The sequence below is a fragment of the Lolium perenne genome, chromosome 1 (genome assembly GCF_019359855.2).
Source record: "Lolium perenne isolate Kyuss_39 chromosome 1, Kyuss_2.0, whole genome shotgun sequence".
NCBI lineage: Eukaryota > Viridiplantae > Streptophyta > Magnoliopsida > Poales > Poaceae > Lolium > Lolium perenne.
In genome coordinates, this window is record NC_067244.2 from 28,033,671 (window position 1) to 28,105,759 (window position 72,089).

General features: G+C 44.8%; 1 protein-coding gene and 1 long non-coding RNA gene across 2 annotated transcripts; one reads left to right on the top strand and one right to left on the bottom strand.

Annotated features, from left to right (window-relative positions):
- Positions 1-13,924: 13,924 nt before the first annotated feature.
- LOC127344815 (protein FAR1-RELATED SEQUENCE 5) lies at positions 13,925-16,919 on the bottom strand. The gene is given in 4 exon segments (XM_051371151.2): positions 13,925-14,310; positions 14,384-16,050; positions 16,053-16,511; positions 16,683-16,919. Coding segments are annotated over 3 exon segments (2,280 nt in total). The 5' UTR covers positions 16,495-16,511; positions 16,683-16,919; the 3' UTR covers positions 13,925-14,139.
- A 6,037-nt stretch (positions 16,920-22,956) lies between these two features.
- On the top strand, positions 22,957-24,579 carry LOC127331871 (uncharacterized). Its single transcript, XR_007870079.2, has 4 exons — positions 22,957-23,449; positions 24,022-24,076; positions 24,204-24,251; positions 24,329-24,579. It is a non-coding gene; the product is annotated as an uncharacterized lncRNA (long non-coding RNA).
- Positions 24,580-72,089: the final 47,510 nt, after the last annotated feature.

A 72,089-nucleotide genomic window follows, 5' to 3' on the forward strand; every position in this document is an offset into this window, starting at 1 on the left:
CGCCGACGCCTGCTCTAGCCACTCCCGACCTCCTGCATCGAAGGGGTTGTTGGAGACCGCCAAGGGAATCTGGATGGCGGCGAGACGCGACGCTATGTGGTTCGTCCAAGGTGGGAGATGGAAAATAAAGCAACCGGTACCACGGTAGGTGTAGTAATATGGGTTCTGGTGGGAGGGTAAAACGGTCCAAATAAAAGCGTTGACGAAACTTTTTGGCAGAAACCCAAACGGACGAAACCACGGAAACGCTTCTCCCTTTATTATTAGGTATAGATAGACTAGGACAATACCCGTGCTTCGCTACGGAACAAACACGAGATACCTGAGTTGGGTCGCTGCCAACCCAATGCTATCACTTGTTCCTCGCTGCCGATTCCCCAATCCGTATCATTTTCATGGGTTGGGGTAAGAAACAACTTGTGACTTGTGTGTTGTGGCACGCTAATGCCTCAATCTTCCTCTCTCTTGGCAGCACTGATGTTGTCGTTCCTAATACGCGCCTCTACAGAACACAAAATTAAGTTTAACATGATTGTCAGGAAAATGGTGGCTGGTAAAAAAATCGGTAGAAGAATCTATTGGAGATACCTTTGGCAATTGTCCAAAACTTAATTTAGCATCTTCAGTTCTGACATGACAGATTTTTATCTAGTTGCATGCATTTTCACTGATATATAGTATTAACAAGTTATAAATCTTCAGTTTAACTTGCCAACCTTGATACATAAAGCAAAAGAACATTTTTGCAGGATTTTGGTGGACACTTATTATTAAGTTATGAGTGCGCCTTTTTAGCTACTACAAATGCTACTTTAGTTCATCTATTTTTTACATCAGATTCTATTTGAGAACTTCCTCTGTGATTTGCTAGCAACATGTTCAAAAAATAAGCAGTGGGCAAAGGCATGAAACAGCGATCACCGTTGCAAAATTTTGCCATGAAACAGTAAAAGAACTTGTGAACTCCCTACAGACGCCGAGCACCGGAGTTTCATGGATTGCTAGGCGACACGAGGTGGACTCCGAGACGGCGCATCTCAATAAAGATTATACTTCACATGTTCTAATAAGCTGAGCTTTATTTTACCATTGATACATAAAAATAAAAATAAAAGCATTATAAAATCTTCTAGGCATATCAACAAATAGTGTTGTGTGCACAATACATAACATTTTTTTTCTATATTTTGTAAAATCATGGACATTAGACATCACATCATTTTTTTGCCACAAAACAAAACCAATATTCGGATCCAAAATCTTTATATGCTGAGAGAAAGACCAACATCAGCATCAGCCGGTCGTGAGATTGGAGCACCATTGCAGCGTGAGAGAAATAGAGAGGAGGAGGAGCAACAGCAAACGCGAGCGAGAGGTCAGAATTCAGGCTGCGCGCGTGGCTCCGGATGAGCGTGCGACACTGGCCGGACGCCACATGATAGAGCTGTGTCTCTAACAAACGTTGGGCAGGGCCGCACGCCGTGCTGCTCCGCGTCCTCTCTCCGTCCCCATCGTCGAGCTCGTCTGCCTCCCCGCCTCCTGCATGTCCTGCGCGCACGCCGTCCTCGCCACGAGCTCCTCCCCGCCTTCTGCTCTGCCCGCCTCATCCCTGTCGTTTACTACGCGCGCGCCTGGGCGGAGCATCCCCGCTGGTGCTCGTCTCCCTGGCCTAGCCACTGCCTGTAGCCCTGTGCCAGGAGGGTGCCTTCCGCCCTTCCTATAGGAGGCGGGATGAAAAAATCCAGGTCGCGGGATCCTGCCACCGACACGCCGTAGAGCAGCGGCGCTCTCCGGCGCGTGGTGGTGCGTGGTGCCGTGGCCCCGGACGGCGCTTGGGTCAGGCAGGAGAGGATTTGGGGTTGCATCTTTGTCCGTCAAAGAACACAGCTCGGTCTCTCGGTGAGGAAGAAAAACAAGCCGACGAACCGGTACGGTGGCATAGGTGTGTTGTATGTATTTTGGTGGAAGGGTAAATCGGTCTAAAAAAAAGTTGTTGATGAAAATTTTGGCAGAAATCGCACGGACCAAACCAAGGAAACGTTAGCTCCTTTATTATTAGGTATAGATATGGGCTACATCAAGTATACGTATACAAGACAGGTATATGCTGCGTATATACAGTCTAACAAGCCAACCCTGCTACAAACGTCTGTCCGTGCTGCTACAGAAGGTCGCTGGCTCTGCTACAAACAACCGTCCGCTACGAGCGCCGGCCGCCGCTGCTGCCGCAAGTCGGTCGTTGATGACGGCTTGCTGCAAGCTGCGTCTGCCACTGCTACAAACTTGGGCTGCAGCTGCTACAAGCGCCGCTGCAAAGGTCGAGCGAAGGTCGCCGCTGCTGTAAACTGCGGCCGTCGGTGCTACAAACTGTGGCCGCTGGTGCTACAACGGAGGTCATATGACCACGGCTGCCAGCGGCCATGGCGGAAGCTGCGAGCGATGATGGTGGTGCTGCGGCAGGTGACGGCGATCTAGGAGCGCGGGGCGATGGTGCTGCTGTGCGGAGCGTCACCGGCAACGTCTAGCCGTGTCGTTGCTGCGAGGCACTCCATCTGCAACCTGCTGCAAAGGAATGGAGCGGTGCTGTGCAAGGTGGAGCGGCAACGGCGGTAGTTTCCTCCCGCGCGAGTCGTCTGCTGCGAGCGGCCATCGATACCGCCCTCGCCGGAGTTGGACGACGGTCAGGGAAGCGGGAGCCAAGACGTGAAGCAACAGCGCCATGGGCCCATCACCACAGGGGCGTGTGTGTGAACACGGTCGTGGGGAATTTTTCGTCCAGATGGAGAGGCGCCGCGCTGAGTCAACGAGCGATCCGAGCCATACATATGTAAAATCCAACGGCCGCAGACCCGGGGGATCGGGGATTTGATCCCCCGGGGGACGCTCAGCGTTGCCCTTTAATTTTTCCACGCAGCATATCTCGATATTAATATTTAATTTTGCCATGCAGCACATCTCAATTTTGGCTAGATTTAATCTTGCGGGATGGCTTGTCGACCGCCCGCTTGCACCCCTACCTAGCAGTCATCATGGGAGTTGGATTTTTTCGATAAAGAGAATATATTAATATTGAAGGATACCAATTACACCCAGCCTCTGCAACAACGCAATCACTAGTGGAGAAGAGGCCTTTCGTCCCAAGCTCCTGGGAGCAAATGTCCCTATTTTGAACCAAACCGGGACCAATGGGGGGCATTGGCCCCGGTTCATTGTGCGTTTTTGGATTTTTTTTGGCTCCCCACGCACCTCCACACACCCCCCTGGATCGTCTTTTTTAACACTGTAAATTATAAAAGAAAATGATAGAAAATTTTAAAAATAAAATATTTTCAGATTCTTGTATGTTATGCAACCTACTATTAGGGAAAATTAAAAAATTTGAATTTTCACTTTATTTTGCAAAAAAGGTTTGAAAAATGGTAAAACCGCATTAACTTTTTCATACAACGTCGAAAAAAAAGTTTAATATATCAAAATGATCGTGGGAAAAAGTTACATCTGAATTCACCGGGGTTTACCCGGTTAGCCAATTTTTAGATTCTCAAAATTTAAAATGAAACTATGAAAGCAGGAAGATTTTAGTTTTTGCCAAAAATTCAGGATTTTTTTTTATTTTTAAATTAATAATTTCATCATGCATAAAGATTACTATTACTTAACCATAAAGTTAGACAATTTTTTAGATTTTCGAATATTCAAAGTTTGGCAAAAAAATTATTAAAAATTTTAATATTAAAGAACAATTATAATACAAATTAAAAAAATTAATATTTATAAAAAAATAAAATTGTACTCCCTCCGTTTCTTTCTATAGTGCCTATAGATTTTTGGCACGAAAATTAGTGCAAGAGTATTTTTTACACAAGACTCCCTCGCTGAAAGATTTGAGATCACACTAAGATTAGGGAAATCGATAACTTCCTAACTTACCATAACAAATCCCACAAATCTGTCTGATTGACTCTCCATATATGTGCAGCCAGGTTTAATTAAGGAAAGAAAAATATTACTTCCTAAATCTAAGCAATTCTTGGGGCCATGCAGTAGGAATCTCAATTAATTGTTTCCTATTTTGTATGATTTTTTGCATGCATGTCGTGTGGGAGTTGACCGGTGGAGGGGAGTAACTGAAAAAAGGCCAAGCTACAACCTTATATTGTGAAACAAATGCCAAAAATCTATAGTCACTACAGAAAGGAACGGAGGGAGTAATACAATTATCACAACATGTTATTACCCTATTAGTTTTGTTTATTAAAATAATTATTTGGAATTCAAGCAATAAATAAGTGTGACATCGACCAACATGTTAATATGATTGATATGATACTAGTATCACAACATGTGCGCGAAACACTTGGAAGTGGGACGGGAAAGGAACTTGGAAGTTAAGCGTGCTAATGCTGGAGTAGTGGGAGGAGGATGACCGAGCGGAAAGTTAGACCACGGGTAAGTAATTTGACTAGATATTAAGCATAGTTAGAGATTAAGTGTAGTTAGAGACTAAACTAGTTAAATAATTGAAATACTAGAAATTTTGAAAAAAATTAGGAAAAAAAGAGCGAAAAATAATTGGGCATAACCAAATGGATTTAAAAAATAATGAAATAACCTTTAGTCCCGGTTCGTGTTACAAACCGGGACTAAAGGTCATTTCCTCGACGCGCGCCAGCAACCCACGTGGCGGGACCTTTAGTCCCGGTTTTTTTTACAACCGGGACTAAAGGGGAGGGCCTTTAGTCCCGGATGGTTGGTACCGGTTTCAAAACCGGGATAAAAGGCCCTTACCAACCGGGATTACAGGCCCTTTTTCTACTAGTGAATGCCCTAAAATATTACGAATGCACAGAGCCAAAAAAGAGAAAGAGAAAACTAAGAAATAAAAGTCCCGCTACAGCATCACAACCCTTGCAACAGTAATACAACCACCACCAAGACAACATCTGAAACTCAGACTCTTCAAAAGCGACACGTCCAAGAAGGGAACAGTGCACCAGCGTCGCCGTCGCCCGATCAAAGATCTTAGGTTTTCATCCTGAAGATAGTCTCCGCTCTCAAAACAAAGCCTTCAACAAGGACATTGCCAGGCACAACCAGTTAAGGCCAGACCTTTTTCACCCTGAAAGGTAAGACTCCGAACTTCACATGTGATGCCGCCCCCACTTCCATACCACTGTTGCTAAGTCTGGAACACCAAGTAAGCCCCTCAACAGCGCAAAGACTTGAACCTCCATTAGGTTGTCCTCCAATCCAGCCTTCATGATATTTTCTTCTCCTGACTTCACCATGGATCAGCTGTCACTTGGTGTCAACACAGAAAAGAGCTTCGCGCCGCTTCCTCCAGACCAATCGGTCGGAATAAAAGCATGGGTGCGCACGACCGAATACCACCGATCCAGCAAACTCCAGGCAATAAAAGCACTATTACACTTGCCGGCGGTGCCTTCCGAAACTCAACACACCAGCCAAATCGCGAATCCAGGCTTCCGGTAGGTCTTCCTCTTCACGCAAGAGAGGCCCTAGGACCGCCGCCTTTATTCAGGTCGGACCCCCACGTCGGCGACCATCCCGGGCTGGCCACTCCAACCCTCCATCGGTGACATCAGCCGTCGCCGGCTTCCAAGCTTCTCCATCTCGCCGCCGGAACGCGGTGATAGATTGATAGATCCACCACCACCAACCGCAGGCTGACCCTCTCCGACGAAAAAGAGGGCCACCTCCACCGTCGAACCCAAGGCTGCTGCCCCGGGCGACCTCGTGTCGCAGGAGAAGAATCCCGAGATCGCCTCCACTCACCGACGAGAGGCGGGGGGGGGGGGGGGGGGGGGCTTGCGCGGACCATGGCCTGGCCGCCGCCCACCACCAGCCCCTGCCGGCGTGCTGCGGGGGAGAGCCGACGGGAGGTGGGGGTCCGCAGCGCAGAATGCCGCCACCGCCCATCACCATCCGCGTTGGCCGGTCCGCTGTATGCTTCGAGAAAGAGAGATCCCGTCCGCCGTCCACCACGCATGAACGAGGAAGGGCCCCCGCCGCCGCCACGCCCGCGGGTCTTTGCCCCGGCGGCGCTACGGGCAGCGGTTAGGGTTCGGAGGGGTGGGGTGCGGGAGAGGGCACACTGTACCACTCGTCGTTGATGACGTCGAACCGCCGGCGAGTTGAAACAGCCGTAGTTCCTGCTGAGAGCTGGCGCTGAACTTTATACTCAGAACTGCTTATACCGCAGGTGTTACATCGAATAGAAGTAGCAGGAGATGGACGTCGTCGACTGACTCAGAGCATGGTGGCGTCGTCCAGAAAGCACGACTTTGTGAGCTTGTCGGGCTACTAGTTCTTTCATATTTTAGTTCAGTAACCGACCCTTGCTATCCAGTTAGTGGGGTGTATATTAGGCTGGTCATAGTGGGTAGTATTATATATTAGTATCATGCATATGATATTTTTATATGATACTATATCTATAGTGGATACTAGCTCCATACCGGATTAATGGGCAATTACGTACTTCGAGAAACAAGTTCGACTACTAATTTGGTCAATAAAATATAAGATATATATCACAAAAATTATATTATTGAAAATATTTTTCGAATACGAATCCAACAGTATAATTTTTGTGGCATATACCTCATATTTTGTTGATCAAATTTATAGTTAAACTTGTTTCTCGAAATGTGTAATTGCCCATTAATCCGGTATGGAGGTAGGAGTAGTATCATGGAGTGGTATCATAATCTTGTTATATTTAATGATTTGTAGCATCTCAATGCAAAATTGTGGACAAGATTTATTTAGTGTTAACTTTTTCTCATGATGTGCGCTATGATAAAGTATCCACATATGTTACTCTAGTCTCCTCTCACCTCTTTAATTAGCCGCCACATCAACATTTTGGTGGGACCAATAGCAATATGGCTAGCCTTAACATCTGTGACCAATTTGTTCTGATCCGCACAAACTCCAGTCATTAAAGAGAGTTAAGTGCCTGTTAGCAACGACATGTGTTTCTGAACTAGTGCACATGATATATACCTGAGTGTTTGTTCTAAATAAACAGCTACTCTGCAGTATGCAGTTGGTATAACTGTCTTGGCGCAATTTTTCTTGATCTGATTAGCTAGCTATAGCTGGTGTGTACGCGTATATACGTGCTGATTTTTCCTTGGTCTCGTTCCAAGTCGGAACAAAGAATTGAAATACATCATCAAGTCTCAAGTCATTTACGGATAGAATTTAGACGATATACGTCGCTGCTGATCTTATTGGGCGCTTAGCTAATTAAAAGGTACGAGGAAATCTAAGTATTTGGTTGTAGAAGAAGCAGACTAACGTGTTGAACTGCTGGGTACCTGATTGACTTGTAAGAAATACTTCTATTTAGTTATCTCTGCATTAGCCCCAGAGATGAGACTTACGAGAGGTCAACGCAAAAGGGACGACAGACACAGATAGCTCAAAGTTCTGCCCCTTCTCTGCCTTTTCTTATTCGCGCCATAGTACCAACAATTAGATAACTACTAGAAGGACCTAGCGCGCTTTGCCGCACCCGCCTTCCGCTCCATGCATCTTTTTAAAGAATATGATATATGTACAGTATGTTTATTTTTACGAAAATTATAAATGAATTTATAGCCTTGAAATAACAGAATTAATAGATAATTCTAGTGAGCAAAATTATAAATGAATTTATAGCCTTGAAATAAAACAGAATTTCATTTTTACGAAACAATTTGTGATCCTCACTGACTTCTCATTCCCAGCCATCAAAAATTCGGAAATTGGGCTCAGAAATTTCAGAGATGACATGAAAGGGCACACTCACGTGCAATATATCTTAAGATAAACAATATGGATGTTTCACCAGGTAATCCGTTGAACTGAAGCAAATTATCTGCAAGGAGTAGAAAAATATAGTTAGTAAACAATCCACGGACCAATAGGGCAAACAACCATATATATAACCTCTATAAGAAAATACCAACTTCAGTAGATTTTTTCACGTCATAGCTACTGATCATCTGTCACCTCTTTCCTTATATACCCAGCAAGAATTCAGAATATACCATACTCCAAAATTTCAGAGACCATTTGCATTGTATTCTTCAGTCCGGTCGTTGCTTCTACTTAGCCTAACCGCACCATTCAAGTAACCATCAAACAAAAACAATCAAATGCAAGCTTTCTGTTCGCGTCACGTATTCTGCAAGACTGCTCAACTGATGAACTTGTTATGTATTTCTGGAATCTGACACGACAATAAGAACTTATTGTTCCTTAAGCTAGAATACACGCGTGAAAATTAAGACAAATTTCAGAATATGAATAACGATAGGTAGGGAGAATGACCCAAGGAGCTTGGTTGCAGCAACACCAATGAGAGAGCCTGGTTGTGGCAACACCAATGAGAGGCGTCGGTGCTATGCTGGGGCTCTGATTGCAGAAATCAGGTATCTGTAGCTATCGCACCCGTGGTAAAGGTAAGGCGCCTAGGTCATATCGAGCAGGCCGAAACAAAGCTGAGTTGGTGGCAGGGACTATTGGAACCGGCTGATATTAGGCAATGGTCAAGTAAAACAGAATGATGTGTGGATAGAACTGCCCCAGTTTAGCAATGTAAAACATATATCTTTGACATTTGGCAATGCTTAGGTACAATCAAAGGATATGTATTGTCATAAAACCAAGAACCAATTTAACAATGAACAGAAACACAGTAACCGATCCTTCACTTCAAGGCATTCTATTTCCTTCTAACGATGCAGGCCATACACTTCATCATATGTTGCACAAAGAACACAAACATTATTTTCTTAATGGATCTTTCCACAGTGCACCCTTTCCACCATATAACTAAGAAAATTGTTTCATGCCTCATTAACGGATAACCCCTAATCTAAATCAATTTCAGATATAACTCAAGATGTAAATAAAATCTTCGTAGTACATGTTTTGTTCACAGGTTTTGGTGCATAAATAAAGTGGTCAATAAAAAAACTATTTTCAATGCAATATCCAATGCAAAGGAATATGAACAATTGATTTTCATGCAGAGTTATTCCTCTCGGTTCTCAAGTGATGGCAGTGCAAACCCATTCTCTGTGTGTCACTGCACTGCTATCATGCTTCAAGCGAGGGGGTTAGGATGAGAGTTGTGTATAGAAGATCTTGCAGAGTCTGCGAGCACATCTGATTCCCTGTAGGAACCACTCCACAATGAAACAAGATCGTAGGTATGCATGGAAGGAAAAAAAAGATCCTAATCTCGAGAACCTGAAAATACAATGTCCACTTCACATTCTGCAAGCATTTAATTGTCGATCCAAATCCAAGCATGGCCATTTGATGATTCATTTTTAGTTATTATCTTTCAGCTCAACAACATGTTTTACATTTTACGTAAGAATGATGCCTTTGGTATTTCTTACAGGTATCAAGATTAAAAAGAAATGATGCATCACATTCATGTCCAATAACTGAAAGTTTAAAACCTACAATGACCAAAAATCTTTGAGCAATCTTACACCCTAGATACAAAGAAAATCAAGCAAACATCAAATGAAGGACAGATTGTTTACAGGAATGGTGAATCCAAAATGAACAGGACCCCAAAATTGGGGAAAGAAACACACCGGTCTTGACCAGGGACGAAGCTACGAAAAAATGTTAACGGGGTCATGTCTATATTCTCACTATTTTCACTGAGGTCATGTTCTATAAATAATCATTAGCTATTGCTAATTAGTGAAGACTTTTGTGTTTTCCATGGGTGTCAGTTGACACCAGCCCTATGAAGCAGCTCCGTCCCTGGTCTTGACCTACTTAGAATCGATGTCCACGGTCCCACAGGTATATATAGAACACACGAACTGCGCTAGCACCGCCTCCACCTCATCAGAACTCATGGATGGCACAAGGCACTGTGTAGCTTGCTGTGCCGCTTTTTCTAACAGTGTTGTGGGTGTATCGATAATTTTCTTGAGAAAATAAGTACTCCCTCTAGTTCAAACTAATTTTCCAAAAATAGATGTAGCGTACACACTAAAACATGTCTAGATACATCCATTTTTGGGCAAGTATTTTGAACCAGAGGGAGTAACAATAGTTGCAACTTGCAAGCCTATGATCGATCAGAACAGAGAACGAAGAAAATCACCTCCAATCCATAAGTTTCCTTCTTGTCATGTAGAATGGCACCAGCTTCTCTAGCTGAAATAAGTCACCTCCAATCCTTAAGTTTCCTTCTTGTCATGTAGAACGGTACCAGCTTCTCTAGCTGAAAGAAAATCAATGTCAATCAGCCTATAATATCTCTGACTATTTACAAATTAAAATTCTTTTCCAAGTGACATCCTAATAAATAAGCAAAGCAATGTAGCAGCATGATAATTCATGCATTTTATCGGTGCATGCACTACAGTACGTGCCACACGCTCTTGCCATCTCTCCCACTTTATAATCACATCTTATTACTTTTAATTGCACATAGTCATGTCCCTCAAATCAGATACACCACACAATGTGATGGAATTCAAGACCGCTGCATAAATCTCTCCTCAAAATCTACCATATATCTCTCTTACAACAGAATAAAACTTTGCTTAGGTGTGAATTTCAGTCAGCACCTAGTAAAAAACCCAGAGTACGCAAACCTGAGAACACAACATCATATAATTAACTCCTACAGGAACCGAAATGACATTGATAAGTGTGGGAAGAACATCATGGATAGAGATCCAGTAGTAAAGAAAGGAATTAAAATGATACGGTCAATTAGTACATTTTGAACTATTAATCACCAGATGTAGTGCCCATGCCCATTGCACAATCCACGAAGCAGATCCAAGAAAAACAATTTGGAATTTTGGAAAAAAATACCAATGGAATCCCCTAAGATAACAAAAATTAATTTATGGTGATGATAGACTTAGTCAATTATATAATCTAAAAAATAATCAGGATACTCTTCGAGAGGATGGAAGAAAGCAAGCAGCACCTCTCTTTCAGGAAGAAGAGAAACGATTAGGTTTTGCTCATGGCAAGACCATAATCTTGCTCTTTAGCCAAAAGGGAAAGCTGATGCCTGAGTCACGTAGTTGATTCGTGGTGGCTGAGGTTGGGAGAGGTTGCTGTGCATGCTAGAACACGAAACATGGGAGGTCCACATCAAGAAGCGCATGGCCGAATGTGCGGGAGGACTCGGCATCGATCAGGAGAGCATAAACAGGATCAGATTGTCTGCACTCGGTTGGGGTTATATAATGCAGTGCACACGTTTAGTTTTGGTGAACCTACTGAGCATCTATACTTTCAATCAAATTAGACGAAATTAATTATCCTCGTGATGCTGCATTGCTACAGATATGAATTTAAACATTGGACAGAGCAAATCATCCAATTTGTATGCACAATCCATCCACAAAAATTATTCAGGTCCATCTATCCAACCATTGGCACCCTATTCGTTCTTGCTCATGGTTATTACCATTAAAAATAAAAATGGGGAAGGAGAGAAGGAAGAGGAGACCATACCTCCGGCCGGTGCGACCTGTAGCCGGGGCGGATGCCGGCAACAGAAGATCGGGGAGGAAGCGACCAGCAGCAGCTCACAGAGAAAATCGGCCTGCAGATCCAGATGTCATCCAAGAGAGTAGTCCAAGGCGGCTCGAAGCTTCAAACAGGACGGGCCGTCGCGTCCGTGAGCTCCGCGGCGGCGCTGCCAAGCTCGCCGACGACCAGCAGGTCAGGCATAACGTACGGGGCATTGGGGTGGAGGGGAGGGGAGGGGGAGGAGAGGCAGGCGGTAGGAGACCCGGCGGCGAGAGGCGAGTCTTTCGGGAAACTGAGAAAGGTTGAGGGGAGGGAGTAGGGGACAGGGGAGGGAACCGCCTTGAGCGGCAGCTGCACCGTCATGCACAAGACACAGGCAGGTAGGACCAACCAAGCGCCATGTCACGAGCAAGGAGAGGGCCTCGGAACCCTGGGAGCTTACAGCTCTTTAAGGATTCGTCCGAGAAACATGGCGGATTTGAACCTTACACTGCAGGAGTTACATAGAAGTAGGAAAATGATTGGTATCCCCCGGAGGATCACGCGCTGCGCAACCTCCGGGTTGCTGGCCGTTCGATCCAATCCATCGTGGGGAAGAAAACTGCTAGGGACAAGTCCACGTGCGTGGGCCCCACGTTGCTTTCCCTTCCTTTCTTTACTTCTTCTTCTACCTACAGCCTTCCGGTTCTACTTTTGTACTAGAGAGACCGCCGCCTACCGCCGCGTCGCCGTCACCGGCCGCCTGCCCCGCAGCTTTCGTCGCCGGCCGCCTACCGACGCGCCGCCGTCGCCGGCCGCCTCCCCCGCAGCTTCCGCGTCGTAGTCCTCCCGCAGAGATCCGTCTCCCATGCGCGGCCGCCGCCTCCCTCGACCTCCTCCTCCTGCAGCTTCCTCACCCTCGTCGCCGGGCGCCTTCTCCGCCGACCTCCTCCTCCTCCCGCAGCTGCCCCACTCTCGCCGTCGGGCGCCTCCTCTGCTGACCTCCTCCTACTGCCGCCACCCCGTCCTCGTCGCCGGCCGCCTGCCCGCAATCGCCCCGCATCCTCGTCGGCGTCCACACCGTGCTCCAACAAAGGAGCTGCCTGGAAGAGCAAGGTGGCGATGGCCATGGCTGCCGGCGGGCAGGATACCAATTAGGACGCCAATTAGCCTAATTTTCATTGATGATGACATTCATCTCTTTTTTCCTTTTCATGTGATGCTGCGTACGAAGACTGGCGGTGCTACCCTAGGTCGACGACAGTGCTACTATAGGTTGGCGATGATGCTACATTGGTCAATGGTGTGGAGTGCTGCAAACGACACACGGCGATGCTACCAACCGTGGTCGGGGTTGCTTCCAATGGTTTTATATGTTGCTACATGCAGGATTGTGTTTTGGGGATTTTTGCCGCCATATGTTTAGTGGATTTGCAACATAGGAATTAATTTTTTGCTACTTTGTTTTGCGATGTTGCTACAATTGCAAAATATTTTTGCTACGAGGTCTCCAGCGAGGTTTTTGTTGAGTCTCCGGCGAGGTCTATGGCGAGTTCCCCATTGATGTATCCAACGCTAACCATTTTTGCTACAATAGCATTTTTTTTTGCTACGAGCTCTCCGGCGAGGTCTCCGGCGAGACTCCGGCGAGTTTAGACATTTTATTTTATTTCATGGGCGAACCGTTTTTTGCTACATGAAGTTGCTGCCGGGGTTGATTTTTTGCTGCCGGAGGTGGTTTTTTGCTACATGTAGATCTGACCGTCCAGATGGTTGATCCGACGGCTGGGGACCCGGGGGCTGGGGAATCAGATCCCCCGGGGGACGCCCAGCACTTTCCATAGAAGTACTAGTAGAAGATGAACGAGAAATAGAAATATGCCCGCAGGAATTTCCATGAAGTGCACTCTTCTGGTAGGACTCAGCTTCAGTGACTTTGTGCTCAAAAGTCCACCGGTGACTTTCCTTCAATCTCAGCCATCCAAGGCACATCTGACACACAGAAACAGATCCAACTAAAAATCACACAGATACTTAGCTGAATTCAGACTAAAACAAGGTTTATTCATAAAAGTTTGTTCAAATCCGACGAAACTTTCCCAGAATGCAAAACTAAACATATACGATTTATTGGATTTTTTCAATTTTTTCTGGGCAGTTCGAATTTCAAGTTTAAAATGTAGTCATGAAACTTAAAATGAGGTTTATTCACAAACCGTATGTCCGAATCCGACGAAATTTTCCCAGATTGCAAAGCGAAACATATAAGATTTAATGGAATTTTTTCAAATTATTCTGGGCAGTTTAAATTTTCAGCAATTTAGCAAGATTTGAGCAGTGTTTTTGCAACACAATGGAAGTTTACATTAACAACTTAAAATTAAATGAAGAAGAAACATAGTGGAAGTTCAGATCATTTCCAAGCTTTTAACAATGGAAGTGTTCAAATTCTATAGCAACAAGTGCCACTAAACGAAAGACTATAGTTAGTCCCCAGTATACATTTAGGCCTCACCACTTGTACACTTCGGCCTCAAAAGACTATGATAAACCCCCAAAATACATCAAAAGCAGTACTGGTAGCTCCCAAAGTACCATGTAACCAACATCTAGATATTAGAACATATTTTCACCATAAAAACTATCATCATCACAAGTAGAAGCTGTGAGGAGTTTGGTAAAACTGAAGTTGAGATTGTAGTTTTCCTCCTCCAGATTGGCTTCTTCCTTGTGGCCACCAGCCTCCACCTCAACTTGAGGTTGTATATCATCGTTTTTCTTTTGTTGCTGCCAATGAAAGTTTAGCTAATTAGTTTATGAGAATAACGCGAATTTTTGTTATATCGAGATTGGAACATACCTTTGCTGCTTTTTTGGTTGAGATGGCAGGTTTAGGTGCCTTGCGTTTTCCCTTGCGCATCTTATCAAGCCAAGATTTCTTTCTCCTCAAACTTTTGGGTTGAACTTCTTTTTTCTTCAGTTGCGCAGCTCTAAGCAAGTCATCTATTTGTTGCACATTTGGGTCAGCATTTTCTTGGTCATTACTTGCTTCTTCCATAGAACTAGCAGATGCATTGAGTTTTTCTTCCAACTTTGGACCAACAGTGTCAAGCGCATTTTCTAATAACATACAACATTCCGCAGAGTTGGCCACTTTATGTGCCATTGTATGAAATTTATGAGATAGTTCCTTGTACCGAAGCATAGCTTCAAGTTTTGGATTTTCTACCACATTCCTTCCATGCTTGTCCAATATATTTCCTTTACGTGCTTCTCTAGTCCATCTCTTAATGACATAATGTGTTGGCAATGTTTTTATGTTCATCAAGTCCAGAACTTTCAGTCCATGTCCACACAATATTCCCGTCCTTTCAAACATTCGACAAGAACATGTTACTGTTTTGTTTAGATGATCACCCAGAACTATGCGCTCATCCTCATAAGTTAAATCACCGTGTAAACGAGCAATAGCAACAACATATTTGTCTACATCCAATACTTTAGCACATGCAGCTATGGATCTTTCATACTCACTTTGGAAAGCTTCAAAAATAATTGGAGTGAATACTTCACTTGCTTGTACCAACATAGGGGTTCTCATCTTCATCATTGGTATATATTTCCTTGCTTCAAATTCAGATTGCAGCTCCTTGTTTCTTTTATCTTCCACTGTCCTTTCAAAATGCTTCAGAAATCTAACAATATGGAAATCAGATTTCAAATGGTTCTTTAATGAATTGTTGAAGCTCTCGCTTAGTTGTGTACTTCTCACTCCCAAAGTGAAGACATCTCTCATGAAACATTCAGCCCATTTTTCCTTGACCTTGTATATACTATTTAACCAAGTTTGCTTATGCACTTTACTCCTCATATTATCAAATGCTTCCTCAAATGCTGCCTTGTCCTCAAAGCCATACATACAAGCACCAAAGTCAGTGAGAATATGTGATTCTTTGTCTTCCTCTTTCTCATCACCAACTTTCTCTTCTCCCTCATCTTTCTCTTCACCCTTGATCGAAGATAGATGTTTGACAGCATTTTGCATTATGTGAAAGGTACAAAGGCCATGGTATGCTTGTGTGAAAACGGCATCTACAGAATTTCCCATAGCTGTATCTTGATCAGTGAAAATTGTTCTAGGTTGCCTTCCATTATGTGCAGCCAGAAAAGTGCGGAAGAGCCACTCAAATGAGGCATATGTTTCATCAAACATTAGTGCAGCACCAAAAATTGTAGTCTCCCTGAACTGATTGAGTCCAAGGAAAATACCAAATGGTCTATATTCCTTGTTTGTGCCAAAAGTGGTGTCAAATGTGACAATGTCACCAAAGTGTGCATAGTCTAGCATCATTTTAGCATCAGCCCAGAAAATATTTGCTATATGCTCCTCATAATCCAGCTGCAAAGCATATTGAAATGATGGGTTTTCAGCAATTTTATCATGAAAATACTTTAACATGCTGCCCGCCTGACCAAAGGCCAACTCTCGCTGCTTCTTGCTTTGCAAAAGATTTCTATGGTCACGGGATATGCAGCTTTAGGCATAATTCCAGAATCATCTGCAGCTTCAATTTCAAAGGCTTGAAATTCTGAAATCCTCCTTTGAGACACCATAAGGTGGCAGGTTTGTGGCAAGTAAAGGAGGTGATTGTGTTCAAGAACGACATCGGTGACTTCAAAATTTCCAGACAAGCGATCCAATTGAATGCACATCCGAGCATCACAATTAGTTCTTGTTTCAGGTCTGAAGCACTTCTGAATGGATTCTCTTTGTATGTTCTGCCTTTTACCTTCTTTGGCACAAACATATTTGCATGAGGTTATCACACCATCAATTTTGCTCTGATTGCTGTACCTCTTCCTCACTTCAAAGCCTACACGTCCTCCATATGCTGCCCAAAAAAGCCAAGCCTCCTCTCTACTTTTGAATATCATGCCAATTTGGGGCATCCCCTTATCAGATTGTGCCATTCGTCCTCCCAATTTCTCTGCATTGCCAACCCACATAAATCAATTCACAAAATTGCACAAATTCAACTAGTTTTACTACTGATTTACACCAACGAGACTTGCTTGTCTATTACATAAAACATGAAACAATCTCCTCGCCAAACTGTACCAAATTGACTGACGTACAGTACAGGTAAAATTAGGATTACCTCCGGCCGGCCGAAGAACGGCGACGCTCTTAGCGAAGCAGATGAGGGAGACTCGTCGATCTAGTAAGAGATGACGAAGAACCGGTTGAAGTCGCCACCGGCGGCGTGGACGGCGAGGACGCGGCGGAATCGCTGGTGACGATGGCGCAGCTGAAGCGCGGCAGAGGTGGCAAAATCCCGACCGAGGATGGCGCAGTGGAGGCGCAGCGGAGTCTCTCCGTCAGCAGCGTAAGCCGTCGCCTCGCCAAAACGCCATGTCCGCCCGCGCGTTTTTCAGTCTGGAAACGAGCAAGTACTATGTGGTCTGGTTGGTTTCTGCCTGGATCTGTTTCTGTGCGTCAGATGTGCCTTGGATGGCTGAGATTGAAAGAAAGTCACCGGTGGACTTTTGAGCACAAAGTCACTGAAGCTGAGTCCCTTCTGGTACGGAGGCGTTAACATGTATGGATGGACCAGAACAGGCGATAACCAAATGATGGAACAATCACCATTTTATTATTTTCCAAGTCCATGCGAACTCAATAATCCCAATTTACATCTGAGCTCATTATTAACTACAATACCAGCATACTATAGGGACATAAAAAGTTTACATATTCACAAAATCAAGCACTACAAAGTACATACTTATAACTACTAACATGCAGTAAATACCAGCATACCATTTCTTTTGCAATTCTTAACTACTTATAACTCCTGCTACCAGTGGAAAAGTATCCTTGTTCATGTCCATCCGAGAGAATTAATAATTTTCTTGCTCCTGGATTCACCTTTTAGAATTGTTTAGAGCCTTGCCTGACAAAATAAAATATCAGCATGTTAGATTTTGGCGCTGCCACACGCACAACATATGCATGTGAATATATAGTTCGTGTGCCTAGGTTGATTAGTTGCTTTGCTTTTTCGGCGGTGTGGCATGAATTGTCGACGCTTTAGCTTTAGCTGCTTCATACATGAGAAAGCAAGAAAACTTTAGAGAGATCGTTAATTATTTGGTCACGACAGTAGAAAGTGCAACAGAAATCTTTCAGACAACAGGGACAGAAAGGTAAGGCAGAAAGGTGGGACAGAAAGATGCAGCCATGCACTCGAATATCCAGTACCACAGTAGCTGCTCTTGGAGAAAAAGATATATAACAGTAAGCTTGGAGTGCTGGAGTGTACTCACCAGCAAAAGATGCTTCTTTATGTCCAGGCGCATGTGGAATCCCTGCACGGTAATATATCAATCTGTTGAACAGTTTCTCGAATCTATGGGATTAAGATGTAAGGTGATATATAAATATATAGTACGCACCAGGTTGAGGACCTTTAGTCCTGGCTGCAGAATTTTCCAGTTCACGTGCAGTCTTGGCACTCATGGCTGCACCACAATTCAATTGGTAAAAGAATGGGATTAAGATGTATTCTGGGCATCAGTCAAGACTCAACACTCAAGAATCATGATCAATCGAGACCGGTACGGACCATTACTAGCCGATGCATATTCTTCAGGACCTTGTGTTGCAACATTCGACCTACGGCTAACTGAACTAGTTTGCTGTTTTGGCACTGGCTTAGCACTGAGCCCTCCATAAATATGATAAAGATATTAATCAGTTAGACCAGCTAGCATGCACCATGCAGTATGCTATTATAATTATTGAAGGTTAACCAGCTGACCGGTCCCCTTGCCCTTGGACTGCATCTTCTTTCAAGTCGGAGAGGCCTTGTTCGTCTTGATCAAGTTTGAGTTGGAGAAGCCTTGTTCGTCTTGAGGAATTTTGAGTGGTTGATGGCCAAATGCTGCTTTTATAGCCCTAGCCATTGCGAAATCGTAGAAATTTCATCTAATTAATTAGGACATGACATCTCCTTAGAAAATACCATGTATTCTACCCTATTTACAAAACATATGTGTAGTACGTCCAAATGGATGACAAAGTCACCGAGTCTTCAATTTGACCCAGTTGGGGCAGAATTAAAATGGGACTTAGATCAAGAATTATTTCAAGTGTGCACATATGTTTGTTGTTTCTTTTCTTTCAACAATGCACCCTAGCTAGGTTTAGCACCATGAAGACGACGAGCAATAGAGAAAATATTCCACACCCTACGTCAAACGTATTTAGGTTTGACCGTAATTCTAGAAAAAATATAAATAATTTCATTAGCAAATCAACTTCATGATATCTCTCATGAAATATATTTTCATAGTTTATTCAGTGTGTATTAGAGATGTTGATATCTATTTACATAAACCATTGCAAACCTAGATACCTTCTATATATCTTAAGACAACAGAAACTGGCCTTGCGTCTAAATAGATGACGAGAGTAGTTTCCAAGAAAATGAAACTATGCAATCTGCTTGGTGTCTCCGACAGCAACCATGGCCAGCCTAGGATGGTCGTCGGCGTGGGGGCCTGACCTGAATAAAGGCGGCGGTCCTAGGGTCTCTCTTGGGCGAAGTTGAAGACCTGCCGGAGGCCTGCCCTTCATGATCTGGCCGGAGTGTTGAGTTCCGGAAGGCGCCGCCGGCGAATGTAACAGTGCTTCTATTGCCTGGAGTTTGCTGGATTGATGGTATTCGGTCGTGCGCGCCTATGCTTTTATTCCGACCGTTTGGTTTTGGAGGGTGCTGCGCGAAGCTCTTTTCTGTGTTGACACCAAGTGACAGCTGATCCATGGTGAAGTCAGAAGAAGAGAATATCATGAAGGCCGGATTTGGAGGACTAGCTAATGGAGGTTCAAGTCTTTGCGCTGTTGAGGGGTTTGCTTGGTGTTCCGGACTTCGCAACAGTGGTATGAAAGTGGGGGCGGCAACACATGTGAAGTTCGGGATCTTACCTTTCAGGGTGAAAACCTAAGGTCTGGCCTTAACTGGTTGTGTCTGGCAATGTTCTTGTTGAAGACATTGTTTTGAGAGCGGAGACCATCTTCAGGGTGTAAACCTAAGATCTTTGATCGGGCGACGACAGCGCTGGTGCACTGTTCCCTTCTTGGAGGCGTTGCTTTTGAAGAGTCTGAATTTCAGGTGTTGTCTCGGTGGTGGATGTATTACTGTTGCTAGGGCTGGGATACTGTAGCGGGACTTTTATTTCTTAGTTTTATTTTTCTCTTTTTTGGCTGTGTGCATCCGTAATGTTATTAGAACGTTGCTTTGTTGCAGCGGCTGGGTGTAATTGGTATCTTCTGATATTAATATATTCTCTTTATCGAAAAAAAGAAAATGAAACTGCCGTAACATATTGTTGCGATCCGGTAGCTAGCTTGTCCATGGTCCAAGCTGGCTAATTACGTGCGGCCCCTTCTCCTGAAAAAACAGCTCAGATATCTGTCTAAACTAGTGGAAACTGCACGAAATGTACTGACGGATCCACTGAAGGTACGTATGAACCTAATATCCTCATTTTGGAGAAAAAAATAAATGAACCTGATATTCCGGAATAAGTGTCTAATCCTGTGCAATTTCCTTGATCTTGTCATTCCAAATAGCACAAGTCTTCCAAGACAGATATAGTGTAACTACCAAGGGGCAATTTTTCTTGCTCTGACTAGCTGATCTGTATGTGTATGTATGTATGGTAGATTATTCCTGCGTCGTTCCAAGTTGGAATTAGTTTTTTAATAGATGACGTCAAATCAGTTACGTGTAGAATTTGGACGATATACGTCGTTGCTGATCATTTATTGGCACTTAGCAAATTAAGAAGTACAGAACGATCTTAGTACGTACGTTATTTTTAAACGGCATTGTACCTATTCGTTGAAAAAGAAGTCGTACATGTACCTGCTCCCGTATTGTCGATGGCGTCGAACGCCACCACCGTTGAACCTGAAACTGCAGGTGTTGCATAGAAGTCGCAGGATATGGACGAGGCATCCGCACGTCACCGCGTGTGGTCGGTGCAGCCTGAGTCAACAGGTAATTTCCGCCTTGTGTGCTGCTCTAACCTCAAATTGAAGTCCAATATGTTAACCAGTAGAGATGACCCTGGAGACGCTAGTGTGAATAGGAGAAGACTTGTCCATACCCCCTGTCGATGCCCATGGATGGATCGATCCGTGAGCTCACCTTATTTTGGCCTCTGACTCGAATGATAGTGCGATGAACCATGTTAGAGGTAGGTGCTATTAGCGGTTAATTATGTGTTAGGCCAGCAACCCATACTTATATTTATAGACGAGCCGGGTGGAGGGAATGCATCTGAACAACGGGAAAATGAAGCAGGAAGATATAGCACACACAGCTCGGAAGATATTTTTTTTTATAACAGGTGCTCGGAAGATATGAATAAGTACATCATACTTATTTCGAACGGCCTTTTATCTAGATATAGCAGGAAATTAATGTCTTTTATATATTCAAAAGATATTTCGAACGGCCTTTTATCTAGATTTGTCTCTGTTTTGCTCCTAATATTTCTCCATGGCTGTGGATTGATTGCTTCGGCTGCCTACGGTCCCACTCCCTTGCTCCCCTTTATTTTCTCTAATAAATCCTGGATAGCAACTATGGTTATTCCCCTGTTTGATGCTGCTTTGGGGGTTGGGTTGCTGTCTACCGCTGCTTGTTTTCTCGGAGTTCCTCAGTAGGGGACTTGCGACGGTGGTCGCCGTCTTGCCTCTACTTCATCTGGCCGTAGGGCGGCCCTCCTCAAGAATGGTCGAATGGGTGTTCGATCTTCAACCTCCATGGCGGAGGCCCTCTATGGAACCAAGCGCTGAAGCTTGACATCGCTTCGCACCCAAATGGTTCGTCCCCGGGGATGTCGAGGTGGCCGGCAATTTCGGTTCGGCGTCAGCAACGAGATTCGAGCATCTTCTTCTCGGACCTCGGCGTGGCCTGCGCCTTGAGGTCGCCGGCGAACGTCACCCGGTTGCTTTTCTTTTTCTAGTGCTAGGGTCCTTTTTGTAAAGTTGGAGGCCTTATCTTCAAATTTTAGGTTTTCTAGTGCAATAGATGTCACTGGACCTCCATGTAATTATGTACCTGCCAGTTTTAGTAGCAGCTTCTAGGCCTCTCGAGGCCATTTTATGTTCAAAAAAAAAGGCCGCACATTCCTCGTACTTGGTTCTTAAAAATGTACTCCGGCAGAAATGTGTGCGATTTATATAATCTGAACCTATGTATGAGCGTCTTTGATTGTACTGTGTTTCGCAAAAAAAAAAAAAACCTCGGCTGGGCCGCAATCACGTGACTTATTTAGTAGCCGGAAGCGGGTCATATTACAACCCACATGGTTTACCTCTTACGATTAAATAATGTTTTAAAAGGCCGATCTGTACACGTGATATAAAGCACGTGACATGGTAGGTGATCTTTTCCATTCGTCCATCAGTTCAGTGGGATGGATATACAGGTATGGTCAGTTCAGTGGGATGGATATATAAGTTCACACCATGGCTGAACTTCTACTGTAATCAAGGCAATGTGATAAGATTGCTCAATCATGGAGAATCTTGGTTGAACTTTCTAACGTGGTGTTCTGGCTGTGAGTTCACTCGATGGCTTCAATTCAAACAAATTCGGCCACGTGGCATGCACCTGCACTCTTTATGGGCAGCGTTCAGCGTCCGGCATGGATCGATTTCAACCGTATGCATACATCCATGCATATCAACCTGGATTCTCGATTAATTGGATACACGCAGCTGATGAGGACCTGATGGAAGATAGCTAGGAAGATGGAGTAAATGGTTGCAAGAGGAAGAAAGAAGGGGAGGGGCACAAGAGGAAGAACGTAGCAGGTATGCATAAATCCACAAACCTAGGAAAATAGCCAAAAATGTATAAAAGTCACAGAAATTTCCATGAAGTACACTCAGCTTGTACGGACCACACGAACATGCATGGTAAACTATTGCAAGAGGCATAACCGAATGAAGTCAAACAATTCTCATTTTATTCTTACCAGAAACTGGACATTTCCTCTCGGCTGTTTATTTCCCTGTGTGGCCCGAAGTACCTCCCAGGAATAAAAGTTCTCCTGGCGGGTTTAATTGCGACGTCAGGAAAAAGTAGCATTTCACTGTGAGCTTGGTATGCCCGCCACGGTAATACGTTTCCCTGTGTTCTAATCAACCCACAGGAAAATTATTTGGGATTAGCCCGCCGCGTAATGGTCGCGAAACGCAATTTCGCGCCAAAGTTTTTCCCTCGGCGCGCCATACTGGAAGGTTCGTGCAGTATCTACTAAATTCCCTGTCTGTGCTGGCCCACAGGAAAAAGAAAAGCACATAAGGCTCCCAATCCCTAACTTAGAAATTCCCCAATTCCCAGTCTTCCTCCTCCCGCCTCCTCGCCATTGCCGGCCGCCGCCCTCCTCTGCAACCTCCTCGTTCCAGCGCCCCTAGCCTCCCATCTTCTCCGACCTCCACCGCCGCATGCAGCCATAAACGTGTGCGGCCGCCGCCCAGCTCCCCCTCCAACATCCAGCACTGCCTTCCGCCACTCCCAAATCTTCAGACATCCACCACCGCCTGCTCCTAGATTCATCCGCGAGCGCAGCCCACTCTCATCTCCAGGGATGAACACCGCTGTCGCCTCCCTACTCCCTTCTCTTAACCCCACCGCAGTCGCCAGACCCCACCTCCATCCAAGAACGCCACCCCACTCCATTCTCCTCCCACCACCACCTCTGTTCACGGCCACAACTCTGCTCGATTTTCCTACCTGAAAGCTGCTGCTCCCTTGAGCAACCTGAAAGCTATTTCTTGCCCCGTCAGTAGATCTTGACAGCTACCACGACTCCTCTTCCTTCTATCAGCGGATTCGTTCTTGTGGTAAGTACCAACCATGGTCATTGGTGAAAATGTTAGCCATACTTTTGAGAAAATGAGGGCCTTTTAAATTTGATTGTATTGATTTTTTTAGTTTTCATGATGCAATAAATAGTTGTGTTCTACTTTGCAGCTCAAAGATTTAGGTGCTACTGTAGGTGCGTTATTAGCATGCCATTAGGAAACTGAATAGGTGTCATGTCCATTTAATTTGCATAGTTGAAATTAAATCGTTGCTAGAATTGGTACTGCTATTTATGAAAGGACTGTCTGCCGATCTGTGTAAACAAGTGCAAGGGCAAAATCGCAGTTTAGCTATTTTTTGGTGAGTGAACTAGCTACCTTGTTATTATTCGTAAACAATGCTAGAATCAATCTATATGTGATCTGAATGTGTAGGGCAGTGTGCATGTGGATCAATTTGTAAGGATATGTAGTGTTTGCGAACATGATGCTTACTCTTTTCTTAGTGAGTTATGTACAGTTGATCTGACTATCTAGTGAAAGATATTGGATATGTCAAATATTGATTTTTTTCCCATGCTTGTTGTGCATCTTCGGAAATCTTTGTGAAGAAAGGAAGGAATTATATTGCGCAATTGCATTCAAGCGCAAGGCACAACCAATAAGGTACCTCTCAAACTTTTGCAGTAGGTGCTTGTCTTGATGTGGTAATTATCTCATGGATGTGCTGATTGTTACCTTATTGTTTGCTGATGTCTTCTTTTTATTTGGTAAATCTGACTTGAACATTCAGAGTGGCTGTAGTGGTGCAATCAGCAGCGAGAAAACACAAAAATGTCTTGTATGTGATACCCGCTTCTCTTATTTTTGTGTTAGCTCGTTGATTATGTGCAAACTAACTAATTGTTGCTGTTATAGGATCCATACTGCAATGGTCTTAAGCAAGCACATCCAAAGGATTAGCAAGACATTGATTTGGGATCCATACTGCAATGGCCGCCTATCGATTGCTACTGGTGCCGTCAAGAAAGCCAACATTATCTATGCTGCAAGGCAACAAATCTGAAGCCCTCAAGTTCTGTTGCTTACCGTAATGTCATCCAAGAGAATAACAGTTACGTCATACAAATGACATTCTAACAAAGAAAACAGAAATGCATGACCAAATGTTCAGGGTAATTATAAGTATGATTGTTACTATCTATCTATAGATGGAAAAATATGTTCTACTACATACTCGTGGTAAATATGCTTTCTTCTCGCAGATGCTTGTTGCTGAGATGGGAAGAGACCTGCTAGAATGGTTGCAGCAAGGTCTAGCAAGGTCAAAACCAAGTTCTTAGCCAGGTCAGAATACATACCAACACATAAATGCTTTTCCATGTTTGAACACTAAGAAACTATAGATTGCGGAAACACAATATTTGTCATTTAAACACCTACTTGTGCTAGAGAACTTATTGCTTAGGTGGCCTACTAGATGTGTGTACAACCTGATAGCTATTTCAGTTTTGCTCACTAGTGCATGAGCTGTACATTAAGACCATACTTAATTCATTGCATGATGCACATGAGTTTGTAGAGGAAGACATGCTTGGAGGATACTGCTATGGACGACCTTGTTGGCCATGGCAACACTGGAGGTAGCAACGATTGTGAGAACATTGGTCGTGATAGCTGCTTCCGGAGGAGGATCTCAGTAGTGTACTTTCACTTCAACTACTTCTTCACATTCTTGTGGTATGTTAGATCTTTTGTGGTGCTACTATTTCTGTGACAAACTTAATTAGGTTAAGTGATGGATGAGAAATGGTGGAAGTTATGTATGTAGGTGATGCTCCTGATCGTAACCTGTATGACTTTGAAGTTTATGTATTATTTTGTTACATTAATTGCACTGTCATGTGCAATGTGTTGGATGCAAACTAGAGTGGTGGTGGCAATGTCTATGTGCAACTGTTATTACTTGCTTTTGGGCAAGTCTGTGTACATGTAAATCACCAACTTTTAGTGTATTGTTACATTGTTTTTTTAGACTCAGTTCTGGATTTGTGTACTGGAATATGATGTGCATCGTTGGTTTGAATGTGTATTTGCTGAATAGTTATGTGGGGAATACAATTATGCTCATATAAATTTTCCTAGCGGTACTGCTAAATTTTTTGTGAGCACTCTACAGTTTTTTTTCCTGGCGGCTTTTCCCTGTGGGTTAACTGACCAAAAAAGTCTAGTTTCTAAACCTGATGGGTCGACATTTTCCTGTGAGCCACCGACGGGAACCACCGCCAGGAAAATGTTCCCTGTCAGCCAACCGTCAGGCAATTTTAATTTCCCTGTCCAAATTGTCCTGGCGGCATTTCCCTGTCGGTCAGCTGAGAGGAACAATTCTCCTGACGGTTTTTGATTATTTTCTGTAGGTTTCTAGCCGTGGGGAAAATAGCAGTTTCTGGTAGTAGCTTTAACAAGCAAATGCAAACTCAGTAATCCCAGTTTACACGTGAGGTCATTATTACAGTACCAGTATACTCTATCGACTAAAACCAGTGTATATATTCACAAAATCAAACACTAGAAAGTACTATCTTTGTGTTAAATTAATTGACGCAGCTTTATCTAATATCTAGACAAAGTTGCATCAATTATTTTAGAACCGAGGACTAACTAGTAACATGCAGTAAAGATCAAGCCATATTTATTTAATTTGCACATCTTAACTATTCATAACTACTACTACCACCAAAGACAAAGTATGCTAATCCAGCTTCACATCCTTCTCCATCAGTCCATACGAGAGAGCCAAGTAAATTTCTTGATCCTGAATTCACCGCGCGCTTAATTAGAAGTATTTGGAGCCTTGCCTGACGAAATAAAATATCAGCAAGTCAGATTTTGGCGCCGCATAGCGCTAGCTTATGCAGATGAATATACTAGTATTTATATGTAGTTCATATACCTAGGTTGATTAGTTACTCTACTTTTTCGGCGGTGTGGCATGACTTGCCATCGCTTTAGCTTGCGCTGCTTCATACATGCGAAAGCACATCAGACAACCGAGAAAACTTTAGAAAGTGCAACGGAAATCTTTCAGAGAACAGGGACAGAAAGGTGGATCAAAAAGTAAGACCGGCGTCGTCGTGCACTCATGCATGCACTCAAAGATTCAGTAGCTCAGCAGCTGCTCTTGGAGAAAAATAGATTAAGCTGGAGTGTACTCACTCACCATTAGAAGATGTTTCTTTATGTCCCGGCGCATGTGGATTCCCTGCACGGGTAATATATCAATCTGTTAAACAGTTGCTCGAATCCATGGGATTAAGATACAACGGTGATATATGGTACCCTACCAGGATGAGGAACTTTAGCCCTGGCAGCAGAATTTTCCAGTTCAAGGGCAGTCTTGGCACTCATCGCTGCATCGCAATTCAATGGGTAAAAGAATGGGATTAGGATGTATTCTGGGCATGAGTCAAGATTGAAGACTCCAGACTCACGAGCAATCAAGACCGGTACTAACCAGAACTAGCCGATGCATGTTTTGCAGCATCATGTGTTGCAGCACTCGTTCTACGGCCGCTAGCTGAATTATTTTGCTGTTGAGGCACATACTTAGCACTGAACGCTGCATAAATATGACGAGATATAAATCAGTTACTCCATAGTTAGCATGCAGTATGCTATGATATAATTACACTGAAGGTTAAGTAGCTTACCGGTCGCCTGGGACTGCATCTTTTTTCTAGTTGAGAGGCTTGTTCGTCTTGATCAAGTTTGAGTTGTAGAGGCCTTGGTGGTCTTGAGGAATTTGGAGTTGTCGATCGATGGCCACTTTTATAGCCCTAGCCATTGTGAAATCGTAGAAATTTCATCTAATTAATCAGAATGATCATGACATCTCCTTAGAAAATACCATGTATTACAAATCGAACTACATTGATGTGTACCTACGTCCATATGGGTGACAAAGTCATCGAGTCTTCAATTTGACCTAGTTTTTTTTACAGGAATTTGACCTAGTTGGGGCAGAATTAAAATGGGAATTAGACCGAGAATTATTTCAAGTGCGCACATATGTATGTTGTTGTTTTTTTCTTTCAACAATGCACCCTAGCTAGATTCAGCTCCGTCAACATGACGAGTCATATAGAACATATTCTACTCCATATGTCAATCGTATTTAGGTTTGACCATAATTCTATAAGAAAATGTCAATATTTTCATTACCGTATCAATGACATGGTATCTCTTACGAAATATATTTTCATAGTATATTCACTTTGTATTAATTAGAGATGTTGATATTTATTTACATAAACAATGACAAACTTAAATAGCTTCTGTCTTAAGACAACAGAAACTGGCGTTGCATCTATATAGATGACCCAGCTGGGGCAGAAATAAAATGGGAATTAGACCAAGAATTATTTCAAGTGCCCACATAAATCTGTTTTGTTGTTTTTTCTTTCAGCAATGCACCCTAGCTAGAGTAAGCTCCGTGAACAGGACGAGCCATAGTGAAAATATTCTACTCCCTAGGTCTATTAATTCTAAGAGTACTTTCCCTTCTCCTAATTTAGGTTTGACCGAAATTCTAGGAAAAATATCAATATTTTCAATACAAAATCAATGTCATGATATCTCTCATGAAATATATTTTCCTAGCATAGCCGGCTATAGCCGATAGCCGCGAATTTTTTTGAAGCTACGAAAGGCTATAGCGGCTATAGCCATATTGCGGATTTGCTAAATAATGAAAAAAATTGGGCATCATATAGTCATATATATATACCAATAATTCACAAATTAATAACATAATAACATCTTCACATAGGAGATACACATAATAGTTCACACATAGTTAAGTACATAGTTTTGTCCAAATATTACAACATCATTACGTAGTTTAGGACATAGTTATGCCCATAATTACATAACTAGAACTTGGTGGCTATTTCGCCAAGCAAACAGGCTGTCGACTGAAATTTTTGGTCCAAATTTTTGGATCCATTGAGGCTCTAAAGTCTCTAGCTATAGCCGCAGACCTCGCGAAAGGCTATAGCCGGCTATTTTAAACAGAGTGTGTACTAGAGATGTTTATATCTATTTAAATAAACCATGAGAAACCTAAATAGATTCTTTCTTAAGACAAGAGAAACTGGCGTTGCGTATGTATAGAAGGGGAGAGTAGTTTCCATGAAAATGAAACTGCCGCAACATATGGTTTTCATCCGCTTGCTTCTCCATAATCCAAACTTGCTAATTGCACACGGTAGTTGTCCTAAAACACAGCTCAGATATCCGTCTAAACAATAAATATTAGCGAAAATTGTACGAAATTAAATGTACTGATGTATCGACTTTTTTTCTTCGATATGGACTGATGGATCGACTGAAGGTACCTAATATCCCGCAATAAGAGTCTCTGAATTTCCTTGATCCTGCTGGCTCTCCATGCATGTTCTAAGTAAAGAGCGCCATTTTTCTGACTTGCTGATGTGTATATGTATATGTGGTAGATTTTATCCTTGGTCGTTCCAAGTCGGAATAAAGACATCAAGTACATCAAGTCAAGTCAGTTACGTGTGGAATTTGGACGATATATGTACGAGTTGGTACCGATAATTTATTGGCACTTGGCAAATTAAGAAGTACAGAACAATCTTTGTATGTTATTTTCAAACGACATTGTACCTATTTCGTTGGAGAAGAAGCAGACAAACGTGTTTGAACAGTCGTAGATGTACTTGCTTCAAGGTTCTGATGGGCGCTGTCATCGAAACTGCCCTACCTGACTTAATCGTGCAGAAAATATTTGTATTTATGTATGGACTAGATATCGCTGGATCAGAGAAAAGGGGCGACAATCACACGAAAAGACTCCTGCTGGTGACCATGCCGATGGTCCGAACCTGAAACTGCAGGTGTTATACAGAAGTCGCACGAGAGGGGACGAGGCATCCGCATGTCAGCGCATGCGGTCGGTGCAGCCTGAGGCAAGAGGTAATTGCCGTGTTGTGTGCTGCTACTCTAACCTCAAGTTGCTGACACTAAGAGTATGTCTAATAGATTTCTTATTTTTTGCACCGTAAAATGTGAGTAGAGGGCTCTGTATTCACTTTTCACCAGCCGAAAATTCGTCCGAGCTAGCAGACCCCGTATCTCCACCTCGTAAAACAGAATCCTACGGAATATTCTGTTTTCAGCGGCGGCGCGCGGGTGGCTATGGCGGCGGTACGGGGAAAACGGTTGGGAATTATGAAATGTCCGCGCGCCCTAGCTGAAATGGGATGAGGGGTTGGCCCTGTATTCAGCCTCCCGCCCCGTACAAGTAAGCAGCGAAGAGCCGCCCCGTAGCCAAAACTGTAAAAAATCGACGCGGGGACTTGTTTTACGGGGTATGCTAGACGGTCGGGTAGAGCCCTACGCCGTATATCGGCGGTTATTTTACGAGGTTGGGCCTTTTAGGGGTCTGTTAGATATGCTCTAACCAGTAGCAATGACCCTGCAGACGCTAGTGTGAATAGGAGAAGACTTGTCCATACCCCTATTGATGCCCATGCATGGATCAATGCGTGAGCTCAGCTTATCTGCTCTCCCTGATTTTGGCATCTGCCGAATGATAGAGCGATGAAGCATGATATATAGGTGCTATTGGAGACCGTGTCCTCCCTCGTCGCTACCTAGCCGGTTACACCTCCCCCCTCCCCCCTTCCCCTCCTCGCCGCCGCCAGATGCCATCGTCGGGAGAAGCCTAGGTGTTGGCGCCGGTGGACCACTCCTTTTCCCCTCTACGGAGAAACTTCAGGTGCGTGGAGGCGCGGTCGGTTCATCGACACCAATCTACGTATCGGCACTGGGGCAGCAATACCCATGCGCCGTGACATCGCCGATGACTTCACGGCACCTTTATAATCTACATCAACAATATCGCGAGCACATGGGTTGGCAACACATGTGTTTCTATGATGCTGATGGCACCCCAGCACCTAGTCTACAATTACAATAACGCCAGGGGCAACACCGCCCCTCGGTCATCAACATAGCCGATGGCTACCCCGACATACTACTGTTCACTTAAATGTGAGCGGTCGATGGCTTTCCAACGCCTCTTCTTTGCATTGGGCCACGTTAAGGCGGATGGCTTCTACCGCTTTGTCCGTGCGTCTTTACCAAGTTTATGGGAGCAGTGTAACGCACCAGTGCGGCCAGCGTGAATCTGTGAAACCCTTCGACCTAGTCGGCTGGCGCTGCAACTGCTAAGCGGTCGCGACTAGATTGATAAAAATTCTTCAAGACATGGCATGGTATTTCGCCGTCGAATGAAGGCAATGTGTGGTTGTCTTATTGCCTGGCACCGTGACTGTTTCCTGGTCGCAATAAGCCTCCTCACGCCCAATGCAAGTGCGGATGAACTTACCTGCACTAGACTATAACGGTCTCTTCTCAATGAAAATTCACATTATTGACCTAACTATTGATGTTGTTCTATACAAGATGTTTATGCGGCTGCGCATGGAGGCCTGCAGTCGTGACCACGTTGTTACGGCTATGGAGCCCGCGTTGGTCAGCACATAGAGCACCCGCGGCACGACCCTAAAATTTCCTCGCGACGTTTTGGCTTGTGACGTTGCGCCCACGGCCTTAATCAACTGGGCCTGTGGCATTCTCATCTTTATATAAAAATGCTTCTGAGCAAATGGATAAAAATGGATAGGCGCATGTATAGAAATGCCCTCTATGGCCGGCAGTGCAGCATATGCACGCCTGCTTCTCTTATTCTTTGCACTTGGTGCTCAAGCATGCAACGTGAAGGATTAAAAGAAGGCCATGTATTTATATTGATGGTATCGCTGGGCGGGTGACTTCTAATCTCGTCGACCGTGTCTAGATTGAATCGTATTATCTGTTGTTTCTCGCCTTTGACGCTGAAACAAGTAGCAGGAAGTACAAAATAATGTCAAACACCACAGCAGTGCTTACGGCTGATCGATTACTTGATCGCTAATGGCGCTCCAACGTCAAGGCAACTAATTAATGGTGTTAAGCTGCATGCTTATATGTTACCTTGCCAAGGTGTTGCTCTCGGACCTCACAACAATCATCATGTTCTAGCAAGTGGACACATGTGTGTTTTTGCCAAGCAAACTGCAAAGAAAGGCTGCAAACAAAATGCGCCGCCTAATTTTGTTTTCTCACCAAGTCGAGTTTGATCTGCTTCGCGCTCGAACTCAACTTGGTGAGGGGGGCATTTGTTCGACGTGATTTTGTACCAAGCAAACGGAAATCACGTGGCATTTTGAGTGTGCAATACACGTCTAAATACACATGACAAGGCGGTCGTACAAGTACACTTGTGCCTGCCTGTGCTAATCTCTTATTCAAATGGACGTTGGCTATACATGCACGTTTTGCTGTATCCATGCACCTACTAAATCATATCGATCATTTGATTGCTAGTTTTCCATGCATGGTCTGGCTGTAGATCATGTGCACGTATATGTGCGCGTACGAGTACATCGTACACGTCCTGGCCGCCCCTGGAGCATCGGAGGTGTCCGCTGCAGTACGCCCGCGTCCCGCATCAGCCTGGCGCCAATTGACACGGCCGAACTGATGGATATGGATCAAGCTATTGGATGAGATAATCCCGTCTCAAGCCAAGCCGTAAATAGAGCAACGGCACAGCAACCTGAGAACGACGCCCGCGCACTAAAGGTCCCATTAGTCGCGGTTCCTATAGCTTCGTGATTTATGGGGCTGGACGGAAGCCTGTTTTTCTACCAGTGCATGTGGCATGTGCCCATGTTGGTCGGCACCTTACCTTACACACGTCGAGCACTAAAGGAAGAGAAGCAAGGCATTTCATTTAGCTAGAAATGCCCAACACGTTTGAAGGCCGACGGTGCTTTGATCCATCCAATCAAGGTACGTCAAGGACGTCCTGGAGCCAGCTTGGTCGCGCCCGCAGCTTGGTTCTCGTAGCATACACATCCATGCAGTGGCGAGACATCACTATGCAGCCCATCGACCAGCATCGGCCTATAACTGCATCAACAAATCAGCATACTCTTCGTCGACTTCTTCCAGCGAGAATGCCAACTACATCGGCATGCTGCTATTCGTCTACGTCAACCGACTACTCTAGTCGAGTCACACGACCACGACACATCAAGCCTCCATGGACCCATGCACACCTTCGGCATTACAAGATCTACATCACCAAGTTCATACATCATCGTCGTCAAACCACGCTGCCACGCGACGACGTTTAAGTCTACTCCGACAACCAGATCGACCCTCTGCCCCAACATCGGCCTAGCACTGACGAGGTGAAGCCACTCCACCGACTTGTCTTTTCTTCGATGAGCGAACCATTTCTTGCCGGGCACCGACGAGGCGAAGGCAAGACATCAAGTCCGACACCGACGAGGCGGACACCACCAGGCCTGACACCGACCAGGCCTGGCACCGACGAGTCTGAGCTGACGAGGCCAGACATCTTCATCATCGAACATCGACAAGCCGGAGAGTATGGCTAAGCATCGCCGGGGCGACGGACGTACCGTCCCGCTTTCCACTTCACCATCACTTTCTCATCGTCTACGCCAAGTGCATGGAGAAGGCGAGACTTGAAGATGACGACCATTGCAGCAGCTTAATCGGAGGTGGTCCGCGGCGTTGACTCGCGGACGTAATTAATCGGGAGCCTTCCGAGGCCCCGTGAACCAGAACACACAATCGCCCAAGTCATATCGGCCGCGCTGGCAGGCCACGGAGCGCATATGTAAAGGGATCTTGTAATTTCGTTTCTCCATTGAGAGATTAATAAAAATACATGTTTCCCTATATTTTATTTGTGTACTTATGTACACTGGCACGCCCGCATATTCATTTTCCCTTGGCGCGTAGAGAGATAATATTTAGTCCACCTTTTATTATTTCTCGTGTCAAACAAAATGGCACGCCCGGTGGGACGTGGTTCTCCTCCTATCTTTGCTGTGCAACAATGGTCATCGAATTCGTCTTCATGATCCTCTCCATAATACAAGACGGTGTGTGAAGTTATTTATCTTGGGATGTTCTAGCCAGGGCCCTATCTTGTAAAATGGCCCGGATAACACCCTCGCAATTCAAGATCCGACTGGGATCACTTTTCTAGTGGGAATCCACGGGTGCATATCCAACATGCCTTGATACATGAGTTTTGTCCGAATTACAGCGGCTAGTTAATAAGGCGCCATGCATTATATAAGGGGTCTAAGATGTTTTACTCTCCCCAAGACTTTCTTTGGTGGACCATGTCATCGTCCACCTTTTATGGAAGGCTTCGCTGATCTCCGAATCACGCCCAGTTGTACTTGGGGCAGTTTCGTGATGCGGGAATTTACCTTGTTCTAGGCAAAAAAAAAAAAAAAGCTTAGTCAATCTTGACTAGAAGCCTAGTACAACTGCGACCGAACCTATCCTTGGTCACCCCGTGAAGACGGTGATTCTAATTGATGGAAGGGTGGCGTACTCCTTTGATGAAGAAGACAATGGCCCGTCTTCTCTGACCTACTGGGCTCTGGCCCGTCTTCTCCGACCTACTGGGCTCGGATGCGAGAGCGATGTGCTGAGCGGATATCTTCACCAAGCGCAGGTTCTACCGGAAGAGCTATGGGATCTATAGCCTTCACATGTTGTACTTGGTTTTTGCACCACATGCATCACATTATTCCACCTTTTTGCATGATCTGAGGCAATTACTAAATATAAATAATGGTTTTTCCTACAAATATGCGCTAGTGTTTGAAGAATCGGCTACCTTGGGACTTGTCAGAGGGCGTCGGGACATGCTGTGCTGCAGTGGAGCTGCTCTCACACTCATAATGCACGACACATGTCAATTGCATGCTTCTGGAGGCGGTGGAGAAGACTATTTGAGCACTTCTGACACTGAGACTCCATGCTCATCATTCTTCCTGGCGTTTCACAGGTTCACGGGGGCTCGCGCTCCGGGGAAGACTATAGGAAAAGATCAAGAAAATGCTGCCCGACCCAACACAAGTTGAGGTTCGGTGCATAGCCCCTTGGCAACCCCGGGGCTTGCCACCATAAGCTCCAGATAAAGTGCCAGAGGGTTTTCTTAGTCCACCAAGGTGAATGACTGTTTTCCAAGTTCTCAAGGTGGGTCCCTGTCCAAAATAGAAGAATACTCCTGAAGAAGTTCCAGCAATCCTGAGAAGAACAAAAGAAATCTCCAGAAGTTCAAGTGATCTTATAAAGTTCACGGCTGTACAAATAGCTCGTGCAAAGTAATTCTCACAAGAGTAAATATCTTCAAGAGTTCAAAGAAGCAAGTCAAGCAATCATGGGCGGTAAGGGAATCACTTGAAAGGAGGCGGGAACAGTCATTCACCGCCCCTCAACCAAGGCATGGATTATTGTCGGCCATTTGTCCTAAAACCATTTGCCCCAATTGACCTCACCTAAGTCTTTGTGTTCTTGAGGCTCGGTCCGGGGGCATGTTCGATTTGTGGGGTTCCACTCGGTACGATGATGGGCTAGAATATGATCTTCTGCTGCCTCTCGGAAGCATCCATGAAGCATGTCGTCTCCACACACACACACACACACTCTAAAGGAAACTCAATATTGAGTTGCGAACGGTCATGGTCCGTTTCCCGATGACGAGTCCTTTGGTAGCCTTTTCCGATTACACCACTATGCCTCATGGCTTAAAGATTTTTTTTAAACATGTTACAAAACATACCGGCTTGTATATTCTTTGCATTCACACTTGGTGCAGCTATAATCGTCATGGCGCACATGTTAAACCTATGCTAAGAAGATGGCTACTGGACCACCATATCAGTGTGTCCATGATACCGCCCATGACCTCACGGCGTCTAATGGCTTACGCCAACGGCGAATAAACATTGGTGGCTAGGGCAGGCGACATCCATGCTCAGAAGGTGGCCCGATGGCTCCCTGTCACCAGTATATCTACATCAACCTACATCATGGTGCTGGGGCAGCAACTTGCATGCGCCGTGGCATCATCGATGACTTGTCGGCGCTCGATCTTCTACGTCAACCTACGTCATGGTGCTGAGCAGCAACTTCCATGCGCCGTGGCATCGCCGATGACTTCTCGGCGCTCGATCTTCTACATCGACCTATGTCATGGTGCTGGGGCAGCAACTTCCATGCGCCGTGACATCGCCGTCTTCTTCTCGGCACCGGACCTTCTACATCAACCTACGTCATGGTATTGGGGCAGGCAATAACGCCCATGCACCATGACATCGCCGATGACTCATCGACACTTGATCTTCTACATCGACTGACATCATGGCGTTGGGGGCGGTAACACCCATGTGCCAGGACGCCGTCGAAAATTTCTCGGTGCTCGGTCATCCACACCAACCTACACCACGGCAATGGGGGCAGTAACACCCATGCACCATGTCATCACTGCCGACTTCTCGGCGCTCCATCTGTAGGGATTCGTTGCATAGAAAACAAAAAATTTCCTACCGCGAACACGCAATCCAAGCCAAGATGCAATCTAGAAGACGGTAGCAACGAGGGGATTATCGAGTCTCACCCTTGAAGAGATTCCAAAGCCTACAAGATGAGGCTCTTGTTGCTGCGGTAGACGTTCACTTGCCGCTTGCAAAAGCGCGTAGAAGATCTTGATCACGGCGCCACGAACGGGCAGCACCTCCGTACTCGGTCACACGTTCGGTTGTTGATGAAGACGACGTCCACCTCCCCGTTCCAGCGGGCAGCGGAAGTAGTAGCTCCTCTTGAATCCGACAGCACGACGGCGTGGTGTCGGTGGTGGTGGAGAAACCCGGCGGAGCTTCGCTAAGCGTGCGGGAAGTGGAGGAGCGGGGCGGCTAGGGTTTGGGGAGAGGGGGGCGCCGGCCACTTGAGGTGGTGCGGCCACCTTGTGCTTGTTGGGGTGGCCGGCCCCCTCCCCTTGGCCCTCATTATATAGGTGGAAGCCTCAAGTGTTGGACTACAAGTCTCCGAATAAGACCCGAACCCAAAACCTTCCATGTGATAGGGAAACCTACCCAAGGTGGGAATCCCACTTGGGGTGAGATTCCCCCTTTCCATGTGGGGGGGTGGCCGGCCCCCTTAGGGGAGTCCACTTGGGACTCCTCCCCCCTTAGGGTTGGCCGGCCATGGAGGTGGAGTCCCAAGGGACTCCACCTTCCAAAGTGGTTTCTTCCGGACTTTTCTAGAACCTTCTAGAACCTTACATAGAACCTTCCGGATCATTTTAAATCTTATAAAATGACTTCCTATATATGAATTTTATTCTCCGGACCATTCCGGAACTCCTCGTGATGTCCGGGATCTCATCCGGGATTCCGAACAAATATTTGAACTCCATTCCATATTCAAGTTCTACCATTTCAACATCCAACTTTAAGTGTGTCACCCTACGGTTCGCGAACTATGCGGACATGGTTGAGTACTCACTCCGACCAATAACCAATAGCGGGATCTGGAGATCCATAATGGTTCCCACATATTCAACGATGACTTTAGTGATCGAATGAACCATTCACATACGATACCAATTCCCTTTGTCACGCGATATTTTACTTGTCCGAGGTTTGATCATCGGTATCACTCTATACCTTGTACAACCTCGTCTCCTGACAAGTACTCTTTACTCGTACTGTGGTATGTGGTCTCTTATGAACTCATTCATATGCTTGCAAGACATTAGACGACATTCCACCGAGAGGGCCCAGAGTATATCTATCCGTCATCGGGATGGACAAATCCCACTGTTGATCCATATGCCTCAACTCATACTTTTCGGATACTTAATCCCACCTTTATAACCACCCATTTACGCAGTGGCGTTTGATGTAATCAAAGTACCTTTCCGGTATAAGTGATTTACATGATCTCATGGTCATAAGGACTAGGTAACTATGTATCGAAAGCTTATAGCAAATAACTTAATGACGTGATCTTATGCTACGCTTAATTGGGTGTGTCCATTACATAATTCATACAATGATATAACCTTCTTATTAATAACATCCAATGTTCATGATTATGAAACTAATCATCCATTAATCAACAAGCTAGTTAAGAGGCATACTAGGGACTCTTTGTTGTTTATATATCACACATGTATCAATGTTTCGGTTAATACAATTATAGCATGGTATATAAACATTTATCATAAACATAAAGATATATAATAACCACTTTATTATTGCCTCTAGGGCATATCTCCTTCAGTCTCCCACTTGCACTAGAGTCAATAATCTAGATTACATTGTAAGGTACCTAACACCCATGGCATTCTGGTGTTGGTCATGTTTTGCCCTAGGGAGAGCTTTAGTCAACGGATCTGCTACATTCAGATCAGTGTGTACTTTGCAAATCTTTACTTCTCCATCTTCGATGTACTCGCGAATCGAGTGGTAACGCAGCTTGATATGCTTCAGCATCTTGTGTGACATTGGTTCTTGTGCATTGGCGATGGCACCCATGTTGTCACAGTATATGACTAGTGGGTCCAATGCACTAGGAACCACACCGAGCTCTACAATGAACCTCTTCATCCATACCGCTTCTGATGAAGCCTCTGAAGCCGCTATGTACTCTGATTCTGTTGAATACTTCGCCACCGTGCACTGCTTCGAGCTTGCCCACCATCGCAGCACCATTCAATATAAACACGTACCCAGACTGTGACTTAGAGTCATCAGGATCAGTGTTCCAACTTGCATCGGTGTAACCGTTTACAACGAGCTCTTGGTCACCTCCATAAAAAAGAAACATTCCAAGTGCTAAAAATTGCTTGGATGCTGGTTAGCAGTCTGAGCACTCGTTTCTGATCCACACGATCAAACATCCTGGCGAGTTAGGTTCCGACAAGATCCACCTGCCAACCTCCCGCACGCGTGGCCTAATACCAAACCCAACCTGGCGCCGAACTAGTTTCCCTGCGCCGCCCGCCGCCAGCCCGGTGCGACGCTGGCCCCGCGCGCCTCTCGCTGCCTGCCCCGTTCCTCGCGCGCCGTTCGCCGCCGGCTGCTTCTCCCGCGCGCCAGACCGGATCCCAGCGCGGCGCCGCTCTAGGTTCCGTCTCCGCCGCCAGCCGGTCGAGGCCCCGTCCCCGCCCACAGGGCACCGGCCATCGCGTCCGTGGTGTTCGTGTTTGTCGAATGTTGACCCACGCGTGCTTGCCCGACCGCCTCCTGTGACCCACGCGTGCTTGCCCGGCCGCCTCCCGTGACCCAAGCTCGGCGAGGCCTTCTTCCGTGGTAGCAGCGGGGAAGGGCCCTTCAGCTGCGGCAGCTCGATGAAGTGTCGGAGGTGTACGCGGGAGGGCTCCGTAGCTGCTGCAGCCTGCAGCGAAGCTCTGGCAGAGGATGCGCTTGCCCATGGACTGACTCGATGTGAAACCAAGAGAAGACATTATCTCTTCGTTTATTTTTCAATTTTTACCCCCAACTTTACTGGATTTACACAGAAGTACATGTGTATCCCTTTTACACAGAATTATCAAAATAGTCCAAGATAAATTAATGTCATGCCACTTTGGTAGATAGATCCCATGATTTTTTGACATATCGCGAATTGATCCATCTGATAGTATTATCCCACCCGTGTTATGCGCACACCACTCCCACTGACGTTCATCGTTGAGTTACGGAGAAAGTTTGTCGTGTTTATCCTCCCCGACAATGAGCCAAATTAGATAGTGTTTGATGATGATGAGTTTCAGCCCATTCCACCAAAGACCGTGTGCTCGATGTCACATCCCCTCTTTATCTAACTCATTTCACCATCGACGTAGGCCAAGCTAGATGGTTCACCCGCCTTCTTGCCCGCCCCATTGTCCTCGTGCTCTGCATTGATGGAGGTGGAGTCGTACCTCATGACAGCGGAAAGAAGACAACAAATTGTTTCATCATAGATATGCTAAGTTGTATTTTGTCGGTGGTATTATTGGTTCCACAAGTGAGCTAAGTTGGTTTTACACAATAACTTGTTCTCCCACACATTTACTAAGTTGTGTTTGTTGAGAAAAAAAGGGAAATTCGTCTTGGCTCTCGGGAGCATTTGCTCCCGGATTTTTTGAGAGCAAATTTTGTTTTTCAAAACTTTTCAAAAAATTCCAAAAAAATCATGCACGTACCTGACCACAGCACGCACCACCTTGTGAAATATCGATGCGAAATGTCATCGTATGTGTCCTGGGTAAAAATGACAAATTTCCAGATCTGAGATTCAAATTTTTGGATCTCATTTCATGTCAGAAATTTGTCATTTTTGTTCAGGGCGCATACAATGACATTTTGCAACGACATTTTACACGGTGGTGTGTGTGCCATGGTCAGGTACGTGCATGATTTTTTCGGATTTTTTTGATAAGTTTTCGATTTATTCTGATTTTTCAAAAAAAACTGGGAGCAAATGCTCCCGGGAGCCAAATCGTGGCTCCCGAGAAAAAATAGTTTCTTTACACATATACTAAGTTGCATACCCATTACCTCTAAGTTGTATACCCACTTGTGCTAACTTATATGCCACATATGGTTCACACATGTACTAAATTGCATACTCATTATTACTAAGTTTGTAAACCACTAGTGCTAAGTTGCATACCATTGTTGCTAACTTATATACACCGTTGGTGCTAAGTTGCGTACCCCATGTGTGAAGTTGTTTGCCTCTACATGAGAGTGTCAATAGCTTAATTCAAGGAGTGATGGTACCCCCGTGCTAAGTCGTCTACCGCTAGTGCTAAGTTGTATGAGTTGCCTACCACGGTGTCACAACCTCTCTCCATTTCGTTCGATTCGCTCTTGTCACCAACATATGCCGAGCTAGGCAGTCCACCCACATCTCACCCTCTCCATCGCCCTAGAGCTCCCACCTAAGCACCATCGGTATCAAAGCGATATCCCATTCGGCTTCTTGCAGTTAGCATGGCGCCCCATGTCTTGGCTCGTGGGATCGGCCACATCCATGTTGATTGAGACGGAGTCTTGTACCTCGAGGCGACGACTTCCATGAAGACAATCTTTTTTTCTTCAAACATGTGATATGTTGTATTTTCATCGGCGGTATTACGTGTTCCACATATGGGCTAAGTTGTATTTTGTATACAATAAATTGTTCACTCACACATTTGTTAATTTATGTTTGTAGACGGTAAATTGTTACTTCACATGTGTGCTAAGTTGCATACCCACTAGTATTAAGTTGCATACCAACTCTTGTTAAGTTGCATATATGCTCTTGTTAAGTTGTATACCAACTATGATTGAGTTGCATGCATTGTGCAACATAGTTTCACCACATCTTAGTTGTCTACCACCGCGCCTAAGTTGTGTACTATTTGGTTATGAAGTTGTATTTTTGACGCTAATAAGTTGTCTCGTTACAAATGATACTAGAAATTATGGTGAAAAACTAGTAATGCAATGTTGCAAGTCTCATTACCATAAAGTTGTTGGAAGTTGTTCCTAAGTATCTTAGAAACTAAGTTGGCTATATAATGTACACAAAATATTGTGAAAGCAACTATTTTTGTACTAAGTTGCTTTGGTGCAACACAAAAGTTGATTTTCCATAGCAACAAAGTTGCATTTCAAAAAAAAATTTAACGAAACATATGCAAATGGGATCTAGTTTCGAAGATATCGTCGCGAGAGGCCTAACAGTGAAAATGGAATGCAATTCCGATACACGGTTTAAGAGTTATGACGTTTTGAATTCTCTCTATATCAAATTAAATGCACATGTGGTGTTTTTTAGGTGATTCACGTGTGCTCTCTTCAACTTTCCTTCTTTGGATATAAAAGTATTTCGTTTATAGGGTGAGTGCTGAGATGATCAAACTAGCATCTAGATGCTAGCTAGTCACGTCCAAGAAACATATCCTTAGTTCTTTTCAAATACTTCAGGATATTCTTGACCGCTGTCCAGTGTTCCATTTCTGGATCACTTTGATATCTGCTAGTCAAACTAACAGCATGTGCTATATCCGGTCTAGTACATAGCATGGCATACATGATAGATCCTACTGCCGAGACATAGGGGATATTACTCATCCTTTCTCTTTCTTCTGCCGTAGCCGGTCCTTGAGTCTTACGCAATACCTTGCCTGGTAACATAGGTAAGAAACCTTTCTTACTTTCGTCCATTCTAAACTTCTTTAGAATCTTGTCCAGGTATGTACTCTGTGATAGCCCTATTAGCCGTCTTGATCTATCTCTATAAATCTTGATGCCTAATATATACGATGCTTCACCAAGGTCTTTCATTGAAAAACTATTATTCAAATAACCTTTTACACTGCTTAATAGTTCTATATCATTCCCAATCAATAATATGTCATCTACATATAATATCAGGAATGCTACAGAGCTCCCACTCACTTTCTTGTAAATACAGGCCTCTCCATGACACTGTATAAACCCGAAGTCTTTGATCACCTTATCAAAGCGTCGGTTCCAACTTCTTGATGCTTGCTTCAGTCCATAGATTGAACGCTGAAATTTGCATACTTTGTCAGCATTTTTAGGATCGACAAAACCTTTGGGTTGTACCATATACAACTCTTCCTCAATGTCTCCATTAAGGAACGCCGTTTTGACATCCATCTGCCAAATCTCATAATCGAAAAATGCAGCTATTGCTAACAAAATCCTCACAGATTTTAGCTTCGCTACAGGTGAGAAAGTCTCATCGTAGTCAACTCCTTGAATTTGTCGGAAACCCTTTGCGACAAGTCGAGCTTTATAGACAGTAATATTACCATTAGCATCTGTTTTTCTCTTGAAGATCCATTTATTCTCGACAGCCTTGCGGCTATCAGGTAAGTCTACCAAAGTCCATACTTTGTTATCATACATGGATCCCATTTCGGATTTCATGGCTTCTTGCCATTTGTTGGAATCTGGGCTCATCATCGCTTCTTCATACGTCGCAGGGTCCTCATCATTGTTATCCACAATCATGACATTTAGACAAGGATCATACCAATCAGGAGTGGCACGTTCCCTTGTCGATCTGCGAGGTTCAGTAGTTTCCTCGTTCGAAGTTTCATGATCATTATCATTAGGTTCCTCTGTTGCCGGTGTAGGCAGTACAGGTACAACTTCCGGTACTGCGCTACTCCTGTCAACGAGTATAGATTCATCAATCTCATCGAGTTCTACTTTTCTTCCAGTCACTTCTTTAGTGAGAAATTCTTTCTCAAGAAAGGTTCCGTTTTTAGCAACAAAGATTTTGCCTTCGGATCTGTGATATAAAGTGTACCCTATAGTTTCCTTAGGGTATCCTATGAAGACGTATTTCTCCGCTTTGGGTTCTAGCTTGTCCGGTTGTAACTTCTTTACATAGGCTTCGCAACTCCAAACTTTAAGGAACGACAGCTTAGGTTTCTTATTAAACTATAATTCATACGGTGTCGTTTCTACGGATTTTGATGGTGCTCTATTTAAAGTGAATGCGGCTGTCTCTAATGCATAACTCCAAAATGATAACGGCAAATCAGTAAGAGACATCATAGAACGAACCATATCTAAGAGAGTTCGATTACGACGTTCGGACACACCGTTTCGTTGTGGTGTTCCCGGCGGTGTCAATTGTGAAAGTATTCCGCATTTCTTTAAATGCATGCCAAACTCATAACTCAGATATTCACCTCCACGATCAGATCGTAGAAATTTAATCTTCTTGTTACGTTGATTTTCTACTTCACTTTGGAATTCCTTAAACTTCTCGAAAGTTTCAGATTTATGTTTCATGAAATAGATATACCCATATCTACTCAGATCATCTGTGAAGGTTAGAATATAACGATAACCACCGCGCGATGCTACACTCATTGGTCCGCACACATCGGTATGTATGATTTCCAATAAGTCAGTAGCTCGCTCCATCATACCAGAAAATGAAATCTTAGTCATTTTTCCCATTAGACATGCTTCGCATCTATCAAGTGACTAAAGTCAAGTGATTCAAGTAATCCATCGGTATGGAGTTTCTTCATGCGTTTCACTCCAATATGACCAAGACGACAGTGCCACATATAAGTAGAATTATCATTCAATTTAATTCGCTTAGCATCAATATTATGTATATGCGTATCACTACTGTCGTGATCTAACAGAAATAAGCCATTCTTTTCAGGTGCTCGACCATAAAAGATATTATTCATAAAAATAGAACAACCATTATTCTCAGACTTGAATGAATAACCGTCTTGCATTAAACAAGATCCAGATATAATGTTCATGCTCAACGCGGGTACAAAATAACAATTATTTAGGCTTAAAACTAATCCCGAAGGTAGATGTAGAGGAAGTGTGCCGACAGCGATCACATCGACTTTGGATTCGTTTCCAACGCGCATTGTCACTTCATCTTTCAGTAGTCTTCGTTTATTCTTTAGTTCCTGTTTCGAGTTACAAATATGAGCAACCGAACCAGTATCAAATACCCAGGTACTAGAACGAGAACCAGTGAGATAAACATCTATAACATGTATATAAGATATACCTTCTTTCTTTTTCTTGACAAGGCCGCTCTTCAGATCAGCTAGATACTTCGAGCAATTACGCTTCCAGTGTCCCTTCTCCTTGCAGTAATAGCACTCAGCATCAGGCTTAGGGCCGTTCTTAGGTTTCACAGGAGGTGTGACAGCTTTCTTGCCACCCTTCTTGAATTTTCCCTTAGACTTGCCCTGTTTCTTGAAACTGGTGGTCTTGTTGACCATCAACACTTGGTGCTCTTTCTTGATCTCAATCTCAGCAGCTTTTAGCATGCCAAAGAGTTCAGGTAACTCCTTGTTCATGTTCTGCATATTGTAGTTCATCACAAAGTTCTTGTAACTTGGTGGCAGTGATTGAAGGACACGATTAATCCCCAGTCTGTTAGGAATCACTATTCCCAAGTCACTGAGTTTCTTCGCATGCCCGGTCATGGCGAGCATGTGCTCACTAACGGAGCTACCTTCTTCCATCATACAGCTGAAGAAATGTTTCGATGCTTCATAGCATTCCACGGCTGCATGAGTCTCAAATATAGCTTTCAGCTCATTCATCAACTCATGAGGATCATGGTGCTCAAAACGTTTTTGAAGATAGGATTCCAGACTGCACAGGATGGCACACTGAACTTGAGAGTACCGAGTTTTCCGAGTCACGTAAACAGCTTTTACTTCATCGGTTTCAATTTCTGCAGGAGGGTCACCTAGCGGTGCATCAAGCACAAATTGCAGATTTCCGCCGGAGAGGAAGATCCTCACATGACGGAACCAGTCGGTGAAGTTGCTACCGTTGCTCTTAAGCTTTTCTTTCTCTAGGAACTGGTTAAAATTGATTGGGGACGCCATCTCTACAACATATATTTGCAAAAGTTTAGACTAAGTTTATGACAAATTGAGTTCAAATTTTAATTCAACATAATTAAAAATCTAGGTGAACTCCCACTCAAAACAATATCCCTCGCATTGTCTTAGTGATCACACGAACCAAATCCACCACACCTAAGTCCGATCATCACGAGACAAAGTGTGATTTCAATGGCGAACACTCAAAGTGTTCATCATATCAACCATATGATTCATGCTCTACCTTTCGGTATCACGTGTTCCGAGACCATGTCTGTACTTGCTAGGCTCGTCAAGGCCACCTTAGTATCCGCATGTGCAAAACTGTCTTGCACCCGTTGTATGCACTTGTTGATTCTATCACACCCGATCATCACGAGATGCTTCGAAACGACAAGTCTTGGCAACGGTGCTACTAAGGATGAACACTTTATTATCTTGAGATTTTAGTGAGGGATCATCTTATAATGCTACCATCGCGATCTAAGCAAAATAAGATGCAGAAAAGGATTAACATCACATGCAGTTCATATGTGATATGATATGGCCCTTTTGTCTTTGCGCCTTTGATCTTCATCTCCAAAGCACGGACATGATCTCCATCATCTTCGGGCATGATCTCCATCATCGTTGGCGTAGCGTCAAGGTCAATGGCGCCGTCTTCATGATTGTCCTCCATGTAGCAACTATTACAACTACTTTGAAATACTACTCAACATGAAATTTAAAGACAACCATAAGGCTCCTGCCGGTTGCCACAATACAATAATGATCATCTCATACATATTCATCATCACATTATGGCCATATCACATCACCAAACCCTGCAAAAACAAGTTAGACGTCTCTAATTTGGTTTGCATATTTTACGTGGTTTAGGGTTTTCGAGAGAGATCTAATCTACCTACGAACATGAACCACAACGTTGATACTAATGTTGTCAATAGAAGAGTAAATTGAATCTTCACTATAGTAGGAGAGACAGACACCCGCAAAGCCTCTTATGCAATACAAGTTGCATATCGAACGAGGAACAAGTCTCATGAACGCGGTCATGTAAAGTTAGTCCGAGCCGCTTCATCCCACTATGCCACAAAGATGCAAAGTACTCAAACTAAAGATAACAAGAGCATCAACGCCCACAAAACCATTGTGTTCTACTCGTGCAACCATCCATGCATAGACACGGCTCTGATACCACTGTAGGGATTCGTTGCATAGAAAACAAAAATTTTCCTACCGCGAACACGCAATCCAAGCCAAGATGCAATCTAGAAGACGGTAGCAACGAGGGGATTATCGAGTCTCACCCTTGAAGAGATTCCAAAGCCTACAAGATGAAGCTCTTGTTGCTGCGGTAGACGTTCACTTGCCGCTTGCAAAAGCGCGTAGAAGATCTTGATCACGGCGCCACGAACGGGCAGCACCTCCGTACTCGGTCACACGTTCGGTTGTTGATGAAAACGACGTCCACCTCCCCGTTCCAGCGGGCAGCGGAAGTAGTAGCTCCTCTTGAATCCGACAGCACGACGGCGTAGTGTCGGTGGTGGTGGAGAAACCCGGCGGAGCTTCGCTAAGCGTGCGGGAAGTGGAGGAGCGGGGCGGCTAGGGTTTGGGGAGAGGGGGGCGCCGGCCACTTGAGGTGGTGCGGTCACCTTGTGCTTGTTGGGGTGGCCGGCCCCCTCCCCTTGGCCCTCATTATATAGGTGGAAGCCCCAAGTGTTGGACTACAAGTCTCCGAATAAGACCCGAACCCAAAACCTTCCATGTGATAGGGAAACCTACCCAAGGTGGGAATCCCACTTGGCCCCTTTCCATGTGGGGGGGGGGGGGGGGGTGGCCGGCCCCCTTAGGGGAGTCCACTTGGGACTGCCCCCCTTAGGGTTGGCCGGCCATGGAGGTGGAGTCCCTTTGGGACTCCGCCTTCCAAAGTGGTTTCTTCCGGACTTTTCTAGAACCTTCTAGAACCTTCCATAGAACCTTCCGGATCATTTTAAATCTTATAAAATGACTTCCTATATATGAATCTTATTCTCCGGACCATTCCGGAACTCCTCGTGATGTCCGGGATCTCATCCGGGACTCCGAACAAATATTTGAACTCCATTCCATATTCAAGTTCTACCATTTCAACATCCAACTTTAAGTGTGTCACCCTACGGTTCGCGAACTATGCGGACATGGTTGAGTACTCACTCCGACCAATAACCAACAGCGGGATCTGGAGATCCATAATGGCTCCCACATATTCAACGATGACTTTAGTGATCGAATGAACCATTCACATACGATACCAATTCCCTTTGTCACGCGATATTTTACTTGTCCGAGGTTTGATCATCGGTATCACTCTATATCTTGTTCAACCTCGTCTCCTGACAAGTACTCTTTACTCGTACTGTGGTATGTGGTCTCTTATGAACTCATTCATATGCTTGCAAGAAATTAGACGACATTCCACCAAGAGGGCCCAGAGTATATCTATCTGTCATCGGGATGGACAAATCCCACTTTTGATCCATATGCCTCAACTTATACTTTCCGGATACTTAATCCCACCTTTATAACCACCCATTTACGCAGTGGCGTTTGATGTAATCAAAGTACCTTTCCGGTATAAGTGATTTACATGATCTCATGGTCATAAGGACTAGGTAACTATGTATCAAAAGCTTATAGCAAATAACTTAATGACGTGATCTTATGCTACGCTTAATTGGGTGTGTCCATTACATCATTCACACAATGATATAACCTTGTTATTAATAACATCCAATGTTCATGATTATGAAACTAATCATCCATTAATCAACAAGCTAGTTAAGAGGCATACTAGGGACTCTTTGTTGTTTACATATCACACATGTATCAATGTTTCGGTTAATACAATTATAGCATGGTATATAAACATTTATCATAAACATAAAGATATATAATAACCACTTTATTATTGCCTCTAGGGCATATCTCCTTCACCATCTTCTACCCCGACCCACATCATAGACCGGGCAGTAACGCCCATGCGCCATGACATAACCAACGACTTCTCGGCGCTCGGTCATCGACACCAATCTACGTATCGGCACTGGGGCAGCAATACCCATGCGCCGTGACATCGCCGATGACTTCACGGCACCTTTATAATCTACATCAACAATATCACGAGCACATGGGTTGGCAACACATGTGTTTCTATGATGCTGATGGCACCCCAGCACCTAGTCTACAATTACAATAACGCCAGGGGCAACACCGCCCCTCGGTCATCAACATAGCCGATGGCTACCCCGACATACTACTGTTCACTTAAATGTGAGCGGTCGATGGCTTTCCGACGCCTCTTCTTTGCATTGGGCCACGTTAAGGCGGATGGCTTCTACCGCTTTGTCCGTGCGTCTTTACCAAGTTTATGGGAGCAGTGTAACGCGCCAGTGCGGCCAGCGTGAATCTGTGAAACCCTTCGACCTAGTCGGCTGGCACTGCAACTGCTAAGCGGTCGCGACTAGATTGATAAAAATTATTCAAGACATGGCATGGTATTTCGCCGTCGAATGAAGGCAGTGTGTGGTTGTCTTATTGCCTGGCACCGTGACTGTTTCCTGGTCGCAATAAGCCTCCTCACGCCCAATGCAAGTGCGGATGAACTTACCTGCACTAGACTATAACGGTCTCTTCTCAATGAAAATTCACATTATTGACCTAACTATTGATGTTGTTCTATACAAGATGTTTATGCGGCTGCGCATGGAGGCCTGCAGTCGTGACCACGTTGTTACGGCTATGGAGCCCGCGTTGGTCAGCACATAGAGCACCCGCGGCACGACCCTAAAATTTCCTCGCGACGTTTTGGCTTGTGACGTTGCGCCCACGGTCTTAATCAACTGGGCCTGTGGCATTCTCATCTTTATATAAAAATGCTTCTGAGCAAATGGATAAAAATGGATAGGCGCATGTATAGAAATGCCCTCTATGGCCGGCAGTGCAGCATATGCACGCCTGCTTCTCTTATTCTTTGCACTTGGTGCTCAAGCATGCAACGTGAAGGATTAAAAGAAGGCCATGTATTTATATTGATGGTATCGCTGGGCGGGTGACTTCTAATCTCGTCGACCGTGTCTAGATTGAATCGTATTATCTGTTGTTTCTCGCCTTTGACGCTGAAACAAGTAGCAGGAAGTACAAAATAATGTCAAACACCACAGCAGTGCTTACGGCTGATCGATTACTTGATCGCTAATGGCGCTCCAACGTCAAGGCAACTAATTAATGGTGTTAAGCTGCATGCTTATATGTTACCTTGCCAAGGTGTTGCTCTCGGACCTCACAACAATCATCATGTTCTAGCAAGTGGACACATGTGTGTTTTTGCCAAGCAAACTGCAAAGAAAGGCTGCAAACAAAATGCGCCGCCTAATTTTGTTTTCTCACCAAGTCGAGTTTGATCTGCTTCGCGCTCGAACTCAACTTGGTGAGGGGGGCATTTGTTCGACGTGATTTTGTACCAAGCAAACGGAAATCACGTGGCATTTTGAGTGTGCAATACACGTCTAAATACACATGACAAGGCGGTCGTACAAGTACACTTGTGCCTGCCTGTGCTAATCTCTTATTCAAATGGACGTTGGCTATACATGCACGTTTTGCTGTATCCATGCACCTACTAAATCATATCGATCATTTGATTGCTAGTTTTCCATGCATGGTCTGGCTGTAGATCATGTGCACGTATATGTGCGCGTACGAGTACATCGTACACGTCCTGGCCGCCCCTGGAGCATCGGAGGTGTCCGCTGCAGTACGCCCGCGTCCCGCATCAGCCTGGCGCCAATTGACACGGCCGAACTGATGGATATGGATCAAGCTATTGGATGAGATAATCCCGTCTCAAGCCAAGCCGTAAATAGAGCAACGGCACAACAACCTGAGAACGACGCCCGCGCAGCGCGTCCTTTTCAGTTCGGCATGGGCGCTCGTCTATAAAAAGGACGGAGCGGCTCCAGCAGCTGGGGGGAAGAAAAGGAAACTATGGCAGCGCTCGACGCGCCTACCAAGAGGCCAGAGACCTCTTGGTAAGGGCAGCCGATGGAGCTCCCTGCGACGCTGACGAAGCAAACCATCTCGCCGCCGACGCGGACCATGGCCGCGGAGGCCCTGCTCCTCCACGCCACCAGAGTTCGTGGCAACAAGATCGCCTCCATCGATGAGGATGCGCGCCGGCGTGTCGTGACGCAGAGCACGCCCCTGAACTTGAAGACGGAGGTGGCAAGCACATGTACTCCAGCTCTCACGCCGGACGGTCCTAACGCTGCGCCGGAATGCAAACCTGGAAGAACGGCCCCGCCGGAGCTGCATATACGTAGCCCGTCGGCGTACACCGCTCAGCATATTCTGGTGCTCCAAGGTCCATGGTGGCGAACAAGATCGGCTCCGTCGACAAGGATAGCCCAGCCAGAGCTTCCTATACGTAGCCCGTCGGTGTGCACCGCTCAACATATTCCGGTGTTTCAAGGGCCATGCACGCGTACCCCATGTGTGTCCATCGGGAGCTACGCGAACATCACCAGCACGATATGCCGGAGCCACACCGTCAACATGAAACCGGGCCAGCGCCGAGGGCAGCTGACCACCATCACTGGTGGAAAAAGGGCCTTTGGTCGCGGTTCGCAACTGCCATTAGTCGCGGTTGCGCAACCGCGATCAAATTAGCGCGACTAAAGGCCCCCCCCCCTTTAGTCGCGGTTGCTTACGAACCGCGACTAAAGGCCCGTCCACGTGGGCGCCAGGCGACCGTCGGGGCGGAGGACCTTTAGTCGCGGTTCTTCTGGACAACCGCGACTAAAGGCCGCCGCAGGTTTAGGGTTTTAGGCCCCCCCTAAACCTGCCCCCCACCTAAACATATTTTCTGTTTAATTTGTATATTGTTTTATTTCTTTTGTGCTTTATTGTAATTTTGAAGGAGTTTCACATATTCTACGGTACTACATATATACATGCATATGAATGTACAATTTCAAACAAATTTGAAATTAGAACCAAAAAGAATTCAAGAGGAATATACAATATATATTCAATATCATCTTTTTTTTTTTGAGAACACAGTACAACGCAGACGCTCACAAACACGCACGTACAAACACCCCTATGAACGCACGCACGCACACCCTACCCCTATGAGCACCTCCGAGGGACTGAGCCGGCATATCTTGACGTTGACGAAGTCACCACTGGCGCCTCGCTGTTGACGGGATTCAATATCATCGGATGACCATATACAAGTTTGAACAAGTTTCCATACATAATTTAATGCATGTATAGTTCTACGTCCTCGCAATGGGTTCTCCTTTAGGATCGAGGACTTCCCTCCTGAACCATCCAGCTAGTTCCTCTTGAAGTGGTCGGAAGCGAGCTTCTGGACTAAGCATCATCCGGAGGTTATTCCTCTGAGCATTGAGATCACTCGGAACGCGCTCAGAGGTGTATCTCCGGATCATCTCACAGACATAGTATCCACACAGATTGGTTTCCGGTGGCTGCATATCGCTACCATTCTTAGCCTTTGACCGCATGAAATTTAGCTCTTTTTTGAATTCACCGACCTTTGTATCTGCGAACCGTCTCCAAACCCTACGAGGCAAAGAAAATTAAATGAACAAGAGAGTTATTAGTTAATTACTTGAAGCTTAATTAGGAAATGAACGAAATAGGCCGATCGATATAGAGCGCAAATGAATGAAAACAATTACTTTGGGATCATTTGTCTCATGTCGGCCCACTCCGCCTTATCCATATTCAGAGAGTCGTGGACGATACATTCTGATTTGTCAACTTTAATTACTAGCAGAATCCAGTGGAACCTGCGGACACGATACATGCACAGTACGTCATGCATAACTCATCGATTAGCCGGCCACATACCATGCATGGAGTAAACAAAAGAGAATGTGCTCAAGACATAAACACTCACCCAAAATGGTAAGGAAATAGAATATCACTTTTGAGTTCCTGCTTTTCAAGACACCGCCACAGGTCTTTCTCCATGTCGGCGGGGTGATGCTTTAACGTATATCCATTAACGATGTGTGGGTCAATGAACCCAACATCATGGATGCTCCTTACTCTGCATTCCTTAATCTTCAATCTGCATGTATAATAGCGGACACAACAATATAGTTAGGACATATATATATATATATATCTATATATATATATATATATATATATATATATATATATATATATATATATATATATATATATATATATATAGTGCAAGCAATATGAACGAGATGGGGTAGAAATAAATCACTTACGTAACGTAGCAACCGATGATAGATTTGTCGAGTTCGCGCAGATTGAAAAGCTGGAACAATTCACTCGTATGAATTTGTACAGTAGTATTGTTTGAAGTGATGCTCATATCCAACTTCCGCATAAATATAATCTTTGGCGTTTTTATGTTTTATGTAACCCTTGTACCAGTTCAGCAGACCTTTCATTTGTGGAGGTAGATCCTCTTCCTCGCGCAGCTCCTCGACGAGAGGCCCATTCTTCACATATGTAAGTACTACCTCCTTCACCGGCGCCTCATCAAGGCCTAACAGTTCACGAAGAGTAATACCTAAGTTGGCCGCTTGTTCTCTCGGCACTCGTTACGCTCAATCCTCAGCTGCCGCAGCTTCTATGATTTCGGGGGCATCCGGACCGGCGGCTGTCACTATAAGCGGGGCAATCGATTGTTTACTTTGTTCCCCGAGCTGGGCAACAACTCGTTTCCCGCTTTGTGCACTTTGTAATTCCGCTTTATCGGCCTCCTCTTTCTTCTCCTTGAACATGCGTGCCTGATTCTTTAGTTCACGTGCATAGTCGTCAGGCAGATTCTTCGCGGCTTGTGACGGTGTGTTCAAAAATGACTTAGCCCACTTCTTTTGCTCATCAGAAAATACTGGCTTGGGCTCGGGCTCTCTTTTCTTCTTGCAGCCCGCCTTCCATTTCTCTAAATCAGCAGTCGCGGCCGCCTCGACTTCCTCGGCACTACGTTCCCAAGGCCTCGTGGGGAGAGGCTTCAGTGATGGCTCCGGTACCTTTATTTTCTTAGGTACGTAAGGGTCCGAGTTAATAATCCAGGACTGCTGCTTCTGCTTCTTCGCCGGAGTTGGATTGGGGGGCGGCGTCTGCTTACCCGCCCGGGGCGGACTAGGGGGCGGCGGCTGCTTACCCGCCGGAGGTGAATTGGGGGGCGGCGTCGGCTGACGTGAAGGAGGTGTAGGTGAAGCACCACCACCACCGCCGCCACCGCCGCCACCACCACCACCGTAGGGGGGTGGACTTGTTGGCACCTCGCCTGGAAACTTGATAAACTTCTTCTGCCATAGAATGAACTGGCGCTTGACATCTCCATGTCTTGTCGCCCCTTCAGGTGTAGCAATGTCAATGTCCAGGTCCTCAAACCCTTGGACTATGTCCTCCACCGTGACACGAGCATAGCCATCTTGAATGGGGTTGTTGTGGTGGAGTGCTCCAGGTGGTAAAGCACTGCCGATGGCTACCTTCATGGACATGTTCCTGATAGGATAATACAGATGACATGCTTTCATCTCCATTATATCGTCCACGGGGTAGCGAGGAGGCTCCGGTGCAGTAATTTCGACCACCAGAGGCTCCGGTGCAGTAATTTCGATCGTCGGTGCACCAGCCGGTGGGGCCTCCGTAGAAGCCACGCTGCTTCTCCGCTGCTGGCTTCCGAGATCCAATGGATGATCTTCATGCTGCGCCCGAGCTGCATCTCTTTCGGCTACTAGTACACTCACGGTTTTCTTCATGACATCCATTTCCGATGCCAACCGCGCCACAACATCTGCTTCCCGATCCATCTTTCTCTTACGGCTTCTGCAACCGTACGGGTCATCGTTCTGGGGGAACCCTACTTTCCACGGAATGTGCCCCATGCCTCGTACACGTCCTCCGTGTTCAGGATTCCCAAGGGCTTTTGTCAGGGCGTCGTTCTCTCTGTTGAACTTGATCCTCCCCTCTTGAGCATCCCTCATTGCCTCAATAAGCTTTTGGGTGGGTTTAATTATTTTGCCCTGGTAAACACACTCCCCTGTCTCCGGGTTCAGCGATCCCCCATACCCGTACCACCAGCTTTTGGCCCTTGGGTCCCATCCCTCCGTACCTGGACGGATTCCTCGCACCCTCAGCTCGTTCTCCATCTTCTCCCACCTAGGCAGCCAAAAGCGATACCCTCCTGGCCGCATAATATGATTGTACTCCTTCTTGGCCGCATTATCCTTATTTTTTTCGATATTTCAAGGAACTGCTCCGATTTCTTTTGCTTCACAAATTCTGGCCAATCATGTTGCAGTTTCTCATATTGTCCTTTGAAATCCGGAGTCTTGCCCTGCTTGACAAAGTCATGGGCTAGATTTTGCTTGTATTTCTGGAATGCGTTGGACATCTTAGAAAGAGCGAACTGTTTGACTAGCTTGCACCTCTCCTTGTTTTCCTCAATCTTGTTACCCTCCTCATCGTATTTGCGGTATTCCAGAGGTAGAACGAAATGTTTCATAAGCTTGTTGAAGCAATCTTTTTTTGTTCTCTTATCGACAAAAGTGAAACCAAGACGTGCCTTCTTTGGCTCATTCCACTCCTGGACGGTGATCGAGACGTTGTCTCTAACAACGGCTCCGCATTGGCTGATAAACTTGGTGGCGTTCTTGCGGGGCTCCAGCGGCCTGCCGGTTGCTTCCTCGACAACCTCGATGGTGCATGTTTCTCCTGGTTTCATCGTCTTGGTTGCGCCACGCTTTGACGACGTACTCGATTGTTTCGACGATCCGGCCGAGGGCTAAAATAAGAAAGAGAGTCGCGCGTGTTAGTACACACATATTTATTCAAATCGGTCAGTTAGTTTGTATCACCAGAGGCTCAATGTATATATATACCTCGGCCCCGGAGGTGGTTGCTACTTCCAATTGAAGATCGTCGTTTATCGACGTTTCTTCGGCATCATCTTGCTGACGGCGCCCTTCATCTTCACCCTCAAGGTTCAGATAAGAAGAAATATCATCTTCTTCTTGTCCGGTCGGCACATATAGAATATCGCCGTTTATGATGCCGAACATATGGTCTTCAAGGTGCAGATCATAGTTGTCCATAATCGGGTCAGCTCTATCGTCCGCCATATGTCAGTCCTGAAAACATGTAGTCAAAACAAATTAATTGTGTATATGCATTATCACATCTCTTCTACATATAAACAGAGAGGGCGACGAGCGGGAGGCGAGAGGGGGGACGCAGTGACCGCGTGACCGAGAGACCGGTGGCGGTGGCGAAAGGGCGGTGGCGGTGCCGAGGACACATAACCCTCGCGGTGGCGGTGCCCCCTCCGTATACGCGCGGTGGTTAAGTTATTTTTGTTATTTTAAAAGTGACAAACTTTTGTTAAGTTATTTTAAAAGTGACCGAGAGACCGGTGGCGGTGGTGAAATAGCGGTGGCAAAAGGAGGGGGCGAGGAAGGGGTGGGAGAGGGTGTCGCGGAAGAGGGAGGCGAGGACGAGCGCGTTGGCGTTGGCCGTTGGCGCGTTGACGGCGTTGGTGTTGGCGCGTTGAATAGAGGTAGCGTTGGCGTTGGCGCGTTGAATAGAGGTGGTAGCGTTGACGACGTTACATTTTTATGAATAGAGGTAGCGTTGGCGCGTTGACGGCGTTGGCGACGGTACGGCGGCGTTACAATTTTAGTTCATTTTTTATTAAGTCAAAATTTTAGTTCATTTTTTATTAAGTCAATTTTTATTAAGTCAAAATTTTAGTTCATTTTTATTAAGTCAAAATTTTAGTTCTTTTTTTAAACAAAGTTTTTAATTAAGTCAAAGTTTTTAATTAAGACAAAGTTTTCAATTAAGTCAAAATTTTAGTTCTTTTTTTAGTACCCATTTTAGTTCAATTTTTATTAAGTCAAAGTTGTAGTTGCATTTTTACTAGTTTTTAATTAAAAAAACTTATAGTTAAACAAAGTAAAAAACTAAAAAACTAAAAAAAAAGAAAAAAAAGGCAGGCCGGGGCTCGTATGCGCGCGCTCCTCTCTCTCTCAGCATGCGCGCGCGCACACGCGGCGGCCGCCGGCGAGCAGAGCGGCGGCGGCCCTGGCGCCTCTCCTCTCTCTTCTGCGCCGTGATGACGAGGGCGGCGGTGCGACGGTACACGGATCCGGCCGGGCGGCGGCGGCACGTACACACGGCGCGCGGTACACGCGGAGGGCGGCGGCGTCTGCGCGGCGACGGTGCGGCGACGGCGAGGCTCGGCGACGGCGAGCGCGGTGACGGTGAGGCGCGGTGCGGCGAAGCTCTCGATCGATCGACAGCAGAGACGGAGCGGCGAAGAAGACGAAGTGCGGGCCGACGGTTCGGGAAAACAATTTATAGCCCCCCCTTTAGTCGCGGTTGGGGAGGAGAGCCGCGACTAAAGGGTACCAGCCCAACCGCGACTAAAGGCTTTTTTCGCCGGTTTATCGTTCCCGCGCGCGCACAGACCTTTAGTCGCGGTTGGCTAAAGGTGTTTTTCGAATTACTTTTTGTTTTTCAAAATTTTAAAAATACAGAAAAACTCAGAAAAATAAAACTAATTCAATTCAAAATTTTAAAAATACAAATAATATATCAAAAAATTCAGAAAAATAAAACTAATTCAATTCAAAATTTTAAAAATAGAAATAATATATCAGAAAATTCAGAAAAATAAAACTAATTCAATTCAAAATTTTAAAAATACAAATAATATATCAAAAAATTTAGAAAAATAAAACTAATTCTATTCAAAATTTTAAAAATACAAATAATATATCAAAAAATTCAGAAAAATAAAACTAATTCAATTCAAAATTTTAAAAATAGAAATAATATATCAAAAAATCCAGAAAAATAAAACTAATTCAATTCAAAATTTTAAAAATAGAAATAATATATCAAAAAATTGAGAAAAATAAAACTAATTCAATTCAAAATGTTGAAAATACAAATAATACATCAATAAATTCAGAAAAATAAAACTAATTCAGTTCAAAATTTTAAAAATACAAATAATACATCAAAAAATTCAGAAAAATAAAACTAATTCAATTCAAAATGTTGAAAATACAAATAATACATCAATAAATTTAGAAAAATAAAACTAATTCAGTTCAAAATTTTAAAAATACAAATAATACATCAATAAATTCATAAAAATAAAACAAATTCAATTAAAAATCTTAAAAATAGAAATCTTTCCGACTCCCTCTTCCCACCAGTTTTTCCCACCAGTTCTTCCCGGCCGCCTCTGTCTTCTCGTTGGCCCCCTCTTCCCGCCTCTGTCTTTCCGCCGACCCCCTCTTCCCGACTCGTCTTCCCGCCATTTCTTCCCTGTCTTCCCGCCTCTTTCTTCCCGCCAATTTCTTCCCGCCAATTTCTTCCCGCCTCTTTCTTCCTGCCACTTTCTTTCCGCCTCCTGTCTTCCCGCTCCCATTTTTCCCGCCATTTGCCGCTACATATATGTAGCCCGGCTTGGCCAGCATTATCACATCTCTACAATCTCTCATCACTCTCTCATGGCTTCCACCGCACCCACTCTAACCTACCAGCAGGTGGAGGAGCTTTGCGCCTCGAACTACCCTTGCCCACCGGGCTACCGCGTCCCCGCCGGCTGGAGCCTAAGCGCCGGCGGCGTGCCGGTCCCTCCGTCCCTCGAGTCTTTAACGCGCCGGGCGGCCATCACGAACCACTACTACCTCGACCTCACGCCGGAGCGGCGGATGAATCCCCGCCGGCATCCCGATAACCAGCATACTTGGGACGCCTTCTTCATCAATCGGCGTGAGAGGGCGCTCGCTGTATGAGGAGGACGGTCCGCCTCCCGGAAACTTCCACGAGGCCGGCCGTCGGCTATGGTGGTACGGCCGGACTGCAGAGCGTCATGGACTACATCACGGCCGGCGATATCCCCCGCCGCGCTACCCTCAGTTCGAGCCACGAGCGCCGCCCGACGACAGCGACGACAGCAGCGACGACGACGGCGGCAACTTAGAAGGCGACGACTACCAGTACAACGGCGGCGGCTATGAAGACTACGAGTATGCATATTATACGCCTAGGAAGGAGTATGACTAAATCACTCCAAATTTCATGTATGCAGGAGTATGACTTAGTCACTCCAAATTTCCTGTATGCAGGAGTATGACTGAATCACTCCAAATTTCATGTATCATCAGTGCTATCTCGAGTCAATTGAATCATTCGAAAATGGACACCAAACACATCACCGGTAATATAATTCACATGATCCATTCAACAAAGTTTGGTACAATAAGTTATTACACATCATTTCTTTCCTTGTGTCCCTGCTTGCTTACGATTGTGCCGTATCCATGGAGCATCCTCATCATTTAACTTAATGCTTGGGTCGGTGTTCACTTTGAAGGGCGGAATTTCAGCAAACATATTATAATCTTCTGACATGTCTGTCTTGTCCTCCACTCCCACGATGTTTCTTTTCCCTGAAAGAACAATGTGGCGCTTTGGATCATCGCATGATGTACTGATCGTTTTCTTATCTTTCCGTTTCCTCGGTTTGCTACTCATGTCCTTCACATAGAAAACCTGAGCGACATATTTCGCTAGGACGAATGGTTCGTCAAGGTAACCAAGATTGTTGAAATCCACCATTGTCATTCCGTATTGCTGGTCCACCTTTACCCCACCTCCTGTTAGCTTGAACCATTTGCACCGGAACAAAGGGACCCTAAAGGAGGGTCCATAGTCAAGTTCCCATATCTCCTCTATGTAACCATAATATGTGACCTTTTGCCCATTCTCGGTTGCTGCATCAAAGCGGACACCACTGTTTTGGTTGGTGCTCTTTTTATCTTGGGCGATCGTGTAAAATGTATTCCCATTTATCTCGTACCCTTGGAAAGTCGTTATAGTCGAAGATGGTGTCTTGGCCAACATGTACAGCTGATCTACAACATGATCGTCATTCATTAAATGTTTTCTCAACCAACTGCCGAAAGTCTCCATGTGGGCCTTCCTAATCCAGGATTCAGGCTTCCCAGGGTTGTCCGAGCGTAAAATATTCTTGTGTTTCTCAAAGTACGGAGCCACCAAGCTGGAATTGGTCAGAACTGTGTGGTGTGCTTCAGTCAGAGAATGGCCGTCCATACATATCGTTGATTTCCTTCCGATCGTGCCTTTTCCACTTAGTCTCCCCTCGTGCCGCGATCGAGGAAGACCAATCGGCTTAAGGTCAGGAACAAAGTCAACACAAAACTCAATTACCTCCTCATTTCCATAGCCCTTGGCGATGCTTCCTTCTGGCCTAGTGATGGCGTGTAACTCACACGTTCGTTGGGAACCCCAAGAGGAAGGTATGATGCGCACAGCAGCAAGTTTTCCCTTAGAAAGAAACCAAGGTTTATCGAACCAGTAGGAGTCAAGAAGCACGTTGAAGGTTGATGGCGGCGAGATGTAGTGCGGCGCAACACCAGAGATTCCGGCGCCAACGTGGAACCTGCACAACACAACCAAAGTACTTTGCCCCAACGAAACAGTGAGGTTGTCAATCTCACCGGCTTGCTGTAACAAAGGATTAGACGTATAGTGTGGATGATGATTGTTTGCAGAGAACAAAGAGAAACAATATTGCAAAGAGATTGTATTCGATGTAAAAGAATGGACCGGGGTCCACAGTTCACTAGAGGTGTCTCTCCCATAAGAAATAGCATATTGGGTAAACAAATTACAGTTGGGCAATTGACAAATAGAGAGGGCATGACAATGCACATACATGACATGATGAGTATTGTGAAATTTAATTGGGCATTACGACAAAGTACATAGACCGCTATCCAGCATGCATCTATGCCTAAAAAGTCCACTTTCAGGTTATCATCCGAACCCCTTCCGGTATTAAGTTGCAAACAACAGACAATTGCATTAAGTATGGTGCGTAATGTAATCAATAACTATATCCTCGAACATAGCATCAATGTTTTATCCCTAGTGGCAACAGCACATCCATAATCTTAGAGGTTGTTGTCACTCCCCCAGATTCACGGAGACATGAACCCACTATCGAGCATAAATACTCCCTCTTGGAGTTACAAGCAATGACTTGGCCAGAGCCTCTACTAGCAACGGAGAGCATGCAAGATCATAAACAACACATAGATAGATTGATAATCAACATAACATAGTATTCTCTATTCATCGGATCCCAACAAACACACATGTAGCATTACAGATAGATGATCTTGATCATGATAGGCAGCTCACAAGATCAGACAATGATAGCACAATGGGGAGAAGACAACCATCTAGCTACAGCTATGGACCCATAGTCCAGGGGTGAACTACTCACTCATCAATCCGGAGGCGACCATGGTGGTGTAGAGTCCTCCGGGTGATGATTCCCCTCTCCGGTAGGGTGCCGGAGGTGATCTCCAGAATCCCCCGAGATGGGATTGGCGGCGGTGTCTCAGTATGTTTTCTCGTATCGTGGCTCTCGGTACTGGGGGTTTCTCGACGAAGGCTTTAAGTAGGCGGAGGAGATAGGTCAAGGGGGTGCCCGAGGGGCCCACACCACAGGCCGGCGCGGCCAGGGCCTGGGCCGCGCCGCCCTGGCGTGTGGCCACCTCGTGGCCCCACTTCGTTTCCCCTCAGGTGTTCTGGAAGCTTCGTCCAAAAATAGGACCCTGGGCGTTGATTTCGTCCAATTCCGAGAATATTTCCTTACTAGGATTTCTGAAACCAAAAACAGCAGAAACAAAGAATCGGCTCTTCAGCATCTCGTTAATAGGTTAGTGCCGGAAAATGCATAATAATGACATATAATGTGTATAAAACATGTGAGTATCATCATAAAAGTAGAATGGAACATAAGAAATTATAGATACGTTTGAGACGTATCACCTAGCACGGTTACGAACATATTTCTTTAATATTCCCATGAACCTCTCGAAGGGGAACATATTGTGTAGAAATACAGGACCGAGAATGGAAATCTCATCGACTAGGTGAACCAGGAGGTGCGTCATAATATTGAAGAAGGATGGAACATAAGAAATTATAGATACGTTTGAGACGTATCAAGCATCCCCAAGCTTAGTTCCTACTCGTCCCGAGTAGGTAAACGATAACAAAGATAATTTCTTAAGTGACAATGCTACCAACATAATCTTGATCATACTATTGTAAGCACATGTAATGAATGCAGCGATCAAAACAATGGTAAATGACATGAGTAAACAACTGAATCATAAAGCAAAGACTTTTCATGAATAGTACTTAAAGACAAGCATCAATAAGTCTTGCATAAGAGTTAACTCATAAAGCAATAATTCAAAGTAGAAAGTATTGAAGGAACACAAAGGAAGATAAAAGTTTCAGCGGTTGCTTTCAACTTGTAACATGTATATCTCATGGATATTGTCAACATAGAGTAATATAACAAGTGCAATATGCAAGTATGCAGGAATCAATGCACAGTTCACACAAGTGTTTGCTTCTTGAGGTGGAGAGAAATAGGTGAACTGACTCAACAATAAAAGTAAAAGAATGGTCCTTCAAAGAGGAAAGCATCGATTGCTATATTTGTGCTAGAGCTTTTATTTTGAAAACAAGAAACAATTTTGTCAACGGTAGTAATAAAGCATATGAGTTATGTAAGTTATATCTTATAAGTTGCAAGCCTCATGTATAGTATACTAATAGTGCCCGCACCTTGTCCTAATTAGCTTGGACTACCGGATCATCACAATACACATGTTTTAACCAAGTGTCACAATGGGGTACCTCTATGCCGCCTGTACAAAGGTCTAAGGAGAAAGCTCGCATTGGATTTCTCGCTTTTGATTATTCTCAACTTAGACATCCATACCGGGACAACATAGACAACAGATAATGGACTCCTCTTTTATGCCTAAGCATGTAGCAACAATTAATGTTCTCATATGAGATTGAGGATATATGTCCAAAACTGAAACTTCCACCATGAATCATGGCTTTAGTTAGCGGCCCAATGTTCTTCTCTAACAATATGCATGCTTAATCATAAGGTGGTAGATCTCTCTTACTTCAGACAAGACGGACATGCATAGCAACTCACATGATATTCAACAAAGAAATAGTTGATGGCGTCCCCAGAAACATGGTTATCGCACAACAAGCAACTTAATAAGAGATAAAGTGCATAAGTACATATTCAATACCACGATAGTTTTTAAGCTATTTGTCCCATGAGCTATATATTGTAAAGGTAGAGAATGGAAATTTTAAAGGTAGCACTCAAGCAATATACTTTGGAATGGCGGAGAAATACCATGTGGTAGGTAGGTATGGTGGACACAAATGGCATAGTGGTTGGCTCAAGGATTTTGGATGCATGAGAAGTATTCCCTCTCGATACAAGGTTTAGGCTAGCAAGGTTATTTGAAACAAACACAAGGATGAAGCGGTACAGCAAAACTCACATAAAAGACATATTGTAAACATTATAAGACTCTATACCGTCTTCCTTGTTGTCCAAACTCAATACTAGAAATTATCTAGACCTTAGAGAGACCAATTATGCAAACCAAATTTTAGCATGCTCTATGTATTTCTTCATTAATAGGTGCAAAGTATATGATGCAATAGCTTAAACATGAGCACAACAATTGCCAAGTATCACATTATTCAAGGTGTTATACCAATTACCACAAATATCATTTTCCAATTCCAACCATATAACAATTTAACGAAGAAGAAACTTCGCCATGAATACTATGAGTAAAGCTAAGGACATACTTGTCCATATGCTACAGCGGAGCGTGTCTCTCTCCCATACAATGAATTGTGGGATCCATTTTATTCAAACAAAACAAAAACAAAAACAAACAGACGCTCCAAGCAAAGTACATAAGATGTGACGGAATAAAAATATAGTTTCAGGGGAGGAACCTGATAATGTTGTCGATGAAGAAGGGGATGCCTTGGGCATCCCCAAGCTTAGACGCTTGAGTCTTCTTGATATATGCTGGGGTGAACCACCGGGGCATCCCCAAGCTTAGAGCTTTCACTCTCCTTGAGCATGGTGTATATCATCCTCCTCTCTTGATCCTTGAAAACTTCCTCCACACCAAACTTAAAGCAACTCATTAGAGGGTTAGTGCACAATTAAAATTCACATATTCAGAGGTGACACAATCATTCTTTATACTTCTGGACATTGCACAAAGCTACTGAAAGTCAATGGAATAAAGAAATCCATCAAGCATGACAAAATAGGCAATGCAAAATAAAAGACAGAATCTGTCAAAACAGAACAGTTCGTAAAGACGAATTTCTAACAGGCACCAGACTTGCTCAAATGAAAAAACTTAAAACTAATGAAAGTTGCGTACATATCTGAGGATCACTCACGTAAATTGGCATAATTTTCTGAGTTTCCTACAGAGAATTAGCCCCAGATTCGTGACAGCAAAGAAAACTGTTTCTGCGCAGTAATCCAAATCTAGTATCATACTTTTATTAGAGACTTTACTTGGCACAACAATGCAATAAACTAAGATAAGGAGAGGTTGCTACAGTAGTAAACAACTTCCAAGACTCAAATATAAAATAAAATTACTGTAGTAAAAACATGGGTTGTCTCCCATAAGCGCTTTTCTTTAACGCCTTTCAGCTAGGCGCAGAAAGTGGGTATCAAGTATTATCGAGTGGTGGAGCATCAACCTTACCTTGGGCTTTACCCTTACCTTTCTTGTTGTTTTTCTTTCTCTTTGATTTAGGAAATGTATGATTCCCCCCCCCCCCCGGTATAGAGGTGAATTCCAGGATGCCTTCTCCCACATCTATGACTGCTCCCAATAGTTTTAGCAGAGATCTTCAGAGTGTGATTTTTCCTGTACCTACACATTCAATAACAAGGTAATCAATGGATATGGTTCTTCCAAGAATGGTTGTATGCACACCTGCGGCTATCCCCTTAGGAATTATAACAGAGTTATCAATGAGAGTTATTTCTTCTCCTCATTCATCAACTCCCCAAAGTTTCAAAGATTTATAAGTGCTCTCAGGTATAAGGCAAAATTCAGACATAATATCACAGTTGGCACGGAGAGTTTGATCACCAATAACAATTTTAACAGTAGGATCCCATAATGAAGGTTTAGAGTTCACTAAAACTTGTTCAAGACGATTACGAACATGGTGATAGTTGTCATCCAAGCGAGATGTACTTATCTCGAGATTGTTTAATCTATTATAAATGCTAATAAGGGCTGAATCAAAGTTACTAGCTGAATCATGTGATGCAACCAACTTCTTTATGGCATTAAAAGCTTGATCCCCATTGCAATGAAGGAAATCTCCTCCCACTAAAGTATCCAAAGCATATCTATAGCGAATCATAAGCCCAAAATAAAAGTTACTAAGGAGTAGACTTAGAGTCATTTGTGGCTCAGTTTTACGATAAGAAGTAAAAATTCTAGACCAAGCATCCTTAAAACTCTCCTCATCCCCTTGTTTAAAAGTGAAAACTAATTCTTCAGGCGAAGAAGTAACAAGTGTAGAGCTAGACATGGTAACAAAAATAAAATGCAAGTAACTAAATTTTTTTTTGTGTTTTTGATATAGCAAACAAGACAGTAAATAAAGTAAAACTAGCAACTAATTTTTTTTTTGTATTTTGATATAATGCAGCAAACAAAGTAGTAAATAAAATAAAGCAAGACAAAAACAAAGTAAAGAGATTGCGATGTGAAGACTCCCCTTGCAGCGTGTCTTGATCTCTCCGGCAACGGCGCCAGAAAATATGCTTGATGGCGTGTAACTCACACGTTCGTTGGGAACCCCAAGAGGAAGGTATGATGCGCACAGCAGAAAGTTTTCCCTCAGAAAGAAACCAAGGTTTATCGAACCAGTAGGAGTCAAGAAGCACGTTGAAGGTTGATGGCGGCGAGATGTAGTGCGGCGTAACACCAGAGATTCCGGCGCCAACGTGGAACCTGCACAACACAACCAAAGTACTTTGCCCCAACGAAACAGTGAGGTTGTCAATCTCACCGGCTTGCTGTAACAAAGGATTAGACGTATAGTGTGGATGATGATTGTTTGCAGAGAACAGTAGAAACAAGATATTGGCAAGAGATTGTATTCGATGTAAAAGAATGGACCGGGGTCCACAGTTCACTAGAGGTGTCTCTCCCATAAGAAATAGCATATTGGGTAAACAAATTACAGTTGGGCAATTGACAAATAGAGAGGGCATGACAATGCACATACATGACATGATGAGTATTGTGAGATTTAATTGGGCATTACGACAAAGTACATAGACCGCTATCCAGCATGCGTCTATGCCTAAAAAGTCCACTTTCAGGTTATCATCCGAACCCCTTCCGGTATTAAGTTGCAAACAACAGACAATTGCATTAAGTATGGTGCGTAATGTAATCAATAACTATATCCTCGAACATAGCATCAATGTTTTATCCCTAGTGGCAACAACACATCTATAATCTTAGAGGTTGTCACACTCCCCCTGCATTCACGGAGACATGAACCCACTATCGAGCATAAATACTCCCTCTTGGAGTTACAAGCAATGACTTGGCCAGAGCCTCTACTAGCAACGGAGAGCATGCAAGATCATAAACAACACATAGATAGATTGATAATCAACATAACATAGTATTCTCTATTCATCGGATCCCAACAAACACACATGTAGCATTACAGATAGATGATCTTGATCATGATAGGCAGCTCACAAGATCAGACAATGATAGCACAATGGGGAGAAGACAACCATCTAGCTACAGCTATGGACCCATAGTCCAGGGGTGAACTACTCACTCATCAATCCGGAGGCGACCATGGCGGTGTAGAGTCCTCCGGGAGATGATTCCCCTCTCCGGCAGGGTGCCGGAGGTGATCTCCAGAATCCCCCGAGATGGGATTGGCGGCGGCGGCGTCTCAGTATGTTTTCTCGTATCGTGGCTCTCGGTACTGGGGGTTTCTCGACGAAGGCTTTAAGTAGGCGGAGGAGATAGGTCAAGGGGGTGCCCGAGGGGCCCACACCACAGGCCGGCGCGGCCAGGGCCTGGGCCGCGTCGCCCTGGCGTGTGGCCACCTCGTGGCCCCACTTCCTTTCCCCTCAGGTGTTCTGGAAGCTTCGTCCAAAAATAGGACCCTGGGCGTTGATTTCGTCCAATTCCGAGAATATTTGCTTACTAGGATTTCTGAAACCAAAAACAGCAGTAAAACAAAGAATCGCTCTTCGGCATCTCGTTAATAGGTTAGTGCCGGAAAATGCATAATAATGACATATAATGTGTATAAAACATGTGAGTATCATCATAAAAGTAGCATGGAACATAAGAAATTATAGATACGTTTGAGACGTATCACCTAGCACGGTTACGAACATATTTCTTTAATATTCCCATGAACCTCTCGAAGGGGAACATATTGTGTAGAAATACAGGACCGAGAATGGAAATCTCATCGACTAGGTGAACCAGGAGGTGCGTCATAATATTGAAGAAGGATGGCGGGAACACCAACTCGAAACTGACAAGACATTGGATCACATCGTTTTGTAACCGTGGTAGAACTTCTGGATTGATTACCTTCTGAGAGATTGCATTGAGGAATGCACATAGCTTCACAATGGCTACTCGAACATTTTCCGGCAAGAGCCCCCTCAAAGCAATCGGAAGCAATTGCGTCATAATCACGTGGCAGTCGTGAGACTTCAGGTTTTGGAACTTTTCTCCGCCATGTTTATTATTCCCTTTATATTGGACGAGAATCCAGACGGGACCTTCATACTGCTCAGGCATTCAAAAAAGATGACCTTCTCTTCTTTGGTCAGAGCGTAGCTGGCACGACCTTGAAACCGTTCCGGATGCCGGTCATCACGGTCTTTCAAACGTTGTTGGTCCTGCCGTGCTTCCTTTGTATCATTTGTCTTCCCATACACGCCCAAGAAGGTTAGGAGGTTCACGCAAATATTCTTCGTAACGTGCATCACGTCAATTGCAGAGCGGACTTCTAGGACTTTCCAATATTCTAGCTCCCAGAATATAGATTTCTTCTTCCACATGCTTGCGTGCCCGTCAGCTCCCTTCGGAACTGATTGTCCGCCAGGACCCTTTCCAAAGATGACTTTCAAATCCTTGACCATATCAAATACCTCAAAGACACAGGTGTGTTCCGCAGGCTTCGGCCGGTGATCTGCCTTGCCGTTGTAATGCTTGCCTTTCTTTCTTATCGGATGACCTTTCTAAGAAATCGACGATGCCCAAGGTACACGTTCTTCTTACAATTTGGCAAATGTACACTTTCAGTCTCATGTAAGCAGTGCGTGCATGCATTGTATCCCTTATTTGACAGTCCCGAAAGGTTACTAAGAGCAGGCCAATCGTTGATGGTTACGAAAAGCAACGCTCGTAGGTCAAATTCCTCTTCTTTGTGCTCATCCCACACACGGACACCAGGTCTGCCCCACAGCTGTAAAAGTTCATCAACTAATGGCCTTAGGTACACATCGATGTCGTTGCCGGGTTGCTTCGGACCTTGGATGAGCACTGGCATCATAATGAACTTCCGCTTCATGCACAACCAAGGAGGAAGGTTGTAGATGCATAGAGTCACGGGCCAGGTGCTATGGCTGGAGCTCTGCTCGCCAAAAGGATTCATGCCATCCGTACTTAGACCAAATCTTATGTTCCTTGCGTCAGCTGCAAAATCTTTGAACTCTCTGTCGATATTTCTCCATTGTGTTCCATCTGCGGGGTGTCTCAACTCCCCGTCCGACTTACGATCCTCTTTGTGCCATCGCAACAACTTGGCATGCTCTTTGTTCCTGAACAGACGTTTCAACCGTGGTATTATAGGAGCATACCACATCACCTTGGCGGGAACCCTCTTCCTAGGTTTCTGGCCCTCAACATCGTCACCAGGGTCATCGCCTCTGATCTTATAACGCAATGCAGTGCATACCGGGCATTCATTCAAATTCTCGTATTCACCGCGGTAGAGGATGCAGTCGTTGATGCATGCATGTTCTTCAGAACCTCTAAACCTAGAGGGCAGACAACCTTTTTTGCTTCGTACGCATGCGGCGGGCAACTCGTTATTCTTTGGAAACATATTCTTCAATATTTTCAGCAAGTTTTCAAATGCCGAGTCAGCTACACCTGCCTGTGCCTTCCATTTCAGCAAATCCAGTGTGCAACCCAGCTTTTTCAGACCATCATCGCATCCGGGGTACAGCGCCTTTCTGTGATCCTCTAACATGCGATCCAAATTCTCCCTCTCCTTTTCAGTTTCGCAGCGTCTCCGTGCATCAGCAATGGTCCGACCAAGATCATCAACGGGATCATCATGTGCCTCTTCTTCACCTTCCCCTTCACCTTCCCCTTCACCTTCAGCATCCTCCATGAAAGTATCACCGAAATGAGCAAGATAGCTTTCATCGATGAAATCATCCCCTTCTTCATCTTCTTCCATTATAACCCCTCTTTCTCCATGCTTGGTCCAACAATTATAGCTTGGCATGAAACCGTGCCGAAGCAGGTGCATGTGAACATCTCTTGAGGAAGAGTAACCCTTCTGATTCTTACAGTTAACACATGGACAGATAACAAAACCCCCCCTGCTTGTTCGCATTAGCCACTACGAGGAAATCTTTCAAACCCGTACTGAACTCGCCGGAGAGTCGGTTACCATACATCCATTGCCGATTCATCTGCATTATTATAATATAAAATATATAATTAACTATCATGCATTTGTTAAACTAACTAGCTACAAACAATATAAATTAAACAATGAACTACACATGCATATTTTATCAATGACATATCAAAGGTTCAAGTTGCTAACCGCGATCGAGGAGGAAAAAATAAATGAGAAAGCTCAAGTGTGGCTCCAACACTTCATATCATGTTTGTTTCATGCTCTTGGGGCATTTCATCAAACACCTTATGTGCATAAGAGGAACCAAAAGCAAACCTAACACCCACTTGTGAAGTTTGTGAAGAGAATGGCTCCAAATGGCTAAGTGTTGGCTGCTGGATGGGTATATATAGGGGAGGGGCTTTAGTCGCGGTTGGCCAGGCCAACCGCGACTAAAGGCCTTCGGGCACCTTTAGTCGCGGTTGGCCAGGCCCACCGCGACTAAAGCCCCCCACGTGCACCAGTTGGCCACCGAGCGCCCTGGGCCCAGGCCTTTGGTCGCGGTTCGCCTCCCGAACCGCGACTAAAGGTCCCATTAGTCACGGTTCCTATAGCTTCGCGACTTATGGGGCTGGACGGAAGCCTGTTTTTCTACCAGTGCATGTAGCATGTGCCCATGTTGGTCGGCACCTTACCTTACACACGTCGAGCACTAAAGGAAGAGAAGCAAGGCATTTCATTTAGCTAGAAATGCCCAACACGTTTGAAGGCCGACGGTGCTTTGATCCATCCAATCAAGGTACGTAAATACAAATTGATTATTTAACTACATGCTTGTGTTTTGGTACCAGGTATGAATGGATTGCTTTGATCGTCAAGGACGTCCTAGAGCCAGCTTCGTCGCGCCCGCAGCTGGGTTCTCGTAGCATACACATCCATGCAGTGGCGAGACATCACTATGCGGCCCATCGACCAACATCGGCCTATAACTGCATCAACAAATCAGCATACTCTTCGTCGACTTCTTCCAGTGAGAATGCCAACTACATCGGCATGCTGCTATTCGTCTACGTCAACCGACTACTCTAGTCGAGTCACACGACCACTACACATCAAGCCTCCATGGACCCATGCACACCTTCGGCATTACAAGATCTACATCACCAAGTTCATACATCATCGTCGTCAAACCACGCTGCCACGCGACGACGTTTAAGTCTACTCCGACAACCAGATCGACCCTCTTCCCCAACATCGGCCTTGCACTAACGAGGTGAAGCCACTCCACCGACTTTTCTTTTCTTCGATGAGCGAACCATTTCTTGCCGGGCACCGACGAGGCGAAGGCAAGACATCAAGTCCGACACCGACGAGGCGGACACCACCAGGCCTGGCACCGACGAGGCGAAGGCCGCCCATCAGTCTGAGCTGACGAGGCGAGACATCTTCATCATCGAACATCGACAAGACGGAGAGTATGGCTAAGCATCGCCGGGGCGACGGACGTACCGTCCCGCTTTCCACTTCACCATCACATTCTCATCGTCTACGCCAAGTGCATGGAGAAGGCGAGACTTGAAGATGACGACCATTGCAGCAACTTAATCGGAGGTGGTCCGCGGCGTTGACTCGCGGACGTAATTAATCGGGAGCCTTCCGAGGCCCCGTGAACCAGAACACACAATCGCCCAATGTGGTGACCCGGCATACCACTGCATGGTGTAGTATGCAAGTCTGATATAACACCAATGAAACACAGTTCCACGGGTATTATATCGCTCAGAGTGGTACAACAGAAACATATGCGGGTCCAAGGCATGTCTATAGAATTACAACATCGAATCTATTACATAAGATCAGCACAGCCTCCTACTTTACAATGAGGTAAATCTGCAAATAAACTCCAGAAGAACGACTCGTAGTCTAATCCTATCACGAACTCTATTTGTAGAGTATTTGACTAGCTATAGGGGCTATGAATAGATTCTAACTAAATAGGAGCTAGGTTTAGGAAGCTAGTTCCCTTCTATGGCTAAACTAGGTTTTCTCCTTGTTGGATGTGGTATCTGACTCCTCTGACAGGGTCCTGTCTCTTGAAGTAGTTGTTGACTCCTCGGCCTTCGAGTTGCACTGTAGATCCTCCGTCGATGCCTCCATATCTAAGCAGGGGATTTAAGAGTGGGATGAGTACGAGCGTACTCAACAAGTTCATTATAGGAAAGAGGTGTTTAATGCACTAGCTACGGTATTAAACCAGAAAGTCTAATACCAATGCAAGTTTTCATAACCATTTCTTCAAAAGGTTGCTTTTATTCAGAAGAACTATGTCCGTCAGCCTTCACCGGTTTACTAGAACTTCATGGAGCTCCTTTCCGGCAGCGTTCGCAGTTCCATATCCCGGAACAGGGAGTGACAGGTCACGGTTCTTTACACTCTGCAGAGGTGTGTTCCTTTACCCATAAGAGATCTTATCCTTGTTGCCAACCGAGTTGCAGGCTCGTCCACACTTCCTTTGGTGTGAGGTCAGGAGTAAGGTCATAGCCAATCATATTCCTCCGCTACCTCGCACACCCACCCTTTGTTGCAAACCCCGACCCTGGGTCCTCGCCGGTCCCATTATTCCCGTAATTTCAGGGTGGACCCCGACCACGACGACAGTCTGGGATTGAACCAAACTCCTTCGCCGGTAGCTGCAACCCATCATAGACCACATTACCGTGGGGAATTAGAAGGGGATCCCCACCCACCAATTGTTCCGCAAGCAGCAACCGCTACGGTAAGCAACAGCTATACCGTGGGGAATTAGAAGGGGCTCCCCACCCACCAATTGCTCCGCAAGATACAACCGTCTACGGTAAGCGCATCCGTTGATGTACAAGAGGTGGAAATACAATTGACTATTCCGTCCCACTCCAGATCTTATGGTTAACACGATTATTACGGCACAAGAATCACTGGCGACATTTGTTGTTTAATCCTAGATGGATATAAACCCTTGCAATGGAACCTCCACCATATCAACACAATCCACGGTTCCATTGCCCACCACATAGTCATATTCATAGTTATGAAAGTAGTGGTTTTGGTTTTTATGCAATAGTGATAATCATAGTACTTTGCAAGTAATTTGATAAAGATACTCAAATGACATGAGCAAGTGATGAACTTGCCTTTCTTGACTGCAAGATTATGCAGACAAGGTCTTCGATACGCAATAACTCCAAATTCTGAAATAGCATCATCGTCCGGTAAGGACGATGTTTAAAAGATTGGCAAGGATGCAATAATGCATACGAATGAGATGCAATCGCTCTAAGCGTGACCTAACCCCGATGATTTAGGATCAGTGAGTTGTAATGATTAGCTCAGGGTGTGTTGCACTTTTAAAGTGATTCACAAACAAGGTTCTTATTCAGGGTTGTGTTGTTTTTAGAATTATAAGCAGATGGCAAAATGAATAGTAACAATCATACACAACCAGGAATAGTAGCTGTATAATAAGTAAAGAGCAGTTGTCAATTTTAAGTCCTATAATACATGGTTGATGATTACTTATTATATAATTCAAAAGAATAACTTTTGAAGAACATGTTCTTTAATGAAGAACAAGTATGA